Source organism: Mus caroli, unplaced genomic scaffold (assembly GCF_978045245.1).
Source record: "Mus caroli unplaced genomic scaffold, Mus_caroli_1 scaffold_6, whole genome shotgun sequence".
NCBI lineage: Eukaryota > Metazoa > Chordata > Mammalia > Rodentia > Muridae > Mus > Mus caroli.
The window spans coordinates 142462462-142534104 of NW_028227261.1; the positions used below are offsets into that span (position 1 = coordinate 142462462).

General features: G+C 42.4%; 2 protein-coding genes and 1 pseudogene across 7 annotated transcripts; all 3 read right to left on the minus strand.

Moving 5' to 3' along the window:
- Window positions 1-5755: 5755 nt before the first annotated feature.
- LOC147004416 (polyadenylate-binding protein 4-like) lies at window positions 5756-7786 on the minus strand. 3 transcript variants are annotated; one of them, XM_085839487.1, is made up of 2 exons: window positions 6364-7786; window positions 5756-6246 (listed from the first exon to the last, which is right to left on the minus strand). In XM_085839487.1, the coding sequence occupies exons 1-2, from the start codon at window positions 7784-7786 to the stop codon at window positions 5828-5830; spliced, it is 1842 nt and encodes a 613-aa protein (XP_085695613.1). In that variant the 3' UTR covers window positions 5756-5827. The 3 variants fall into 3 exon arrangements, with proteins under 3 accessions (XP_085695613.1, XP_085695612.1, XP_085695611.1); XM_085839486.1 differs by having other exon boundaries at window positions 6316-7786; XM_085839485.1 differs by having other exon boundaries at window positions 5756-7786.
- Window positions 7787-40949: 33163 nt separating this feature from the next.
- On the minus strand, window positions 40950-47798 carry LOC147004417 (protein yippee-like 5 pseudogene; annotated as a pseudogene).
- A 641-nt stretch (window positions 47799-48439) lies between these two features.
- On the minus strand, window positions 48440-50416 carry LOC147004418 (polyadenylate-binding protein 4-like). Of its 4 annotated transcripts, none has more exons than XM_085839491.1 (2): window positions 48994-50416; window positions 48440-48876 (listed from the first exon to the last, which is right to left on the minus strand). In XM_085839491.1, exons 1-2 carry the CDS (start codon window positions 50414-50416, stop codon window positions 48458-48460), a joined length of 1842 nt encoding a protein of 613 aa, XP_085695617.1. In that variant the 3' UTR covers window positions 48440-48457. The 4 variants fall into 4 exon arrangements, with proteins under 4 accessions (XP_085695617.1, XP_085695616.1, XP_085695615.1 ...); XM_085839490.1 differs by having other exon boundaries at window positions 48946-50416; XM_085839489.1 differs by having other exon boundaries at window positions 48440-48883; window positions 48941-50416.
- Between the last annotated feature and the right edge of the window lie 21227 nt (window positions 50417-71643).

Genomic DNA, 71643 nt, shown 5'->3' on the forward strand with positions numbered 1-71643 from the left:
TTTACTGCACTACCATAAGAACCTGAAAGCTTCGAGGAAGCAAATACAGGAAGATCCTGGGGATTTGCTGGCCAGTCCATCTAGCAAATTGGTGAACTCCAGTTTCAGTGAGTTTTGCCTCAAAAAAGTAAAAGTGAGCAAGATACCACCTTCGAATTCTAGCCTCCATATAAATACACCAATATATGTGTAGTATGCCTGATAAGTGAGTAAGTAAGACAGCCACAGTACTTATTTCAAATCAAAGCACAGAACTGGAGAGATGGTTCAGCAATTGCGAGCACAAACTGCTGTTGTAGAGCTCACAACTGTCTGTAGTTCCAGTTTCAGGGAATCTCATGAACTCTGCTTAGCTCCACAGACACATCGTTCACATACACACATGCAAATCACTGACTCTTATAAAAGATTAAGTTAACAAATATCAAGACATAGTGCTTCTGATTAACAGCTGCTCTCTACCCACCTCTACCATTCCACCCCAGGCCAGTTTGAGAACCAATTACATGTTCAATAATCTTTCACTTTAAGTTTTATCTTAGTTGTCTCATTGTGCTTGGCTTAGACATTCCAAATGTTTCATTCTACCTTAAAATCCTACTAGTTTGAAGACTATGTCTTTTTTTTTTTAAACAATATTTACGGTTTTATAAGTAGGATATTTATTAGTAAAAACAGAAACTTATGCAGGCTTCAGATTTAAGTGACTGAATGTTCATTCAGAATACTGAAAGTATTGTACACTTTTACAATAGCAAAATGATATACGGAATTAAAAAATAAACTTTGTACATAATTACTCAGTGTGAGAAATGTCTGGTTGAAGAAAGTGTGTAAAACTGTTTAATATAAAGTATAAAAATCACAAAATTAAAACAAAGAAACTGGTGAGATGTCTTGGCAGATAAGAGCACTGACTGCTCTTCCGAACGTTCTGCGTTCAAATCCCAGCAACAACATGGTGGCTCACAACCATCAGTAATGAGATCTCACACACCATCTTCTGTTGTGTCTAAAGACAACTACAGTGTACTTACATCTAATAAATAAATCTTAAAAAAGAAAACTGTGGAGAGCCGTGCTGCGAGCAATCGTCATTATAAGATGGTGCCGGCCTCCACTCTGCCTAACTAGTAAACAAGCCTTGTACGCAGGTGGGAAAGTGAACTCATGCCTCGTCACTGCCCATCTCGGGTCATAGTAATGGGGTGATGGGCAAGCAATGAATCAGGAGCTTACACGCCACATCAGGTGCTGAAATGCCATGGCTGAGGGCTATATAAGCAACACCATTTTCCGGAGTCTGGGTCTTCCCTCATGAAGAAGCAATAAAGCTTTTTGCTGCAGAAGAATCTGGTTGTCCGAGTGTGTTCTTGCCTGCGAGAATGATAGCTTGGGACAAGTGGCTCCAAGGAACCCGGGAACTTTTTACCATCACACCAGTGCCAGGGAGATCCCCCCGTTCCCGGGGCAGAATCAGAACTGCAGGACATTAAGGCTCTGTAAGGTAGGTACACTCTTGAAATTTCTCCAGAGTTAGACGCCCTTGTGATTGTTTTCACGGCGATTGTTCCTTCCCTTTCAGTTTCATTTTCCTTCCACAGCTGGAACTGCTGACTGGTTATCAGTTCGGTCACGCCTGGACAGCGACCAGTATGGGTATCTCCCTCTCTGTAGTAACGGCCTTATGGTCAGTCTTGAAGCAGTGTGGCCTGAAAATCGCCACTAACACTATAGAGGGATTTGTCAGGGAGATAGACCATGTGGCACCATGGTATGCTTGCTCGGGGTCATTAATTGTTGCCTCTTGGGACAAACTGAAAGTAGATCTAGTTAGGGAACAGCAGAACGGCAAACTGAAAGCAGGGACCATGCCATTGTGGAAACTGGTGAGATCATGCTTAACAGATGAGGATTGTCAGCAAATGGTTGAAGTGGGTCAGAAAGTTTTAGATGAAATTCAAGACAGTCTATCAGAGACAGAGTGGGGAGAGAGAGTAAGAGCTGAGAGGAAACAAGGTGCACTGAAGAATAAAGACATTTCCACGGGTCTTGAGCCCAAGAAAATGAAATATAAGGGAAAAAATGCCCTGGGAGAGCTTAGAAAAAGGTATGGAAAGGGAGAGAAGAAGAGAGATCAGCTGGGGAGGCACATAAGGAAAGGAGCCTCTACCCGCCATTAAATGAGTTCAAGGCACTAGCTGTCAGTAGCTCAGAATCGGATAAGGAACTTAGCTCCTCTGAGGAAACAGACTTAGAGGAAGAAGAGGCTGGATGCCAGCCAGATGAAAGACGAGCTAATCAGTCACAGAATAACATAGAGAAAGCAAAAGCAGCTAGAGACAAGTGTCAAATCGCTGCACGTTCTCCGGACCCTCGACCTCTGGATCCTAGTGCACCTCCGCCCTATGTGCAGAGGTATCATTCAGATTCATTCATTTCAAAAGAGGAACAGAGAAAACTGCAGCAAGCATTTCCAGTCTTTGAAGGCGCCGACGGCGGATTAGTTTACGCTCCGGTGGAGTATATACAGATTAAAGAACTTGCGGAGTCAGCCCGTAACTATGGAGTCAATGCCAACTTTACTGTAGCCCAAGTTGAAAGGCTTGCTATTCTGGCAATGACCCCCGGCGATTGGATGACTGTAGTGAAAGCTGCATGTCACGCTTTACAAACTATAGAAAAGGCCTTACAAGATGCTCAATTACAACGCATAGATGAGTCAAGTCATTTGAATTGTGCAAATTAAAAACTGCACGGTTACCAACAGCAACTAACTTGTGGCAAAATGGACCCTTATTGTGGGTCCACCCTAATGCTTCCCCTGCAAAAATCATTGAGTGGTATCCTAATGCAGTTGCTCAACTTGCACTTCCAGGGATAAAAGCAGCCATTACTCATTTTGGGAAAGAACCTCATATGCTAATTGTGCCTTATACCTCTGCTCAAGTTCAAACCCTGGCAGCAACAACTAATGATTGGGCAGTCTTGGTTGCCTCCTATTCAGGACAAATTGATAATCATTATCCAAAACATCCAATTTCACAGTTTGCCTTAAGCCAAGCCATAGTGTTTCCAGTAGTAACAGCCCAACACCCACTTCCGGATGGGGTAGTAGTGTATACAGATGGATCCAAATCTGGTATAGGTGCATATGTAGTAAATGGCCAAGTAACATCTAAACAATATAATGAGACATCACCCCATGTTGTAGAGTGCTTGGTGGTTCTAGAGGACCTTGAAATTTTTCCGGGACCGCTAAATATTGTATCTGATTCCTTATATGTGGTTAATGCAGTTAATACGCTTGAAGTTGCTGGCTTAATTAGACCCTCTCGAAAGCTTGCTCACATTTTTCAGCAAATTCAGTCAGCCCTGTTACATAGAAAACATCTTTTGTATATTACTCATGTTAGGGCTCATTCTGGCCTTCCTGGCCCCATGTCTCATGGAAATGACTTGGCAGACAAAGCCACTACAATCGTGGCTGCTGCTCTGCCCTCACAGGCAGAGGCTGCAAGGGACTTTCATAAACTCTTCCAATTATGGCTGAAACATTACGCCGCCATTTCACTTTAACCAGGAAGGAAGCTCGTGACATTGTCACCCAATGTCAAAACTGTTGTCAATTTCTGCCTACTCCTCATGTAGGGGTAAACCCCCGAGGCATCAGGCCATTACAGGTCTGGCAAATGGATGTCACTCATATTTCCTCCTTTGGAAGAAATCAATATTTACATGTTTCCACTGACACCTGCTCTGGTGTTATGTTTGCTACACCTTTAACAGGTGAGAAAGCCTCTCATGTTATACAGCACTGTTTAGAAGCGTGGAGTGCTTGGGGCAAGCCCACAATTCTTAAAACTGATAATGGGCCAGCATATACCTCTACTAAATTTCAGCAATTTTGTCATCAAATGGATGTCACTCACCTGACTGGCCTTCCTTATAATCCTCAAAGACAGGGCATTGTGGAACGTGCCCATCATACACTCAAGTATTATTTTATAAAACAAAAGAGGGGAGTTGATGAGACTCTGCCCTCAGTGCCAAGAGTAGCTGTATCTATGGCACTCTTTACACTTAATTTTTTGAATCTTGACGGGCAAGGTCGCTCTGCAGCCGATCGACATAGTTCAGACCCTGATAGACCAAAAGAAATGGTGAAATGGAAGGATGTCTTATCTGGTATGTGGAAAGGCATGTAAAAACATATCGCATTTCCTTTGTTGGGGACTGTATTAGTCAGGGTTCTCAAGTCACAGAACTTATGAGTAGTCTCTACAGAGAAAAGGAATTTGTTAATGACTTACAGTCTGCAGTCCGACTCCATAACAATGGTCAGCAGCAGCTGTGAATGAAGTCCAAGGATCAAGCAGTTGCTCAATACAACATGGCAAGCAGTCGAAGGAGATAGAGCCTTCCTTCCTTTCTTCTTCCAATGTCCTTATGTGGTCTCCAGCAGAAGGTGTAGCCCAGATTAAAGGTATGTGCCACCACACCTTTAATCGCAGATGACCTTGAACTCCGAGATCTCCCTGTCTTAATCTTCTGGAATTCATAGCCACTGTGCCTCAAGATCTCCATACCAAGATCCAAGCCAGAAACTTCTATCTCCCAGCCTCCAGATTAGGATCACTGGTGAGCCTTCCAATTCTAGATTGTAGTTCATTCCAGATATAGTCAAGTTGAAAACCAGGAATAGCCACTACAGGGATATTTTTCTAGAATAAACTCTCATGTACATGCCATTGCCACCCTTGATGAAACACATACTTTTAAGTGCTAGAACCAGGTATTTTCTGTTGCTGTAGTATTATTTCCTGACACACTAAATAGACTGTGTGTCCTGGAGTTTGAAATAAATTTTAAATGCCCACCCCTATATGTCTGATCCATCTTTACCTATGAGCATGGTAACCTAGCAACCAGGTGCCTCAAGTCTAAGATTATTTTTTTTCTGAACCTTATTGTTCAATCAACTCAGCAGACTCACTATTAAGGCTGCTGGGGAGCAGGATACTGCATACTGTGGGTATTGGTACCATGGTGACCCTTACAAGGCCTTGGCGACCACAGCATTCAAATACTGTTCTTCAGCCTGTTCTTTAGCCCATCCTGACACCATGTACCTTCTCTGGGTTCTCTTCAAAGTCTCATGGGCACAGATCTCCATTCCTTTCTGGAGGCCAGAGAGAGTACTCTCAACCAGTACTACAAAGTCTCGGCACTCTCCTGTGCACCATGGGGCACTTACAATGAACTAGGTGGGGTGGTTTGGGGGTAGATGGACTCTGACCAAAATGAAGCATTCCTGGCAGTCAGATATCTTGTTAGAAGAATATTTCAGAAAATGAACATCGACTAATCCTAAGGACATGGTTTCCGGGGGGGGGGGTTGCACTTGGCACACAAATGAGATCAGTAACCCTGGCCCCACCACCCTACCCTTAACACTTTCTTGACTCAGAGATCATTGAGTAGAGTTGTTCAGTTTCCATGATTTTTTTAATGGAGATTTTATTTCCTTTATTTGACAAACTTAAGTCTTGGGTACATCAAAACCAATCTCTGGGATGAGGGAAAAAAACCCAGAACCCACAATAGAAAAGAAAAAAAAGTATCATCTGGGTCACAACAGAACCCAGAGAATATATTCTTACAGTTGAAATTTATACGTGCTTCATAATTGACCTCTGATACAAAATGACCTATTGAATTTACAACTTTGTCCCTGGTGTGGAGGTCCACAGACAAACTAGGACGTCTTCAGACCTTAGCTGGATGCCATGAGGGGTCATTTGGCTTTTGACTCTTTTTTTCTTGTCTAAGAGGTAGCAGCAGCAACAGTGTCCACCTTCTGGGCAGCTTCTTTCTTGGCATGATGAGCCCGCAGGACTGCCACAGCTTCATCTACCTTGGAGCAGAGGGACTCGGGGGACTCCAGCATGTGCAGCAGCTCAGAGTTGTCAATTTCCAGCAGCATCCCGGTGATTTTCCCAGCCAGGTTTGAATGCATTGTTTGGATAAGCGGGAACAGACGCTCCCCCAGCATCTGCTTCTGCTCATGGGGGGGCACTGCAGCAAGCATGGAGTCAGTCAGGGGCTGCTGACCCTGGACGTGGACTGCAGGCTGGGGGGGCTGCAGCGGCTGGATGGCAGGGTGTGGGCTGTGGACACTGGAGGCGCACTTGTATGGAGTCACAGCCTTGGGAGAGGCGGCAGCAACTGTGGCTGAAGGGATGCCTCCAGACTGGCAGCTGTCAGTCAGCCCTTGCTGGGCGGCACCAGCCCCACCAAAGTCCATAGCCAAGCGGTCCGGGCACTCAGACCCGACTCTCTGAGCAGTAGTAGGAAGGCCACGAGAGGCCGGAGCATTACCAGTTGGAGCCAGATGTCGAAGAGCTGGACGAGGCCCAGACTGCCGCAGGGCACTAGGCATTCCTTGGAAGCCTTGAGGTCTCCCGCCTTGCTGCCAGCGTGGATTAGGCCTCATCTGTGCTAACTGGTTAGGCGTGTAATATGGGGGTCTTCCCTGAGCCTGCGGAACTGCGGGCACAAAGTAGCCACCAGCTGCAGGCTGGGACTGATCTAAGATGGCACTGGCAGGGAGTACTCTCATCCCCGCCACTTGCCGCATGTACTGGTTAGTCAGGTGAGCCTTCCGCTCTTCTTTCCTCTGGGCCAAGGCGACATACAGAGGCTTGGAGCCCACAATGCGTCTATTCATCTCGGTGACAGCTTTGGTCGCCTCTTCAGGAGAGGAGAAACAGACAAAGCCAAACCCTTTGCTTCTCCCATCTTCTAGCATCACCTTCGCACTGGTGATTGATCCAAAGGGAGAAAACGCTTTCCTTAATTTCTCATCATCAATCGTGTCATCCAAGTTCTTAATGTAGAGATTCACCCCCTGGTACCGGCTAATCCTCTCCTGCTTCAGCCGCTCAAACTTCCGCTTTAGCTCAGCCTGCCTTTCTACCTTTTTCTGTGCACGGCCTACAAATATGGCTTTCCCGCTCATTTCTTTTCCATTCATTTCTTCCACAGCCTTATTGGCATCCGCGTGCTTCTCGTAACTTACAAAGCCAAAGCCTTTGGACTTCCCACTGGAGTCTCTCATCACCTTGACACTTAGGGTCTTACCAAACTGGCTGAAGAGCTCTTTCAGGTTCCCATCATCCACCTCTTCTCCGAAGTTTTTGATATAAACATTGGTGAATTCCTTGGCCTTGGCTCCAAGCTCTGCTTCCCGCTCTTGGCGAGACTTGAATCTACCCACAAACACTTTACGGTCATTGAGAAGCATGCCGTTCATCTTCTCGATGACCTTGTCGGCGGCCTCTTGGGTCTCGAAGTGAACAAAAGCATAGCCCTTAGAGCCGTTCTCATCACAGACCACCTTACAGGACAAGATGTTTCCAAAGGCAGAGAAAGTGTCATACAGTGCCTTGTTGTCTATGGATTTGTCCAGGTTCTTGATGAAGACATTTCCCACCCCAGACTTTCTCAAAGAGGGATCCCTCTGCGACCACATGATGCGGATTGGCTTTCCCTTTATCACGTCGAAGTTCATGGTGTCCAAGGCCCTCTCAGCGTCAGCTGGCTGCTGGAAGTTGACGTAGGCATAACCCAGAGAGCGCCCGGTGATCATATCGCGACAGACCCGGATGGACAGCACAGGCCCCACAGGGCTGAACTTTTCATACAGCATGGCTTTGGTGACGTCCGAGTGCAAATCGCCCACGTATAAGGAGGCCATGGGGTAGCTGCTGGCTGCAGCGATCATCTCCCCACCCCCCACGACCCCGAGCCCCGCCAGGAGGACTTCTAACAAGGCCTACTGCAGGACAAAAGGGGCTCCGAGGAGCTATGGCACGCTCCGCAGTGCACAGGTGGCACCAGCGACCCCAGGGAAGGCTGGAGCAAGGAGGCTCCGAGTCGGGATCCGAGTGCTGGACGACTTACACGGGACTGCAAAAGCCCGAAGACAAAAGGCTCTCAAAAACGATATGGCCCGCTCCTGGAGTTTGTACTCTCCAGCTGTCCTGGCTTGAGGCTTAAAAAATAAAAATTAAAGTAGGAAATCCCCTCGTAAAGGGGGGGAAATTTTTTCAAGAGGCAACCAGATGCTGCACTCACGGCCGCCTTGGGGCGATAAATATAGGCCCTGGGCTCCTGGTGGTTTACACTTACAGCAGCCCGGGGAGGGGGAAACCAAATCTTTATGGGTGCTGGCGAAGGGCAGCTCGGACACGTGGTGCGGCCAGCCGGGGCGCTGGGCTGCCACGCGGAGTTGTGCAGGGGCGGGCAGGCCAAGGGGGATGGCTCACCACCGGATGGACAGACAGATGCTGATGGACAGGCAGGCCAGAAGCTGTGAAAGTCACTTCCCTGCAGGCTCCCAGCAGAAGTTGCTATCTGGTTCTTTTTCTTCTTTTTTCCCTTTTGCTTTTTTTTTTCCCTCTTCCTTTCTTTTCTTCTTCGTCTTCTTTTTCTTTTTGTAAGGTTTTTGAGGCTTTTGTACTTTTTTTAAGCTTTTTCTTTTTTCTGTTTCAGGCTTGTTGAGCCCAAAGCAACACCGAAGGCTGCGACCCCGTGTGTAATAGAGAGATGGCTGGAGCAGCCACTGCTCCATGTATTTATACCCTCCCGCCCCAGGTGCTGCTGGTCGAAGGGCGTCTCCTGACCTGGGCGCACTCGTGCCCGCCCATTCTGCCCCGGGGGCCCAAGGCGGGGCAGTCATGCCAGAGTGACCTGGAGCCGCCTGCAAGGTGTCACAGCATCCCCTTGCGTTTGGAGGACCAGCAGCACGCACCTGTATGATTCTCTTTCTGCAGTGTATGGATTGAGCCATGTCCTCCCCAAGACCCACACGGAGGTATACTGTTTAAAACATCCATGAAATGCCCAAATCTACACAAAGGGATGCTAAAGTACGGCTATTAGGTGGCCCAATACATGGTTGAGCTGAATGCGTGAGACATACGGAAATTTTAAGAACATATAACCTTGAGGTTGGATTTTGGAGGTCATTAGAGATGGTGGTGGTATCTTAGGTGATGAGACTGTTTTTGAAAAGATGAACAAATCTTGGCAAAGCTTTTATAAAACAAAACGCGACACTCCTCTCCTGTTGTGTTCTGGTGGCACGCCTACAACTTAGTTTGTGCAAAAGGAGGAGGAAGAGGAGAAGGAAGGTGTATTTGGGCTCCTGGTTCTTGTATAAGGGAGCTACCTCTAGTGATGTCCTTACAAGGCATCTCCAGGTGACTCATGGCACAACATCTGTGCATGAGAAACAATGTTTTTGTTACTATGTAAACGCTAGTTAAGAGTTTACGCTTAGATGATGAAGGGTAATCATTGACTTTTTACCCAAATGAAGGCTTCACTGACCATTTGAAGATCATGTTATCTCATGAGACTAAATATGGAGAGTTATAGCTTTATTTCCTTGCTCCATAAGTGCCAAGGACCATTTTTTTTTCTATCCTTGTATCCACTCAAAACAGAAATTAGGAAAAGGAGGACAGATATTCATCTACTGGTTGAAGTAAACAATTGAGGAAATATAAGAATTTAATATCTCAATTTGAAAGAGTTAATGAAAGAGTGAAATTACTGGACACCTGAACTCTCCATGAACTCTTCAGCTCAGAGTTCTCCTACCCCTCCCAACTGAAGACTGTGCCAAGAACATTTTTGAGATAGGGGCCTCCTGGTAATGTTCCAATAGATCGAGTACATTGCCAAAATATAGGACACGACCCCTTGGTTATGTAAAGCCCCTTGGCAGAACACCTTGGTGACGTAAAACTTGTACTTTTTACCTGGCTATTTCCTATAAAAGCTTGTGAAAAGTTTGAGCTAATTGCCGAATCTCCTCTGCACCTTGCAGGCTGCATGAGATCCGACCCCAGATATCTGGTATATGTGCTTTTTGTTTGCTTTCTTGTTGTTGCTGTATTAAATCTTACTCTCTATACATCTTAAGTACCGGTCTCAGTGTCTTCTTGGGTGCGCGGCTGACCCGAGGCTTGAGTAAGTGCCTCCCTTTGGGAGTTTTGGAGTCTTTCATTTGGTGCATTGGCCGGGAATCAGCGCGTTTACCCAGAAGTCCTGGACCCGCTCAAAAGTAGGATTTACTGTTCTGCTTTGGTCTAGTGTCTGTGTTCTGTTTACTGTGGGCCTGGGAGAGGCCATCTGAATCTGTATCTGGTGCGATCGCTGTTTTGGGTTTGCGTGACGCTCTGTGCTCAGTACGAGCACCAGAGACCGTGCTCCGGGACTGTGGGCCTGGGAGAGGCCATCTGACTGGAGACCAAGCAGGTCTCAATAGAGAGCACGGGGTGGGTAGGACAGACGTGTCTGGTGCCCACCGTCCGATCGCCCTGGGGGACGCCCCAGGAAGACAAGGGGAGGGTCAAGGACGCTTGGCGGACCCCTCTGAAGGCCGAGAGACCATCACTTAGGTGGAAGGTCTAAGCCGGCCGGCCTTGGAAAGGCCATCTGAATCTGTGCCTGTGGGCGACGGGAAGTCGCCGCTGTTTTTGGTTTCTTTTTGTCTGAGTCTCGTGTCTGCTCTCGTGTCTGCTATTATTCTAGAAATGGGACAGTCTGCTGGGTGTGTAGGTGTGGAACTGCTGCATTTGTGTATTCTGAGATTGTGGGTTTATTCTGACAGTGGCTGTGAGAGGACGACTGTCTATGGCCTCACGGTCCGCACCCCAAAAGAAATGTTCCAAGGGAGACCCTGGAAGGAGTGCCCAGGGTACAGAACAGTCAAAAAGACCTGGCTGTTGCCTGGCAGAGTGAAAGAGAGAGAGTGTTCTCTCTGCCAGAACGGGAGTGGATGTAGAATCCCACCCCTGTCAGGAAAAAGAGTCAATGTGAAATCCGACCCCGTCAAAAAAGTGTTTGGCTGGTTGTGTAAGTCCAGGCGTGGACGAGTGTGCTTGTTTGTGGCCACATGACAAGACTGTGTGTGTGTGTGTGTGTGTGTGTTAACCCTTTGTCGACTGTAGACTTGGACTGACGTCAGGACAGAATTTGTCAGCAAAGGTTTTAAAAAAGGAAAAAAAGAGAAAAAAGAACCATCAGGCCGGTCTTGCCCACCGCGCTCTCGGCGAGGCAGTGCCAGCGGCTCGCAGCGGGCAGGCAGCGCCGGCCAGCCTGGCTGCGGGGCCATCGTGGGGCAAGACCAGCTGCCACCGGCCGACAGGGGCAGCACACGGTCCGCACTCGGCTGGGGAGCCCCAGGCTGTTCAAAAGGGAACCTAGATGCAGAGCCGGCTTTGGCGGCGCAGTTATGCTGGTGGTGAGTGCGGCCGCCTGCCGGTCCCGGAGTGGCCGTGAAGCCTGCCACAGCTGGGGAGGGGCCGACTACAGCCGCCGTCCCTCCTTTGGCCCCCCCCAGAGTCTACCCGCACTCCCTTGTGCCTGCCTGACTGCGTGCTCCCTCCCCAAAGACAGTGCAGAGAGCACAGGGCGTCTATCAGGTAGTTAAATAGTTAAATTGCTGCCTCTGCCTGCCTGCCAGCGTTTGTTTGCCACTCCCAGGAGTTTACACCGCATTCCGGCGCGCAGCGGAGACTCCGCTCTGGGCTCTTCGCATCAAAGGGTTTGTTTTCAGCCTTTGCCTGCCTCTTGGGTGGGAGAAAGGCTCATTCTCCTGCCCCCTGTATCCTGTCTCTTGTAAACAGAAAAAATTGTGTTCATTTTGAGATATCAGTGTGCAGCCAGATGTAAGAGCTACACTCCCTTCTCTGCCCCATGTGTTTTCTCTTCTCAGGCACTGCCCTGAGCTGTGTGGGTTTGTTCTAAGCTCCGGTGAGGGAGACATACAAGGTAAGGAGCACCTGACTGCCAGGCTCTGTTGAGGGTCTCATGTCTGTGGGACTAGAAAATGTCCCATCAATCTGACCTAGGTTATGAAAAGTTACAAAAGTTAAGAGAAAGATAGAGGTCTGCAAAGAAAAATTGAGAGCAAAGCTTCAGCAGACTCAAAAGAAATAGGTTAACAGTAAAAAGAGGTAAACTATGAAAAAGTTAAGTGACAGAATATAGATGTAATAATTAGATCCATTGCAGTTAAGAAACAGGAGCAAAGAGAGATAAATGACAAAGATTAGAACTTAGCACAGTGATACTTGCTAATAATACTAGCACTTAGAGATGATCTGTAAGAAATAGGGAGCCAGAAAATTTTCAAAAAAGATAAGAGAAATGAACTGCTGGTCACAAAAGTCAGGGAGACTAGAAAACTTAGTACCTGGCAACAAAAAAAGAAAGCTTTTGGCTAAAGATCAGAGTGTTTGCTGTTGAAAAAGAAGAACACTGGGTGGGAGACTGTCCTAACAAAAAGAAGAGGAGCCCCCCCCTCCTCAAGACAAAACCCTTCACCTGTTCGTGGCTAAAAATAAAGAGATAGAAGAAGGGGTGCTAACACAGAAGCTGAGTCCTTAAAAGAGACCGGTGGTCTACCTGTTGATGCAACTAAAAAGAGACTGTGTTTTCATATTCCTCCACTAACCAATGCAAAGCAAGTTTAAAAGGTTCCTGGACACTACAGGTCCTTGCAAACTGTGGATCCCAGGTTCTGCTGCATTAAAAAGATAAACAGCCCCTCGTATAAGAAATAAAGAACAACCTTGGATGGCCTTAGATGCTATTGAGACTGCCCTAATGTTGTCCCCAACTTTGGGACTCCTAAATGTGACTGAGAACAAAAATATTGCTAAAGAGGTTCTTACTCAGAAATTGGGACCCTAAAAGACCAGTGGCACTTGAAAAATTAGACCTGGTGACTGAGGGATGGCCTGCTTGTCTGTACATAGTGGCTTCTGGTCAGAGACACATGATTCAATTGTTTCCCTGGCTGATGGACACATTATTAGAGCTTTTTGTTGACAGAATAAGACCTACTCATCACTCTGACATTCTGGCAGAGGGAACTTTGGCTCAGAAGGTTGAACTCCTGGCGCTAACCCAAGCCCTGCGGTTGGCTGAAGGCAGAGACATCAAAGACAAAGAAGAAATTCTGGCCCTCCTAGAAGCTCCTGAATGAACTGGGTGAGTTGGAGTACAGGGTATCGGCTAAGAAAGCTCAGCTATGTCTCAAAGCGGTGGCTCACCGAAGCCAAGAAAAAAGACTGTGATGCTGATCCCAACCCCCACCACCCCGCGCCAAGTACGTGAGTTTCTGGGAACGGTGGGCTTTTACAGACTCTGGACTAAAGAAAAAGTCCCATTCACCTGGACTGAGGAACACCAAAAAGCCTTTGACAGCATAAAGGCAGCCTTGCTTGCAGCCCCCGCTCTGGCTTTGCCAGATCTGACTAAGCCTTTTACCCTACACGGATGGCAGTAGCCTCATGGTTAAAGGTAAGCGGAAGGCGGGGACGGCAGTGCAGCAGTGGACAAAAAGCAGGTGATCTAGGCCAGCAGCCTCCCTAAAGAGACTTCAGCCCAAAAAGCTGAACTTGTGGTTTTGATACAAGCTTTATAAATGACACTGACAGCGGGTATGCTTTTGCCACTGTATGGAACAATATGCAGACAAAGAAAGCTGTTGACATCTGCAAAAAAAGACGTTCTCAATATGGATAAATGATACTGCTCACATAGTCATCAAGAAGACTATTAAAGAAAATTTTTTCCAAGGTTCATAGTGCCAAAAGCAATGGTTGCCCAGGTAAGTCAGGGTGTGGCCAAGCATTTAGAGGTCAAATAAAAATTACATTGTGTGTATAGACCTCAGAGCTCAGGATAGATAAAAATTAGTTTAAAACTCTAAGACAGACCTTGACAAAATTAATCGTGGAGACTGGCATGGACTTGGTGTTCCTTCCCTATGTCCTATCTCTTGATTCAGTTTTACTCTGTTTAAGATCCTTTATGAAACTCCTATGCCCGTCATAGTCTCAAATGATGTGTTTAAACCTATGTTGTTAATAATGCTCTGTATGCTAAGTTAAAAGGGCTTGCAGGTGATACAGAAAAAAGTCTGGTCACAACTGGTTACAGTGAACGAGCTGGATATCCCAAGGACATCTCACCAGTTCCAGCCAGAGATCTGATCTACGTGCACCTGCGTCATGCCCAGACCCTAACTAAATTAGTTATTGAGACTGGCGGTAAAGACTGGGTGACCCTCCTTCCCTTTGTGCTTCTCAGAGTCCGAAACACACCTGGACGTTTTACTTCTTTGACTGAGTCTAGCAAGATATTGGATCCCTGTGTTGACTCTTTCTCACCCTCTGCTCTGTTTACCCATTTAAAGGCCTTGGAGGTTGTCAGAACACAGATCTGGGACCAGATCAAAGAAGCTCATGCACCTGAGACTACAGCAGTTCGGTCCTTGTCAGATGACATCGCACCGGCACTCTTGAGCCTCGGTGGAAAGGACCATATCTGATACTGTTAACAACTCCACGCCTCCCACGTCAAGAAGGCTCCTAGCCAGGGTAGAGGCAACCATGAAGACAACTGGACGGTGGCAACTACTGACAATCCTCTTAAACTTCGTTTGTGTCGTGGGGGCCACCCTAAGCCTAGGGAACGACAACCCTCTTGCCCCGATTCAACAGTCATGGGAAGTGCTTAATGGGGAGGGAAACATTGTATGGGCAATCACTGCAGCACATCCCCCTTGGACTTGGTGGCCTGATCTCACACCTGACATTTGTAAGTTAGTAGCAGGATCTCCCAATTGGGACCTCCCTGACCATACTGATCTTAGTAACCCACCCCCTGAACAGCGGTGTGTTTCAGGTGGAATAGGGAACATGTATGGGTGTTCAGGGCAGTTCTACCGAGCTAATCTTAGAGCTGCACAGTTTTATGTTTGCCCTGGTCAGGGTCAAAACAAAGAGCTTCAACAAAAATGTGGGGGGGCATCAGATTACTTCTGTGGCAAATGGACATGTGAAACGACAGGGGATGCCTACTGGAAGCCTTCCTCTGACTGGGATCTAATCACGGTAAAACGAGGTAGTGGTTATGATAAGCCATATCAAGGAGAAAGAGATCCCCATAAATATCCAAACTATGGCGACCTCCATCCAAATGAGGCCGCCATAGGAGCTTATGGGTGTGCTACTGAAAACAGCCCCCCAGGACCATGCAAAGGTAAATACTGCAACCCCCTACTTATAAAATTCACTGAAAAAAGAAAACAAAATCGTTTAAGTTGGCTTAAAGGAAATAAGTGGGGTTGGCGTGTATCCGGTCCACCGAGAGACCCTGGGTTCATTTTTACAATCAGGCTAACAGTGAGACCTTCCCTATCGACCTTAGTTTCCCCACCGCCCCTAGATACAAAAAGCCGTCTGGTCAGTCTAGTTCAAGGAGCTTTTTTAGTGTTAAATAGGACTAATCCTAATATGACTCAATCATGTTGGTTATGCTATGACTCTAGGCCCCCTTATTATGAAGGAATTGCTTAGATCAGGACTTATAATACTACTTCAGATCATTCTCAATGCCTTTGGGAAAAAAACAGAAAGCTGACTCTGGAAGCAGTTTCAGGAAGTGGACTCTGTTTAGGCCAGGCGCCTCAGGATAAACGGCACCTTTGTAATCAGACCCAGAACATCCAGCCTAGCAAAAGTGGTCAGTATCTGGTGCCTCCCATAGACACAGTATGGGCTTGCAATACCGGTCTCACTCCTTGTGTATCTCTATCTGTTTTTAATAGTTCCAAAGACTTCTGCATTTTAGTTCAGCTTATTCCTAGACTCCTGTATCATGATGATAACTCCTTTTTAAATAAGTTTGATCATCGGGTCCGTTGGAGAAGAGAGCCCATTACCTTAACCCTGGCAGTACTTTTGGGATTGGGAGTAGCAGCGGGAGTAGGTACAGGGACCGCTGCCTTAATTCAGACCCCCCAATACTATGAAGAATTACGTACAGCTATGGACATTGATATTAGAACTATAGAACAGTCTATAACTAAATTAGAAGAATCTTTAACTTCCCTGTCTGAAGTAGTGCTGCAAAACAGGAGGGGATTAGACTTATTGTTCCTTAAAGAAGGAGGACTTTGTGCTGCCCTAAAAGAAGAATGTTGTTTTTATGTTGATCATTCAGGAGTAATCAAAGACTCTATGGCCAGACTTAGAGAACGCCTAGATATGCGTAAGAGAGAGAGAGAAAGCCAACAAGGATGGTTCGAAAGCTGGTTTAATAAGTCCCCTTGGCTTACCACTCATCTCTCCACCATAGCAGGACCCTTAATTATACTTATGCTTTTGCTTATTTTTGGCCCCTGCATTCTTAATAAGTTAGTGGCTTTTATCAGAGAAAGAATAAATGCAGTGCAGGTTATGATATTAAGGCAACAATATCGGGTCCTTCAGGAAGCCGGTACCCAGCTCTAAGATTAGAGCTTGTCCCTAAAAGAAGGGGGGAATGAAAGAGTTAATGAAAGAGTGAAATTACTGGACACCTGAACTCTCCATGAACTCTTCAGCTCAGAGTTCTCCTACCCCTCCCAACTGAAGACTGTGCCAAGAACATTTTTGAGATAGGGGCCTCCTGGTAATGTTCCAATAGATCGAGTACATTGCCAAAATATAGGACACGACCCCTTGGTTATGTAAAGCCCCTTGGCAGAACACCTTGGTGACGTAAAACTTGTACTTTTTACCTGGCTATTTCCTATAAAAGCTTGTGAAAAGTTTGAGCTAATTGCCGAATCTCCTCTGCACCTTGCAGGCTGCATGAGATCCGACCCCAGATATCTGGTATATGTGCTTTTTGTTTGCTTTCTTGTTGTTGCTGTATTAAATCTTACTCTCTATACATCTTAAGTACCGGTCTCAGTGTCTTCTTGGGTGCGCGGCTGACCCGAGGCTTGAGTAAGTGCCTCCCTTTGGGAGTTTTGGAGTCTTTCAATTCATTCCAAAAAATGGCTAATCAGAACTTTCCCCTAGAAGATGCGGTGGTTGCCATGGTACCATGGTATACAAGTAAGAGTCCCTCCCTACCTCTGAGAATAATTTCTGGTGACTATGCTAGGTGTAGTGACTCACACCTTTAGTCTCAGCACTTGGGAGACAGAACCCCCCTGAGTATTTGTGACCAAACAAACGGATATTGCAAGATCTAAGCCAGCCCGGGCCACAAAGTGAGACCTGTCTTTTAAAAAAATAAGCAGGGCATGGTGGCATACGCCTTTAATCCCAGCACTCCGGAGGTAGAGACAGGCAGATTTCTGAGCTCCAGGACAGCCAGAGCTATACAGAGAAACCCTGTCTCAAAAAACCAAAAAAAAAAAAAAAAACAAACAAACAAACAAAAAAATTAAACCCGAACAACAACAACGTAAAAAAAAACCCCTAAAAATACAAAAACAAACAAACAAACAAACAAAAAGCTGGAAAGTGGTGGTACACACCTTTAATCTCAGCATTTGGGAGGCAGAACCAGAGGATTTTAACAATTTTGAAGTCAGCCACAGCTGGGTGGGTGGTGGTGGCTCATGCCTTTAATCCCAGCACTTGGAGGTCAAAGGCAGGTGGATGTTTGAGTTTGAGGCTAGCCTAGTCTACAGCCAGGGCTACACAGAGAAACCTGGTCTTGAAAAGCCAAAAATAAAATAAAATAAAATAAAATAACATAACATAAAATAACATAAAATAACATAAGATAAGATAACAAGGTTTGGGCTTTATGGCTTTACTCCTAAGATATATTTTTCTGCAAATATTCCATAATCTAAAAAAGGGAGGATTCCAAACACTCTAGTCTCAAGCTTTTTGCCTGTTTCTTCATTTAGTGTCTGTCTTTCCCTATACACAAGCCTTTTGAGAACAAGACCTTTAAATGACATCTAATGCAGCACAGACTAAATGCTCAATCCCTGTCTGTTAAATAAGCACATGAATTCAAGGCATAGATAAGCAAACGCCACATGCTTTTACGCTAGTGACTGTCTTGTTCAGAATTTCCTGCCTCCACAACTGTCATCAGGTTATCTTCGCTGAATTTTCATCTATAAGTAGCCTAATAAAGTCTATTAACACAAGGGGTTGGAGAGAGAGCTCAGAGGTCAAGAACACTTGCTGCTCTTACAGAAAGACTGGGTTTGATTCCCAGCATCCATGTGGCAGATTATAATCCCTTATAACTCCAGGTCCAGGGAATCTGAATGCAGTACATGTACATATAGGCAGGCACTCACATAAATACATGTAAAAGAATAAATCTAAAAAATTCCTTTAAAGCCTATTAATGCTTAGCATATAAGTACATATAAAGTTTTTGCACAGGTATGTAGAAGCTGTGTGTGGTGGTACACACCTATACTCCCAGAGTTTGAGAACCAGAAGCAGGATTACTAGAAGTTCAAAGTCAGCCTAGCATGCTCAGAGACCAGCTGGGTGTGGTGGGGCACACCTTTAATCCCAGCATTCGTTCCTGTGGCAGAGGCAGGCTTATCTCTGTGAGTTCTAGGCCAGTTTGCTTTACATAGCAAGTGCCAAGAAAGTTAGGATTACATAAAGAGGCCTCCATTGTTGGTTCACCCTTTTTTTTTTTTCTTGTAGCTGTTTCAGCTGCTGTTGCTGTGTGGTAGTGGTGTCTCTCTCTCTCTCTCTCTCTCTCTCTCTCTCTCTCTCTCTCTCTCTCTCTCTCTCTCTCTCTCTCTCTCTCTCTCTTGCTCTCTCTCTCCAGTGTCCATGATTTTTAATGCTTTTGGTTGCTTCTGTTGTTGAAATCCAGCTTTAATCTATGGTGGTCTGATAAGATTGAGGGAGTTGGGCTGGAGAGATGACACAGTGGTTAAGAGCATTAACTGCTCTCCGGAATGTCCTGAGATAAAATACCAGCAACCACATGGTGGCTGTCAACATTCTCTAATGAGATCTGATGCCCTCTTCTGGGGTTTCTGAAAACAGCTACATTACACTTATATAATATAAATAAAATAATAAATAAATCTTTTGGCCAGAGAGAGAGAAAATGTATGAAGACACCTACAATTTACTCACATATAATAAATAAATAAATAAATAAATAAATAAATAAATAAATAAATAAATAAATAAATCTTTTTAAAATAACAAGGACTTATTTTGATTTTCTTGTATCTTCTGAGTCTTGCTTTGTGACTAAGTATATGTTCAATTTTGGTGAAGGTTCTGTGAGTTGCTTAGAAGGTACATTGTTTTGTGTTTGAATGAAATGTTCTGAAAATATCTTTTAGGTCCATTTGAGTCATAATGTCTGTTAGGTCCATTATTTCCCTGTTTACTTACTGTCTGAATGTGCTGACCATTGTTGAAAGTGGGGTGTTGAAGTCTCCCACTATTAATGTGTGGGGTTCAATCTGTGATTTAATCTTTAATAATGTTACTTTTACAAACATGGATGCCCTTGCATTTGGAAAATGGATTGAGACAACATCTTGGTGAATGTTTCCCTTTAATGAGTATTATTTCTCTTGATTAATTTTGGTTAAAAGGCTGTTTTGTTACATTAGTACAATGGCTACATTTGCAGGCTAGTACAACTAGTACAATTAGTACAATGGCTACATTTGCAGGCTTTTTTCGACAGTTTTTTCCAACATTTACTCTAAGGTAATGTCTATCTTTGATGTTGAATTGTGTTTCTTATATGCAGTAAAATGATGGATCCTGATTTTGAATCCATTATATTAGCCTGTGGTTTTGTTTGGTTGGTTGGTTGGTTTGGCTTTTGAAGACAGGGTTTCTCTGTGTAGCCCATGCTCTCCTGGAACTCACTCTGTAGATCAGGCTGGCCTCAAACTCAGAAATTCGCCTGCCTCTGCCTCCCAAGTGCTAGGATTAAAGGGATGTGCCACCACTGCCCAGATAGACTGTGTTTTTATGGGGGAATTGACTGCAATGATCCTTATGTTAATGAGCAATGATGGTGAATGTGTGTGTGTGTGTGCGCACGGCCTTCTTTTACTGTTGTGAAATTATTCGTTTCCTGTGTTTTCCAGGGTTTAGTTTACCTTTTGGGTTGGAGCTATCCGTATCATATATTTTGTAGGGCTCTCTCAATGCTTATTGATTAAAGTTGGTTTTGTCTTGTAATAACATGTTTTCTCCATCTATAGTTACTAAAGTTTTGTTATATATAGTAGCTATAGTCTTAGAGTCTACAAGACATTTGCTCAGGAACGTCTGGCTTTTAGAGTAGCCATTAAAAAGTGGAGTATAATTTTAAAGAATCTGCCTTTATATGTTTCTTGGATTTTCCCCCTTACAGCTTTTATTTATCTTTCTCGGTTTTGTATGTTTAATGCTTTAATTATTATGTGGAGGAGAGGTGGCCCTTTTCTTTTCTAGTCAAATCAGCTTGGTGTTCTCAGCTTCTTGTACATTTATTAGGCATTTTTCTTTAGGATAGGGAAATCTTCTTCTATGATTTTGTTGAAAATAAGACTTTGAGATGAGAATCAGCTCCTTATATTCATATTATTATTAAGTTTGGCTTTTTCTTACTTTTCCAGATGTCATGGAAGTTTTGTGTTAGGAAATTTTTAGAATTAAAATTTCCTTTGACTGACATCATTTTTTCCTATCATATTTTCTTTGCCTGAGACATATCTTAAATACTTTTGGTGATGCTTTGGATTTTTTTTTTTTTTTTTGGATATTCTATTTCCAGGATTCCCAAAGTTTGTTTTATTATTTCTTTTTTCCATTTTAAATAGTTTTATTCATTTTCTATGTCTGTTTGACTGTATTTTCCTGTATTTCTTTCTTTTGGGGGTGGTTATATTTTAGTAACATTTCAAATGCTATCCTCTTTCCTGGTTTATTCCCCCCCTCAGAAACACCCTATCCCATCCTCCCTCTCCCTGCTTCTATGAGGGTGTTTCTCCAACCAACCAACCATTGCCACCTCCTCATCCTAAGTTCCCCTAAACTAGGGCATCTATTAAGCCTCATAGGACCAAGGACCTCTCCTCCCATTGTTGCATTACAAGACCATCTTCTGCAACATATGCAGCTGAAGCCATGTGTACTCATTTGTTGATGGATTAGTCCCTGGGAGCTATTAGGGGACTGGTGGGTTGGTATTGTAGTTCTTCCTGTAGGATTGCAATCTCCTTGAACTCCTTCACTCCTTTCTCTAACTCCTCAGTTGGGGACCCCATGCTCAGTCCAATGATTGATTGTAGGCATCCTTCTCTGGATTTATAAGGCTCTGTCAAAGCCTCTCAAGAGACAGACATATCATGCTAGTTTCAACACGCACTTCTTGGCATCCACAAGTTTTTGGGTTTGGTGACTGTCTATGGGATGTATCCCCGGGAGGTACAGTCTCTGGATGGCCTTTCCTTTAGCCTCTGCTCAATTATTTACCTCCATATTTGCTCCTGTATTTTGTTCTCTTTCTAAGAAGGAAAGAAGCACCCACACTTTGGTATTCCTTCTTCTTGAGCTTCATGTAGTCTGTGAATTGTATCTCGGTTATTTGGAGCATTTGGGCTAATATCTGCTTATGAGTGAGTGCATACTCTGTGTGTTCTTTTGTGACTGGGTTACCTCACTCAGAATAATATTTTCTAGTTCTATCTATTTGCCTACAAATTTCATAAATTCATCATTTTTAATAGCTGAGTAGTACTCCATTGTGTAAATGTACCATATTTCCTGTATCCATTCTTCTGTTGAAGGACATCTGGGTTCTTTTCAGCTCCTGGCTATTATAAATAAGGCTACTATGAACATAGTGGAGCATGTGTCCTTGTTATATATTGGAGCATCTTTTGGGTATATGCCCAGGAGTGGTGTAGCTGGCTCCTCAGGTAGTACTATGTCCAATTTTCTGAGGAACCGCCAGTCTGATTTCCAGAATGGTTGTACCAGCTTGCAATCCCACCAGCAATAGAGGAGTGTTCTTCTTTCTCCACATCCTAGCCTGCATCTGCTGTCACCTGGGTTTTGTATTTTAGCCATTCTGTTTTGAGGTAGAATCTCAGGGTTGTTTTGATTTGCATTTCTCTGATGACTAAGGATGTTGAACATTTTAGGTGCTTTGCAGCCATTGTGTATTCCTCAGTTGACAATTCATAATTTAGCTCTGTACCCCATTTTTAATAAGGTTATTTGATTTTCTGGGGTATAATGTCTTGAGTTCTTTGTATATATTGGATATTACCCCTCTATCGGATGTGGGGTTGGTAAAGATCTTTGCCCAATCTGTTGGTTGCCTTTTTGTCCTATTGATAGTCTTTTACTTTATAGAAGCCTTCCAATCTTATGATGTCCCATTTATCTATTGTTGATATTAGAGCATAAGCCATTGGTGTTCTGTTTAAGATTTTTTTCCCCTGTGCCCATGTGTGGGTTCTTCCCCACTTTCTCCTCTGAAAGTTTCAGTGTATCTGTTTTTACATGAAGGTTCTTGATACACTTGGACTTGATGTATGTACAAGAAAAAGAATGGGTCGATTTGCGATTTTCTACATGCTGAACGCCAGTTGAACCAGGACCACTTGTTAAAAATGCCTTTTTCCACTGGATGGTTTTAACTCATTTGTCAAATATCAAGTGACAATATGTATGTGGATTTATTTCTGGGTCTTCAGTTCTATTCCATTGATCTTCCTGCCTATCTCTGTACCAGTACCATACAGTTTTTATCTATATTACTCTATACTACAGCTGGAGATCATGGATAGTGATTCCCCCAGTTCTATTATTGTTCAAAGCACTTTTCCCTATCTTGTTTTTTTGTTTGTTTGTTTGTTTTGTTATTCCAAATGAATTTGCAAATTGCTCTAACTCTATGAATTGACTTGGAATTTTGATGGGGATGCCATTGAATCTATAGATTGCTTTTGGGAGGATGGCCATTTTTACTATATCAATCCTGCCAATCCACGAGCATGGGAGATCTTTATTTTCTTTCTTTTTTTTCTTTTTTTTTTTAAAAAAAGAGCTTTGATTTCTTACTTCAGAGACTTGAAGGTCTTGTCCTAAGAGCTTTCACTTGCTTGGTTAGAGTCACACCATGGTATGTAATATTATTTGTGACTATTGAGAATGGTGTTGTTTCCCTATTACTATATCGGCCAGTTTATCCTTTGAGTTGAGGAAGGCTACGGATTTATTTGAGTTAATTTTATATCCAGCCACTTTGCTGAAGTTATTGATCAGGTTTATTTCAATAGTGGAACTTTTGGGGTCACTTAAGTATACTATCATATCATCTGCAAATAGGGATAGCTTGACTTCTTCCTTTCCAATTTGTATCCATTTGAACTCCTTGTGTTGTCTAATTGCTTTAGCTAGAACTTCATGTACTATATTGAATAGGTAGGTAGAGAGTGGGCAGCCTTGTCTAGTCCAATTTTAGTGGGATTCCTTCAAGTTTCTCTCCATTTAGTTTGATGTTGGCTATTGGCTTGCTGTATATTGCTTTTTAGCATGTTTAGGAAGGGGCCATGAATTCCTGATCGTTCAATCACTTTTAACATGAAGGGATGCTGAATTTGTCAAATGCTTTTTCCCTCTTATGGTTTTTTTTCTTTCCTTTTTTTTTTTTTTTTTACTTTATATAATGGATTAGGTTGAAAGATTTCCGTATATTGAACCATCCCTGCATCCTTGGGATAAAGCCTACTTGATTGTGGTGAAAGATCATTTTGATGTGTTCTTGGATTTGGTTGGCAAGAATTTTATTATTTTTGCATGCATGTTTATAAGGTGATTGGTCTGAAGTTCTCTTTCTTGGGTCTTGGTGTTGTTTAGGTATAAACAAGTGTGGATTCATAAAATGAATTCTGTAGTGTTCCTTCTGTTTCTATTTTGAGGAATAGTTTGAAGAATATTGGTATTAGTTCTTCTTTGAAGGTATGATAGAATCCTCCACTAAACTCATCTGGTACTGGGACTTTTTTGGTTGGAAGACTATTAATGAGTGCTTCTATTTCTTTAGTTATTATGGGACTGTATAGATGTTTTTTTGTTTTTGTTTTTGGTTTGTTTTTTGTTTTGGTTTTCTTTTTTTGAGACAGCGTTTCTATGTATAGCCCTGGCTGTCCTGGAACTCACTTTGTAGACCAGGCTGACCTGCAACTCAGAAATCCACCTGCCTCTGCCTACTGAGTGCTGGGATTAAAGGGGTGCATCACAGGTGGTTTTTCTGATCCTGTTTTAACTTTGGCACCTGGTATATGTCTTGAAAATTATCCATTTCATCCATATTTTCCAATGTAGTTAAGTATAAATGTATGTAATAATATCTGATGGTAGGATCCATTGTTTCTATTACCTGTGCCTTTTCATTTCTGTTTTAATTACTTTGGATACTGTCTCTGGACCCTCTGGCTAGTCTGGCTAAGGGTTTATCTATCATGTTGATTTTCTCAAAGAACCAGCTCCTGGTTTTGTTGATCTTTCTTTCTTTCTTTCTTTCTTTCTTTCTTTCTTTCTTTCTTTCTTTCTTTCTTTCTTTCTTTCTTTCTCTCTCTCTCTCTCTCTCTCTCTCTCTCTCTCTCTCTCTCTCTCTCTCTCTCTCTCTCTCTCTCTCTCTCTGTCTCTCTCTCTCTCTTTTCGTATAATTTTTTGTTTTCTAATTGGTTGATCTCAGCCCTGAGTTTGATCATTTCTTGCTGCATACTCCTCTTGGGTGTATTTGCTTCCTTTTGTTTTAGATCTTTCAGATGTGCTGTCAAGCGGCTAGTGTATACTAACCTCAGTTTCTTTTTGGAGGCACTTAAGAGCTGAGTTTTCCTCTTAACACTTTCATTGTGTTCCATAGGTTTTGGTATGATGTGTCTTCATTTTCATTAAATTCTAAAAAGTCTTTAATTCCTTTATTTGTTCCTTGACCGAGTTATCATTGAGTAGAACATTGTTCAGTTTCCATGTGTATGTGTGTCTTTTTTTGTTTTTAAGACTAGCCTTAGTCCATGGTGATCTGATAGGATGCATGGGATTATTTCAATCTTTTATCTGTTGAGGTCTGATTTATGACTAATTATATGGTCAATTTTGGAGAAGGTTTCACAAAAGGTTCTATAAATATGTAAGATAAATTTGGTTCATAACTTCTGTTAATTTCACTGTGCCACTGGCTAGTTTCTGTTTCCATGATCTATCTATTGCTGAGTGCGGTTTTGAAGCCTCCCAATATTATTGTATGGGGTGAGATGTGTGCTTTGAGCTTTAGTAAAGTTTATGAAAGTGGTTGGCCTTACATTTGGAGTTTATATGTTCAGAATTCAGAGTTCATCTTGGTAAATTTTTCCTTTGACCAGTATGAAGTGTCCTTCCTTATCCTTTTAGATAACTTTTGGTTGAGAGTAGATTTTATATGATGTTAGAATGTCTACTCCAGCTTATATATTAGGACCATTTGCTTGGAAAACTGTTTTCCAGCCCTTTACTCTCATGTAGTGTCTGTCTTCAACAACAAGATATGTTTCCTGTACCCAGCAAAATGCTGGGTACTGTTTACATATCCAGTCTGTTAGTCTATGTCTTATTATTTGGTAATTGAATTCATTGAAGTTAAGAGATATTAAGGAAAAGTGATTGATACTTCCTATTATTTTTGTTGTTAGAAGTGGAATTATGTTTATGTGGCGATTTTATTTTAGGTTTGTCAAAAGATTACTTTCTTGCGGTTTCTAGTGTGTACTTTTCCTCCTTGTGTTGGTGTTTCCCATCTTTCACCCTCTGTAGGGCTGGATTAAAGATATTGTGTAAATTTGGTTTTGTCATGGAATACCTTTGTTTCTCCATTGATGGTAACTGAGTTTTGCTGGGTATAGTACTCTGGGCTGGCATTTATGTTGTTTTAGGGTCTGTATGACATCTGCTCAGGATCTTCTAGCTTTCATAGTCTCTGGTGAGAAGTCTGGTGCAATTCTGATAGGTCTGACTTTATGCACTTGACCTTTTTCCTTACTGCTTTTAATATTCTTTCTCTATTTTGTGCATCTGGTTTTTGACTATCATGTGACAGGAGGAATTTTTTTTTTTCTGGTCCAATCTATTTAGAGTTCTGTAGGCTTCGTGAATGTTCATGGGCATTTCTTTCTTTAGATTAGGGAAGTTTTCTTCTATAATTTTGTTGAAGATAGTTACTGGTCCTTTAAGTTAGGAATTTTTGCTTGCTTCTAAACCTGTTATGCTAGGTTTGGTCTTCTCATTGTGTCCTGGATTTCTTGGATGTTTTGGGTTAGGAGTTTTTTGCATTTCATCCCGCTGTTATGTCAATGTTTTCTATGGTATCTTCTGCCCCCAAGATCCTCTATCTCTTGTATTCTGTTCGTGATGCTTGCGTGCATGACTCCTGATCTCTTTCATAGATTTTCTACCTCCAGGGTTATCTTCCTTTGTGAGTCCTTTGTTTCTATTTCCATTTTTATATACTGGACAGTTTTATACACTTCCTTTGCCTGTTTATTTTCCTGTAATTCCTTAAGGGATTTTTGTGCTTCCTCTTTAAGGGATTCTGTTTACCTGTGTTCTCCTGTATTTTTTTTAAGGGAATTATTTATTTCCTTCTCAAAGTCCTCTATCATCATCATGAGAAGTGATTTTAGATCCGAATCTTGCTTTTGTGGTGTGATGGTGTACTTATGGTGAGAGAACTGGGTTCTGATGCCATGGAAACTTGATCTCTGTTGCTTATGTTCTTATGCTTGCCACATACCATCTGAATATCTAGTCCTACCTCCCCTTCTTTTCTTTTTTTTCTTTTCCTCATTTACATTTCAAATGCTATCCCAAAAGTCCCCCATACTCCCCCCCCACACTTCCCTACCCACCCATTCCCACTTCTTGGCCCTTGTGTTCCCCTGTACTGAGGCATATAAAGTTTGCAAGACCAAGAGACCTCTTCCCAATGATGGCTGACTAGGCCATCTTCTGCTACATATGCAGCTAGAGACACGAACTCTGGGGGTCCTGGTTAGTTCATATTGTTGTTCCACCTATAGAGTCGCAGACCCCTTTAGCTCCTTGGGTGCTTTCTCTTGCTCCTCCATTGGGGGCCCTGTGTTCCATCCAATAGCTGACTGTGAGCTTTCATTGCTACCTCCCCTTTCTATCTGAATGGAGCCTGTCCTTCCTGTAATCCTGGTTGTGTCAGAAATCCTCATATTCCATTTGTCTCTGTGATCCTGTGAATGTGGGATCTTTGTGATCCTGAGATTTGGGGTATGTCAGAGTTTCTGGGAGTCCAGGTGCCTCTGGGACCCTGAGATCCTGGCTATGTTAGAGAGCTTAGGATTTGAGCCTCCTGAGTGCTGTGGGTCTGGCTGCAGTTTTCCTCCAAGGTAAACCAGTGCAGACTGGGAGGAACCTGAGCGACTGGTCAGGTAGAGTTCCTGAGCCCCTGGATCCTACTTGTCCCAGTTATTTCTGGTGGTGGTGTTGAAAGACTCCGAAAGGTGCCCCTCACTCAGGCCTCAGGACAATAGTCGACACCCAAGAACTCACGACAGACCGAGCTTGTTGCAAACCACATGAGGCTTTATTCGGGGAAAGCCAGAGCTCTGGGGACAACTCATATCCCACACAGGAGTAGAGGAGTCGACTCCAAGGGGGAAGAGGTCCCACTTTTTATAGGCCCTCAGGGTGGGGGGGAGGAGAAGGTGGAGGGTAGGGGATTTCCAGATCTAAACAACGTCTATTCTCAAGAAATGGGTATGGGAGGGGTACAAGGAAAGAGTCTAATGAAGGTGCAGCAATGGGCACACACCTGGTCAGAACATTGGCAGACACACAGGTTCAAGGAGTGGCCAGAGAATTGTGCATCTCTATTTTTCTAAATCAGTGAAGCTAGTTCTGCTAACACTGACGTCTATCTTGCCAATTTCAGGTCTTCTGTGTCCTTTTACATTCTGTCAGGATATTTCGTCCCCACTTCTTGTAGTTACTAGTTCTAATCTTAGAACTAAACTGCAACCTCATTTTCAAGGTTCTGCAGAGACTGGTATTGTTTTCTTAGTACTAAGAGCTGGACAGCACCAATCTTCTCTCTAATAAAGGTCACCAATTTATTAGGAACTATCAGGCCACATGTCAGCAGTAAGAGCAAAATTATTACAGGGTCTATCAGAGTAGAAATGAGGGTGGTCAACCAAGGGGATTTATTCTTCAGGAGCTCGCTTTATGTGAGAGGCATGAATCTAAGCAGAGATGCCTTCTACTTTGACAGCAGTGGGGGTGGTCAGCAGCACGATGCAAGAGCCTTTCTAACAAGGTTTTAATTCTCAGCTTGATATCATCAGGTGAGAACTCCATCTCCCACCTGGAACTGGTGTGGTATCATCAAATCTCCTGGTTTGTACGCCTCTTTGAGCTGCTCTCAGGTGCTGTTTCTGACCACTTCTAGGGCTTTCATGCATGTAAACAATGAAGAACCAGAGTTAAATTTTAAAGGATCTAACACTCTCTCTACTTCAGTGAGCAGGGGAGTCTCCCCCCCCCCAAATTGGATTTCATATGGAGTGAGCTTAAATGTTCCCAGTGTGTTCCTGACGCGAAACAAGGCAAAGGGAAGGAGGGCTGTCCAATACTTCCTGCCAGTCTCTAAGATTAATTTAGTCAAGTTTGTTTTTTGTTTTTTTGGTTTTTTTTTAAAGTTCTATTTATCCTTTCTACCTGTCCTGAACTCTGGGGTTTATAAGCACAATGTAATTTCTAATCAATCCCCAGTTGGATGGCCAGTCCCTGACTTACCTGGGCAACAAAGGTGGGTCCATTGTCAGACCCTATTACCTTAGGTATTCTAAACCGTGGAAAAATTTCTTCTAGGATTTTCTTAACCACGACATTGGCAGTTTCTCTTTTGTTGGGTAGGCCTCCACCCATCCTGAAAAGGTATCTTCAAAAACTTCTACTAGGTAACTACTTCTGTCTGTATACCAGTTTGGAACACCTGGCCATGGCTGGTCAGGTAGATCACTTTGCAGGCAGGGTTGAGAATAGCAGGAGGAGCAAACACGACCTGTCCAGTCAATAGCAGACTCTGGTAGTGAGTCTATTCTCGAGAAATGGGTATGGGAGGGGTACAAGGAAAGAGTCTAATGAAGGTGCAGCAATGGGCACACACCTGGTCAGAACATTGGCAGACACACAGGTTCAAGGAGTGGCCAGAGCAATGTGCACCTCCATTTCTCTAAATCAGTGAAGCTAGTTCTGCTAACACTGACGTCTATCTTGCCAATTTCAGGGCTTCTGTGTCCTTTTACATTCTGTCAGGATCTTTCAGTGTTGGAAAAGATGTGGCCTACTCACCCCTGATCCTAACATTCAGGCCATGCTAGAGCACCTGGGAGGGGAGACTCCTCTGGGTGCTGTGGGACTGGCTGCAGAGTTTGTGCCCAAGGTAAACTGGTGCACACTCTGTATTTCTTTTTAAGAGACTTCATCTTTAAAGGCTTATCAAAACATTGGATTTAAGGTCATTTTCTCATGGATCTGCTGTACTATAATTTCCAGGACTTGCTGTAGAATCATGGTTAGACTCTGGAGGTGCCATATTTCTCTGGCTGTTGCTGTGTTCTAATGCAGCCCTCTATTCATCTGGGTTTGGATACTGATTTCTGAATTTACCTTTGTTAGATGGGTGCCTTTTGGATTGGTGCTTGGCTCTGGCAGGCTTAGGTTTATCACACTATGCTTTGTGACTTATGACTGCTCTTAATAACCTAGCCACTAAGTAGATGTGAACTTCTTTCATATATGAGCACTGAACAAATTAACCTTAAAATCGTTATGAGATGGAAATTATGCTTTTTACATCCTAAGATATCTGAGAGATAACTGCAGTACCTATTAAGCCAAATGCCATTCCAAATGCTGGAATTGTAAGAAATTGTTTACATTGCCAAGGCAAATTACCAGCCACCAGCAATATGAGAAAACAAAAATTCTTTTAACGTTTACGTTGCAGATCCATTATATGTGATATGTGTTTGAGTGATCAAAGTTCCCAGTCTTTTTTGTGTGAATGTATGTCTGAGGTTTTTAGATTTTTATTGAATTAGGAGTAGCTTGCATGAGTAAAACCAGCTTTGATTTTGTTTGTTTTTCCTCAAGAACATCCTCAAATGTCACGGCTCTAACAACATATGATACAGATACAATATAATACATATTGAATGTGGCTGTGGGAGAAGATGAACACCAAAACTGGCTTTATATGCATGAAATATTTCTCATAAATCATAGTTATTGATTCTATATAAAGACAGGGTGTAGAGCACATCAAGATTCCATTTGTATACTGCAGTATTAGAAGGCTCACAGCAGTGGTTCTCAAACCTGTAGGTCACCTAAGACCACCAGAAAACAGTATTTTGCATTATGATCTGTAACTATAGAAAAATAACAGATATGGTTAGGAACAAACATTTTTTTTTTTTTTTGGTTGGAGTCAACCACAACACAAGGTACAGTATTAAAAAGTCAAAGTATATGGGGATAGCCTTTAGTCTTAGTTTCCTTCTTTACTTCCACAAATTGGGGATTGTTTGAGTTAGCATTCATTGGTGGGGGGAATTAATTAGCACCATTTATTTGGAATAGTTGCAAAGATAAAACAGAGTTCCCATTCACTAGAGAAACTTAAGGCTAGTTGTAGAGACATCTGAACAAAAATAGTATCATTACAACTACCCTTAAAAGTAAGACTAGGAGCTGCTAGCTACTGGATAGGGGAAAGATAGCACTTGCCTTGGCTCTTAAGGAGTGGTAAATTTAGAGATATATCCTGCCAAGGGACCAGAATTAAATAGGCAAAGTATAATGTACATTCCCCACATAAGTCAGGTTTGTAGAATAAAGTGTTCGATTGTTGTGGATAGTCCTTGTTTGGAAAGCCCTGCCACAAGGAATGTTAAATAGCCCTACCTTGTGTCAATATCTTGTATAATAGCCAATGGAAATTATTCACAAACAATTTCCCCAATCCATTATTTGTCACTATATGGATGACATCCCTTTGGCTAATCCAGATAAAAATATTGTGGAAAAAAATGTTTGATGAAGTAAAAACCAAACAAAACCAAAAAACCAAACCAAACCAAAAAACCCTTGTATTGCTGGAGATTGCAAATTGCCCCTAAAAATATACTAAAATGGGATTCTATTAATTATCTAAGGTATAAAATAAGTCTAGAAAGGGTTAGGCTGCAAAAGGTACAAATAAGGAGAAACCAATTAAGAAAGCTTAATGATTTTTAGAAGCTCCAGGGATATAATAACTGGCTATGGACACTCAAAAGCCAAACAAATTATTTCAATCCTTATAAGGTGATAAAGATTTAAATAGCCCAAGGAAACTATCAACTGATGATGGATGAGTTAGCTTGTTAGAAAGGATATTACAGGATACACATCTAGATCATATTGACACAAAGTTGGCCTACATCTCAGTTATCTTACTTTTTACTCATTCCCTACAGGAATTCTTTTGCAGAGGGAAGATTATATCTTAGAATGGATATTTTTAGCACATAAACAGAGTAAGAAACTAAAAATCTACCTTAAGAACGTTTCTAAATTAATACTAAAAGGAAACAAAATGAGACTTTGTCAATTAGTTGGAAAGGATCCAACTAAAATTGTGTACATTTTACTTACACAGAAATTGCCTCGTTTGGGACACAAGATGAATATTGGCAAAGGGCATACAGTAACTTCTTGGGAGAGATTAACAACAGATACCCTAAAAGCACGTGGCTTCATTTCATAAAAAGAATTAATTGGATTCTCCCTCATATAATAAAGGGAACTCCAATATCTGGAGCTGCTACTACATTTTACACTGATACCAGTAAATCAGGAAAGTCGGGATATGAATCTGAAGATGTAAATAAGGTGGCTGAGAGTCCTTATAAGTCAGTTCAAAAATCTAAATTAAATGCAATAATCATGGTGTGAAAAGATTTTCAAGAGTCTTTCAGTATAGTGACTCTCAGAAAAGGTTTTACACAAAGAGACAGCTGAATTTATTCAGGATGATTCTAAATTGACTATTCAACTAAAACAAATGATCAAAAATAGGAGTTATCCAGTATATATATAACATACATAAGATCACATACAAGTCTGCCAGGCCTTCTGGCACAAGGTAATAGTGAATTTGACCAGCTACTGATAGGAAGTGTACTAGGGGCTTCAGAATTCCATTAAAAACAAAACGGCACATTTACAACAAAGGTTTAAAGAAAGAATTCTCTATCACTTGACAACAAGCCAAGAAAATTGTGAGACAATGTCCTACTTGCTCATTATATAACCAAATGCCATTGCCTACCCGAACTTTACGGATGCCCAAAGAAGTGACATTTGGCAAATGGATGTCTTCCATTTTATAGTTTGGTAAACTATAATATGTGCACCATACTATAGACACATATTCATTCAGCCTTAGCCTCTGAAAAAGCTGCTTCTGTAATTACACATTTGTTAGAAGTTATGACCATTATGGGAATACCCATACAAATTAAAATGCACAAAGGCCCTATGTATATCTCGATGACGATGAAGCGGTTTTTTAAAAATTATAATGTAAAACATGTTACAGGCATATCACACAATCCTGCAGGACAAGTGATTGTGGAAAGATCTAATCAAACTCCAAAGGAGATGCTTAATAAATAGGGATCTACAAGAACCCCCAAAGATAGATTACATAGTGCTTTATTTACCTTAAAAAATTTAAATGCTGATGAACAAAACACCACAGCTGCTGAAAGACATTAGATTATGGAAAAGCTATTCATCTAAACCAACCTGTTAATATTAAGGATACTCTGACATCAGAATGGAAAATGCGTTATGCTGGGAGAGGGGTTATGTCTGTTTCCAGAGGAAAAGAAAAGCTTTGGGTTCCTTTCAAGTTGATAAAACTCAGATATAACAAAGGAAGACCTTGGCGACAGAGAAGAAAAAGGGAGACTAACATAATCAACAAAATAGGTGATGTATAGGGGGGGATGTTTATGTCTATGCATATGGAGACATCTCTGGGCCTGGCTGAGACTAAAATGTCTATACATAGCCAATAACACTTACTAGGTACAAATTTCTCACGACTTATTACATACCATCCTTTACAATGGCATGTATACAAAGTTATATTACAGTTTATGTGATCACACTAACCTAAAGAAAGGCAGTGATCTTTATTTTTCATTAATCAATTTGCACACCCTGCACACTCCATTTGAATGTATTTACAGAACAATATGTTGCTTTTAACTTTTGTATACTACAGGATGAAAGAAGAGAAAGACAGCCCTGAAAAGATTCACAATCTGGGATGCAGAGATTCAGGGACCTTCCATTCCAGCTTCGCATTTGATTCAACTACACCGAAGCTTCTCTTAAAGGCTTGATTCCATAACTTTTTCAGAACACCTAGCTTGCCTCTCCAGACTTTCAGACTGTCATAATCAAGATATCAGCTAAACAATGAACTTTCTCAGCACATCCAACTAGCTCTCCTTGGATAAAGCCAATTTTCCTATTTCCCTTTGGGGCCCCAGAAGGGAATTGTTCACCCAAATTCAGCTGGAAGCAGACAAAAGATCATCGATCGAGTTCCTTATGTTGGGGTGCATGGTTCTGGTTATTTTCTGAATTATAGACATGTAGTCATTACGTGATACTTTACAAAAGTAGCTTTGGACAGGAACGGACCTAGAGAGCTTAAACTCAGTAATTTCTACCTTTCCTCTTCTCTATCTTCCTTCTTAGGAAAAAAAAAGGGGGTAGAAGAGAAATGGGGGAGATATAGTAATATTACAGAAATTATAAAATAGACAAATAGAGATAGGTTAGCAAATTTACTCAAGCAAAACATTACATAGGTATATCTTACATAGGTAGATCCTTATAATTGATACATGTTGAAGTTATAATCTGTTATAGTGGTGGAGTATTTATTTCATACAATTGTAAATATTCTATTGGTATGAATTTATTGATATAAAATTGGGATTAATATTGTTACTCTCAAATAGGCATTGTACCTATATAACACATTTATGAGTACAAGGCTTAGACCCTGTCTTAGTTAGGGTTTCTATTCCTGCACAAACATCATGACCAAGAAGTTGTTGGGGAGGAAAGGGTTTATTCAGCTAACATTTCCACATTGCTGTTCATCACTGAAAGAAGTCAGGACTGGAACTCAAGCAGATCAGGGAGCAGGAGCTGATGCAGAGGCCATGGAGTGATGTTCTTTACTGGCTTGCTTCCCCTGGCTTGCTCAGCCTGCTCTCTTATAGAACCCAAGACTACCAGCCCAGAGTGGTCCCACCCACAGGGAGGCTTTCCCCCTTGATCACTAATTGGGAAAATGCCTTACAGCTGGATCTCATGGAGGCATTTCCTCAACTTGAAGCTCCTTTCTCAGTGCTAACTCCAGCTGTGTCAAGTTGACACAAAACTAGCCAGTACAGACCCTACTAACTTGAGATCAAGTTCCTGGGAGTTAGGTAGAGTTAAGATTGTATGTATACTGTAGAGATATTCTGCAACATCTGTCTGCAGCAGTACACATGCACAACACAACCACCTCTGATGTTCAAACATTGCCCATTGTATCCTGGGTGGTGTAGATCACCCTCAGAGAAGCTATAAGTAAGATATCCAAGGGAAACGAAACATATATAGCTAGTATTATCTTTTCAATCCATAACACAGCATTTGTATTATCAGCATTGCTGCTGTCAAACAGACTTACCTGGTTCTACCATCCGCTTTGATGATTATCAAAGTGAAAGGCTGTTTAAATTTAACTTATTTTAACTTACCATTTAATTCACGATACACAGTAATGGTATTTTATGTAACTGAAGGATACTACTAGAATCAGATATAGAAATAGAGACTTCAACCTTAAAAATCACAGGGAACTTATTTTCTGAAATATTTGTTCTATAGTCCCTTTCTCATAAAAATAGGTAAAAAGATGCCAGACATGTAAAAAAATTATTTTTTCGTGTGTTATTTTTCAACAGATGTCCACCTGCTGAACAAGGAAGGTCCAACAAGTAGAAGATGAAGATGATGAAGAATTAGATGTCACAGAAGATGAAAACTAATTTACAAAAAGAATTCATTTCTGTTTTCTTTTTTTTTTTTTTTACATCTTTTCCTCAATTACATTACTTTTTTTTTTTTTTTTTTTTTGATTTTTCGAGACAGGGTTTCTCTGTATAGCCCTGGCTGTCCTGGAACTCACTTTGTAGACCAGGCTGGCCCTGAACTCAGAAATCCGCCTGCCTCTGCCTCCCAAGTGCTGGGATTAAAGGCGTGCGCCACCACCGCCGGGCCAATTACATTTCTAATGCTATCCCAAAAGTCCCCCATAACCTCCCCCCTACTCCCCTACCCACCCACTCCCACTTTTTGGCACTGGCGTTCTCCTGTACTGGGGCATATAAAGTTTGCATGTCCAATGGGCCTCTTTTTCCAGTGATGGCCCACTAGGCCATCTTTTGATACATATGCAACTAGAGTCAAGAGCTCTGTGGGGTACTGGTTAGTTCATAATGTTGTTCCACCCATAGGGTTGTGGATCCCTTCAGCTCCTTGGGTACTTTCTCCAGCTCCTCCATTGGGGGCCCTGTGATCCATTCACTAGCTGACGGTGAGCATCCACTTCTGTGTTTGCCAGGCCCCGGGATAGTCTCACAAGAGACAGCTATATCAGGGTCCTTTCAGCAACTGCTTGCTAGTGTATGCAATGGTGTCAGCGTTTGGAAGCTGATTATGGGTTGGATCCCTGGGTATGGCAGTCCCTAGATGGACCATCCTTTCGTCACAGCTCCAAACGTTGTCTCTGTAACTCCTTCCATGGGTGTTCTGTTCCCAATTCTAAGGAGGGGCATAGTGTCCACACTTCAGTCTTCATTCTTCTTGAGTTTCATGTGTTTAGCAAACTGTATCTTATATCTTGGGTATCCTAAGTTTTGGGCTAATACCCACTTATCAGTGAGTACATATTGTGTGAATTCTTTTGTGATTGTGTTACTTCACCCAGGATGATGCCCTCCAGGTCCATCCATTTGCCTAGGAATTTCATAAATTCATTCTTTTTAATAGCTGAGTAGTACTCCATTGTGTAAATGTACCACATTTTCTGTATCCATTCCTCTGTTGAGGGGCATCTGGGTTCTTTCCAGCTTCTGGCTATTATAAATAAGGCTGCTATGAACATAGTGGAGCATGTGTCCTTCTTACCAGTTGGGACATCTTCTGGATATATGCCCAGGAGAGGTATTGCTGGATCCTCCGGTAGTACTATGTCCAATTTTCTAAGGAACCACCAGACTGATTTCCAGAGTGGTTGTACAAGCTTGCAATCCCACCAAAAATGGAGGAGTGTTCCTCTTTCTCCACATCCTCGCTAGCATCTGCTTTCAGCTGAATTTTTGATCTTAGCCATTCTGACTGGTGTGAGGTGGAATCTCAGGGTTGTTTTGAGTTGCATTTCCCTGATGATTAAGGATGTTGAACATTTTTTGAGGTGCTTCTCTGCCATTCGGTATTCCTCAGGAGAGAATTCTTTGTTCAGTTCTGAGCCCCATTTTTAATGGGGTTATTTGATTTTCTGGAGTCCACCTTCTTGAGTTCTTTATATATATTGGATATTAGTCGCCTATCTGATTTACGATAGGTAAAGATCCTTTCCCAATCTGTTGGTGGTCTTTTTGTCTTATTGACAGTGTCTTTTGCCTTGCAGAAGCTTTGCAGTTTCATGAGGCCCCATTTGTCAATTCTCGATCTTACAGCACAAGACATTGCTGTTCTATTCAGGAATCTTTTCCCTGTGCCCATATCTTCAAGGCTTTTCCCCACTTTCTCCTCTATAAGTTTCAGTGTCTCTGGTTTTATGTGAAGTTCCTTGATCCACTTAGATTTGACCTTAGTACAAGGAGATAGGAATGGATCGATTCGCATTCTTCTACATGATAACAACCAGTTGTGCCAGCACCATTTGTTGAAAATGCTGTCTTTCTTCCACTGGATGGTTTTAGCTCCCTTGTCAAAGATCAAGTGACCATAGGTGTGTGGGTTCATTTTTTGGTCTTCAATTCTATTCCATTGGTCTACTTGTCTGTCACTATACCAGTACCATGCAGTTTTTATCACAATTGCTCTGTAGTAAAGCTTTAGGTCAGGCATGGTGATTCCACCAGAGATTCTTCTATCCTTGAGAAGAGTTTTTGCTACCCTAGGTTTTTTGTTATTCCAGATGAATTTGCAGATTGCTCTTTCTAATTCGTTGAAGAATTGAGTTGGAATTTTGATGGGGATTGCATTGAATCTATAGATTTCTTTTGGCAAGATAGCCTTTTTTAGAATGTTGATCCTGCCAATCCATGAGCATGGAAGATCTTTCCATCTTCTTAGATCTTCTTTAATTTCTTTCTTCAGAGACTTGAAGTTCTTTTCATACAGATCTTTCACTTCCTTAGTTAGAGTCTCGCCAAGATATTTTATATTATTTGTGACTATTGAGAAGGGTGTTGTTTCCCTAATTTCTTTCTCATCCTGTTTATTCTTTGTGTAGAGAAAGGCCATTGACTTGTTTGAGTTAATTTTATATCCAGCTACTTCACCGAAGCTGTTTATCAGGTTTAGGAGTTCTCTGGTGGAATTTTTAGGGTCACTTATATATACTATCATATCATCTACAAAAAGTGATATTTTGACTTCATCTTTTCCAATTTGTATCCCCTTGATCTCCTTTTGTTGTCGAATTGCTCTGGCTAGGACTTCAAGTACAATGTTGAATAGGTATGGGGAGAGTGGACAGCCTTGTCTAGTCCCTGATTTTAGTGGGATTGCTTTAAGCTTCTCACCATTTATTTTGATGTTGGCTACTGGTTTGCTGTAGATTGCTTTTATCATGTTTAGGTATGGGCCTTGAATTCCAGACCTTTCCAAGACTTTTATCATGAATGGGTGTTGGATCTTGTTGAATGCTTTTTCTGCATCTAACGAGATGATCATGTGGTTTTTGTCTTTGAGATTGTTTATATAATGGATTACTTTGATGGATTTCCGTATATTAAACCATCCCTGCATCCCTGGAATAAAACCTACTTGGTCCGGATGGATGATTCCTTTAATGTGTTCTTGGATTCGGTTAGCGAGAATTTTATTGAGGATTTTTTGCATCAATATTCATAAGGGAAATTGGTCTGAAGTTCTCTATCTTTGTTGGATCTTTCTGTGGTTTAGGTATCAGAGTAATTGTGGCTTCATAGAATGAGTTGGGTAGAGTTCCTTCTACTTCTATTTTGTGGAATAGTTTGTTCAGAACTGGAATTAGATCTTCTTTGATGGTCTGGTAGAACTCTGCACTAAACCCATCTGGTCCTGGGCTTTATTTGGCTGGGAGACTATTGATGACTGCTTCTATTTCTTTAGGGGATATGGGACTGTTTAGCTCGTTAACTTGATCCTGATTAATTTTGTTACCTGGTATCTGTCCACCTGGGAGGCTGGCTCTCTCCTTAGTTTCAGTGGTCAGAGTATTCTCTGCAGGCAAGCTCTTCTTGCAGGGAAGGTGCCCAGATATCTGGTGTTCGAACCTGCCTCCTGGCAGAAGCTGTGTTCCAATCACCAGAAGTCTTAGGATCCCGTGGGGAATCCTGTGTGGGTCCTTGCGGGTGTCCAGAGACTCCACTGGCAAGGCACCCTGGTGCTCAAGTGGACCGGAAGGGACTTGTGCCACACTGTCCTGCGCTATTCCAGTCCCGCAGGAACGCACACAGAACACAAGTCAAGACCTGTCGTGGTTACTTTTATTCATAATCGTGAGGTAGAACCAAGAAGGATAGAAACGTGTTGCTATATATACCCACAGGTGTGACGTATTAATACTACTGGCGGTTCCACCCACAGTCTCAAATGTCCCGGGGGACGGACTAGTGACTTGGCAGGCATTTGCTCCAGCACATGCGCACAATGGAGCTTAGCGCCATCTAGTGAAGGCACGTATTATCACGGCTTCCTACACCGCACCTCAGGCCAGGATGCCTGCTTCCCTAGTTAATGCAGTCTCGGGTTCTCTGTGAATGGATTGGAGCAGATGCTGTGTTCCACTCACTAGAGGCCTTAGGATCCCTTGCGGAATCCTGTGCGGGTCCTTGCGGGTGCCCGGAGACTCCACTGGCCTCATTTCTGTTTTCATGTCATCTAACTTGCAAATATACAATCACTTTATACTCACTTGACAGGTTAAACTGTAATATGAAATGCTACTGTGAAACTGGGGGCAGAGGGGAAATTAAAGAAAATTATGCTGATTAAAAAAAAGTTTTTTTTTCTCGATTACATAGTCGTTCTTTCATCATCCTACATATGGTAGTGTATATTTTTCTGTATATGTTCTATTAAAAAAGATTGTATTTTTAAGCATTTCAGAATTAATGCACTATAAATACATGTGTGACACACAAAATCACATACCTATTAAAGGTGAAAAAAGTAGGTGAGTAACAAAAGATTTATAATGCCTCATACTTTCTTTTAGGATAAAAAATGAGATGTTGATTACCAGAAGAGGTCAGTTAATAATCCTATGCCCTAATGTCTTGAGTAAACACACTGCTTCTTTTACTTTTATTATATAACCTTATGTTTCATCATCTGGTATGAAAATTTAGTGTTTTCAACTAAAATTGAACACAGTAATGATTTGAGATACTGATAACAGATTTTATAAGTGTATATATAAAAGATTACATTCTAATTTTAAAAGGTCACATTCAACCTTTCTTGTTTTCAAACAAAACTGCTCTCACTCTACAGCTCTGCACATTCTACTTGTATAAGTTATTAATTATTGGAAGGCAGGTACTTTGTTAGAAATGTTGCCTTATCTTAGAATGCCATAAAGCATTAAACACACTCTACTGTCTTATCGAGCCACCACTGTCAATATATCTATACTTTACATCTAAAACTACAAAATGTTTGTTATATCTTACCATTTTCTTTTGGTAAAGAACCATGCTTTTATGACTCTCAAAGCAATGATCAAAACAGAAAAGTTTGTTTTCAACAAAGAATTGCTTCCTGAGAATACTTTTCAAATTACTTTGGAACGTTCAAAGATGAAATGCTTAAGACTACTTTAAAGCCCCTAGGTAGGTATTAAGGAAGTCAGGTTGTTACTGAAATTTTATATATTCTTGGTCAGTATTAAAATTGGATTTTAGGAGGAAATAGCTATGGCATTTCTGATGCTGCTCAACAAACAGTAACTTTTCTGAAGCATTAACTGACTTATCTTTCAAGTTAATGTCTAAGGCAGCAAGCAATTCTGGGCAGTTGGTGTTCTTAGAAAATGTTTTTTTCTTTCTTCCAACTACAAATTATCATTTATATTACTATGCTTAAGTTACATGGGAAAAGACAACCAAGCAGTTCTGCCCCATTTCAGAAAATTCCCAATCAACACCAAGTCCACGGTGACAAGGAGCTAGTGATGGTGACATCTGTAGGTCAAGACTAACACGAAGAATGGGTTTTGGTGCTAGAGTTCCTCTCCAACAAGAAGATGGCACAGTGGCCAGCACAAGTCATGCTAACACTGAGCCTCCAATGCTGGGCACAGATTTGGATCTCTTCTTGAAGCTAGCAAATTAAGTGAAATAACCGGGTTAAAAAGAAAATTTTAAATGAAGCCCAAGTAAATTTGAAAACCATGCTTTGACATACTTTCCACTCAAAATGTACACATAAACCCTCTTTTTACCCCATTTTCCCCTCACATAGCCCACCATGTAGCTGCAAACTCTTCTGCCTCAAGAAGTAAACACAGGGAAAAAATTAACAGCATATGCATAAAATTCTCTCTACAAACTGTTGGATGGAAAATACAAAATTGAAAAAAAAAAGTTCCATTTTAGAGTCTCACAACCTCTTTTTTTTGTGATTTCTTCAGACAGGCTTTCTCTGCCTGCCTTTGCCTCACCACACCTGGCTTTTCTCACAACCTCTTGTTCCACAGTTCAGTAAAGGGGACCTGGGAAAAGATGGATTTACCTTTTTTCTTCAAGAGTTATCAGATGGTATGTGCTCTTCAAAGCCTTCACTCTTTCGAACTAGTGCACGTTCCAGGATCACACGGCCTTCCGTATAACACTGGCAATCTTCAGTAGCAAACTCATAGATCCATCCAGTTTACTATTTGGCAGCTCACATTTCAAGCCATGTGGCATGACCTGATCTTGAACTTCAATGTACTGCAAGTTAACTACCTTCAAAAAGAAACATTCTACCAGTGGTGCCTGTGAACCGAGTAGAGATGGGTTCGGAGCAATTGGTCAGGACTGTATCCCAGTTTGCCCAAGAAAACAGACCAGTGCCACCAATATGATCAAGAAAGATTCTAAAAACACATGTGGTAGCTGGGCGTGGTGGCCCATGCCTTTAATCCAAGCACTCAGGAGGCAGAGGAAGGGGGATTTCTGAGTTCGAGGCCAGCCTGGTCTACAAAGTGAATTCTAGGACAGCCAGGGCTATACAGAGAAACCTGTCTCAAAAAACCAAACCCACCCCCAAAAAACCAAATGTGGTGGTAGGAGCCTCTTCTCCCACTACATGTAAGCCAGAAGCAAGAGGAACAGTTGTCATCCTTGGCTTCAGTGAGTTCAGGACTAACATTGTATACATAAGACCGTCAAAACAAAAGAATATAAAAATTAAGATTCTTTATATAAACAAGTTTATAAAAATAAAAGGAATATTATATAGCACATTTTAAGGGAAGCAAGGCAAAAATCAAACTATTTTATGACTATTAACACAACCAGAAACCATGTAACTACATTAAAAATGTGAAAACTGGGCTGGTGGTTAGCATTTAGTCTGAAATGCATTTTGAGGTCCTGGGATTCATTCCCAGCACCGCCTAACTCCCCCAAAACAGGCAACCACCAACTTGTTAAAAAGCCTATACTTTGACATCTCTAAGAAAAACTAAGGTTATCTGATTGATAGTTCTGAACATCAGCTGCTAGTACATAATGTAAAAGTAAAGTGACAAGGTCACTGCCTAATAGGTAATAAGGCTCAAAAGTCACTGCTTTTTAACAATATTCTTAGCTGTTTGGTGAATGAACACTTCTAGGACAGTTTTACGTAACATACAGGTTTAAGTTTGCTTTCTAGGTATGTATTACTCTTTTTAATGTACATTCTGGGAAGGAAAAAAAGTATCACTCGAATGCAAACTGACACTGGGTGTCTTGTTAAAAGGAATACACTCCCAGCATAGACCAAATACTGTTCACGAAATTACTGGAGCTGGGTAATGAAATCATTAAGCTTTAGGACTATTCTCTCATGTGTCTGAAACTGTTGTGTTCAGTTGCCAAGAGTTGATAAACAAGGAGAATACTGTGACTTGCTCCATTTACTAAGTTCCGTGATATAAATATTGCCTCCTATGTATGATAGCCAATTGAAGTTAAATCAACATGTTACATGTTAGACAAGGCAATATGAGAAAGAGATGTGTAATAATAGTTCCCATTCTTCTATTTAGGAGACAAGTTTTCTACAGTAAACGTTTATAATGAAGTTTACAAAATAATAAGTCTGAAGCTGACAGAGAGGGCTCAGTCAGTATAATGTTTACTGCACTACCATAAGAACCTGAAAGCTTCGAGGAAGCAAATACAGGAAGATCCTGGGGATTTGCTGGCCAGTCCATCTAGCAAATTGGTGAACTCCAGTTTCAGTGAGTTTTGCCTCAAAAAAGTAAAAGTGAGCAAGATACCACCTTCGAATTCTAGCCTCCATATAAATACACCAATATATGTGTAGTATGCCTGATAAGTGAGTAAGTAAGACAGCCACAGTACTTATTTCAAATCAAAGCACAGAACTGGAGAGATGGTTCAGCAATTGCGAGCACAAACTGCTGTTGTAGAGCTCACAACTGTCTGTAGTTCCAGTTTCAGGGAATCTCATGAACTCTGCTTAGCTCCACAGACACATCGTTCACATACACACATGCAAATCACTGACTCTTATAAAAGATTAAGTTAACAAATATCAAGACACAGTGCTTCTGATTAACAGGTGCTCTCTACCCAAGTCTACCATTCCACCCCAGGCCAGTTTGAGAACCAATTACATGTTCAATAATCTTTCACTTTAAGCTTTATCTTAGTTGTCTCATTGTGCTTGGCTTAGACATTCCAAATGTTTCATTCTACCTTAAAATCCTACTAGTTTGAAGACTATGTGTTTTTTTTTTCAAACAATATTTACGGTTTTATAAGTAGGACATTTATTAGTAAAAACAGAAACTTATGCAGGCTTCAGATTTAAGTGACTGAATGTTCATTCAGAATACTGAAAGTATTGTACACTTTTACAATAGCAAAATGATATACCGAATTAAAGAATAAACTTTGTTCATAATTACTCAGTGTGAGAAATGTCTGGTTGAAGAAAGTGTGTAAAACTGTTTAATATAAAGTATAAAAATCACAAAATTAAAACAAAGAAACTGGTGAGATGTCTTGGCAGATAAGAGCACTGACTGCTCTTCTGAACGTTCTGCGTTCAAATCCCAGCAACAACATGGTGGCTCACAACCATCAGTAATGAGATCTCACACACCATCTTCTGTTGTGTCTAAAGACAACTACAGTGTACTTACATCTAATAAATAAATCTTAAAAAAGAAAACTGTGGAGAGCCGTGCTGCGAGCAATCGTCATTATAAGATGGTGCCGGCCTCCACTCTGCCTAACTAGTAAACAAGCCTTGTACGCAGGTGGGAAAGTGAACTCATGCCTCGTCACTGCCCATCTCGGGTCATAGTAATGGGGTGATGGGCAAGCAATGAATCAGGAGCTTACATGCCACATCAGGTGCTGAAATGCCATGGCTGAGGGCTATATAAGCAACGCCATTTTCCGGAGTCTGGGTCTTCCCTCATGAAGAAGCAATAAAGCTTTTTGCTGCAGAAGAATCTGGTTGTCCGAGTGTGTTCTTGCCTGCGAGAATGATAGCTTGGGACAAGTGGCTCCAAGGAACCCGGGAACTTTTTACCATCACACCAGTGCCAGGGAGATCCCCCCGTTCCCGGGGCAGAATCAGAACTGCAGGACATTAAGGCTCTGTAAGGTAGGTACACTCTTGAAATTTCTCCAGAGTTAGACGCCCTTGTGATTGTTTTCACGGCGATTGTTCCTTCCCTTTCAGTTTCATTTTCCTTCCACAGCTGGAACTGCTGACTGGTTATCAGTTCGGTCACGCCTGGACAGCGACCAGTATGGGTATCTCCCTCTCTGTAGTAACGGCCTTATGGTCAGTCTTGAAGCAGTGTGGCCTGAAAATCGCCACTAACACTATAGAGGGATTTGTCAGGGAGATAGACCATGTGGCACCATGGTATGCTTGCTCGGGGTCATTAATTGTTGCCTCTTGGGACAAACTGAAAGTAGATCTAGTTAGGGAACAGCAGAACGGCAAACTGAAAGCAGGGACCATGCCATTGTGGAAACTGGTGAGATCATGCTTAACAGATGAGGATTGTCAGCAAATGGTTGAAGTGGGTCAGAAAGTTTTAGATGAAATTCAAGACAGTCTATCAGAGACAGAGTGGGGAGAGAGAGTAAGAGCTGAGAGGAAACAAGGTGCACTGAAGAATAAAGACATTTCCACGGGTCTTGAGCCCAAGGAAATGAAATATAAGGGAAAAAATGCCCTGGGAGAGCTTAGAAAAAGGTATGGAAAGGGAGAGAAGAAGAGAGATCAGCTGGGGAGGCACATAAGGAAAGGAGCCTCTACCCGCCATTAAATGAGTTCAAGGCACTAGCTGTCAGTAGCTCAGAATCGGATAAGGAACTTAGCTCCTCTGAGGAAACAGACTTAGAGGAAGAAGAGGCTGGATGCCAGCCAGATGAAAGACGAGCTAATCAGTCACAGAATAACATAGAGAAAGCAAAAGCAGCTAGAGACAAGTGTCAAATCGCTGCACGTTCTCCGGACCCTCGACCTCTGGATCCTAGTGCACCTCCGCCCTATGTGCAGAGGTATCATTCAGATTCATTCATTTCAAAAGAGGAACAGAGAAAACTGCAGCAAGCATTTCCAGTCTTTGAAGGCGCCGACGGCGGATTAGTTTACGCTCCGGTGGAGTATATACAGATTAAAGAACTTGCGGAGTCAGCCTGTAACTATGGAGTCAATGCCAACTTTACTGTAGCCCAAGTTGAAAGGCTTGCTATTCTGGCAATGACCCCCGGCGATTGGATGACTGTAGTGAAAGCTGCATGTCACGCTTTACAAACTATAGAAAAGGCCTTACAAGATGCTCAATTACAACGCATAGATGAGTCAAGTCATTTGAATTGTGCAAATTAAAAACTGCACGGTTACCAACAGCAACTAACTTGTGGCAAAATGGACCCTTATTGTGGGTCCACCCTAATGCTTCCCCTGCAAAAATCATTGAGTGGTATCCTAATGCAGTTGCTCAACTTGCACTTCCAGGGATAAAAGCAGCCATTACTCATTTTGGGAAAGAACCTCATATGCTAATTGTGCCTTATACCTCTGCTCAAGTTCAAACCCTGGCAGCAACAACTAATGATTGGGCAGTCTTGGTTGCCTCCTATTCAGGACAAATTGATAATCATTATCCAAAACATCCAATTTCACAGTTTGCCTTAAGCCAAGCCATAGTGTTTCCAGTAGTAACAGCCCAACACCCACTTCCGGATGGGGTAGTAGTGTATACAGATGGATCCAAATCTGGTATAGGTGCATATGTAGTAAATGGCCAAGTAACATCTAAACAATATAATGAGACATCACCCCATGTTGTAGAGTGCTTGGTGGTTCTAGAGGACCTTGAAATTTTTCCGGGACCGCTAAATATTGTATCTGATTCCTTATATGTGGTTAATGCAGTTAATACGCTTGAAGTTGCTGGCTTAATTAGACCCTCTCGAAAGCTTGCTCACATTTTTCAGCAAATTCAGTCAGCCCTGTTACATAGAAAACATCTTTTGTATATTACTCATGTTAGGGCTCATTCTGGCCTTCCTGGCCCCATGTCTCATGGAAATGACTTGGCAGACAAAGCCACTATAATCGTGGCTGCTGCTCTGCCCTCACAGGCAGAGGCTGCAAGGGACTTTCATAAACTCTTCCAATTATGGCTGAAACATTACGCCGCCATTTCACTTTAACCAGGAAGGAAGCTCGTGACATTGTCACCCAATGTCAAAACTGTTGTCAATTTCTGCCTACTCCTCATGTAGGGGTAAACCCCCGAGGCATCAGGCCATTACAGGTCTGGCAAATGGATGTCACTCATATTTCCTCCTTTGGAAGAAATCAATATTTACATGTTTCCACTGACACCTGCTCTGGTGTTATGTTTGCTACACCTTTAACAGGTGAGAAAGCCTCTCATGTTATACAGCACTGTTTAGAAGCGTGGAGTGCTTGGGGCAAGCCCACAATTCTTAAAACTGATAATGGGCCAGCATATACCTCTACTAAATTTCAGCAATTTTGTCATCAAATGGATGTCACTCACCTGACTGGCCTTCCTTATAATCCTCAAAGACAGGGCATTGTGGAACGTGCCCATCATACACTCAAGTATTATTTTATAAAACAAAAGAGGGGAGTTGATGAGACTCTGCCCTCAGTGCCAAGAGTAGCTGTATCTATGGCACTCTTTACACTTAATTTTTTGAATCTTGACGGGCAAGGTCGCTCTGCAGCCGATCGACATAGTTCAGACCCTGATAGACCAAAAGAAATGGTGAAATGGAAGGATGTCTTATCTGGTATGTGGAAAGGCATGTAAAAACATATCGCATTTCCTTTGTTGGGGACTGTATTAGTCAGGGTTCTCAAGTCACAGAACTTATGAGTAGTCTCTACAGAGAAAAGGAATTTGTTAATGACTTACAGTCTGCAGTCCGACTCCATAACAATGGTCAGCAGCAGCTGTGAATGAAGTCCAAGGATCAAGCAGTTGCTCAATACAACATGGCAAGCAGTCGAAGGAGATAGAGCCTTCCTTCCTTTCTTCTTCCAATGTCCTTATGTGGTCTCCAGCAGAAGGTGTAGCCCAGATTAAAGGTATGTGCCACCACACCTTTAATCGCAGATGACCTTGAACTCCGAGATCTCCCTGTCTTAATCTTCTGGAATTCATAGCCACTGTGCCTCAAGATCTCCATACCAAGATCCAAGCCAGAAACTTCTATCTCCCAGCCTCCAGATTAGGATCACTGGTGAGCCTTCCAATTCTAGATTGTAGTTCATTCCAGATATAGTCAAGATGAAAACCAGGAATAGCCACTATAGGGATATTTTTCTAGGATAAACTCTCATGTACATGCCATTGCCACCCTTGATGAAACACATACTTTTAAGTGCTAGAACCAGGTATTTTCTGTTGCTGTAGTATTATTTCCTGACACACTAAATAGACTGTGTGTCCTGGAGTTTGAAATAAATTTTAAATGGCCACCCCTATATGTCTGATCCATCTTTACCTATGAGCATGGTAACCTAGCAACCAGGTGCCTCAAGTCTAAGATTATTTTTTTTCTGAACCTTATTGTTCAATCAACTCAGCAGACTCACTATTAAGGCTGCTGGGGAGCAGGATACTGCATACTGTGGGTATTGGTACCATGGTGACCCTTACAAGGCCTTGGCGACCACAGCATTCAAATACTGTTCTTCAGCCTGTTCTTTAGCCCATCCTGACACCATGTACCTTCTCTGGGTTCTCTTCAAAGTCTCATGGGCACAGATCTCCATTCCTTACTGGAGGCCAGAGAGAGTACTCTCAACCAGTACTACAAAGTCTCGGCACTCTCCTGTGCACCATGGGGCACTTACAATGCACTAGGTGGGGTGGTTTGGGGGTAGATGGACTCTGACCAAAATGAAGCATTCCTGGCAGTCAGATATCTTGATATCTTGTTAGAAGAATATTTCAGAAAATGAACATCGACTAATCCTAAGGACATGGTTTCCGGGGGGGGGGGGTTGCACTTGGCACTCGAATGAGATCAGTAACCCTGGCCCCACCACCCTACCCTTAACACTTTCTTGACTCAGAGATCATTGAGTAGAGTTGTTCAGTTTCCATGATTTTTTTTAATGGAGATTTTATTTCCTTTATTTGACAAACTTAAGTCTTGGGTACATCAAAACCAATTTCTGGGATGAGGGAAAAAAACCCAGAACCCACAATAGAAAAAAAAAAAGTATCATCTGGGTCACAACAGAACCCAGAGAATATATTCTTACAGTTGAAATTTATACGTGCTTCATAATTGACCTCTGATACAAAATGACCTATTGAATTTACAACTTTGTCCTTGGTGTGGAGGTCCACAGACAAACTAGGACATCTTCAGACCTTAGCTGGATGCCATGAGGGGTCATTTGGCTTTTGACTCTTTTTTTCTTGTCTAAGAGGTAGCAGCAGCAACAGTGTCCACCTTCTGGGCAGCTTCTTTCTTGGCATGATGAGCCCGCAGGACTGCCACAGCTTCATCTACCTTGGAGCAGAGGGACTCGGGGGACTCCAGCATGTGCAGCAGCTCAGAGTTGTCAATTTCCAGCAGCATCCCGGTGATTTTCCCAGCCAGGTTTGAATGCATTGTTTGGATAAGCGGGAACAGACGCTCCCCCAGCATCTGCTTCTGCTCATGGGGGGGCACTGCAGCAAGCATGGAGTCAGTCAGGGGCTCCTGACCCTGGACGTGGACTGCAGGCTGGGGGGGCTGCAGCGGCTGGATGGCAGGGTGTGGGCTGTGGACACTGGAGGCGCACTTGTATGGAGTCACAGCCTTGGGAGAGGCGGCAGCAACTGTGGCTGAAGGGATGCCTCCAGACTGGCAGCTGTCAGTCAGCCCTTGCCGGGCGGCACCAGCCCCACCAAAGTCCATAGCCAAGCGGTCCGGGCACTCAGACCCGACTCTCTGAGCAGTAGTAGGAAGGCCACGAGAGGCCGGAGCATTACCAGTTGGAGCCAGATGTCGAAGAGCTGGACGAGGCCCAGACTGCCGCAGGGCACTAGGCATTCCTTGGAAGCCTTGAGGTCTCCCGCCTTGCTGCCAGCGTGGATTAGGCCTCATCTGTGCTAACTGGTTAGGCGTGTAATATGGGGGTCTTCCCTGAGCCTGCGGAACTGCGGGCACAAAGTAGCCACCAGCTGCAGGCTGGGACTGATCTAAGATGGCACTGGCAGGGAGTACTCTCATCCCCGCCACTCGCCGCATGTACTGGTTAGTCAGGTGAGCCTTCCGCTCTTCTTTCCTCTGGGCCAAGGCGACATACAGAGGCTTGGAGCCCACAATGCGTCTATTCATCTCGGTGACAGCTTTGGTCGCCTCTTCAGGAGAGGAGAAACAGACAAAGCCAAACCCTTTGCTTCTCCCATCTTCTAGCATCACCTTCGCACTGGTGATTGATCCAAAGGGAGAAAACGCTTTCCTTAATTTCTCATCATCAATCGTGTCATCCAAGTTCTTAATGTAGAGATTCACCCCCTGGTACCGGCTAATCCTCTCCTGCTTCAGCCGCTCAAACTTCCGCTTTAGCTCAGCCTGCCTTTCTACCTTTTTCTGTGCACGGCCTACAAATATGGCTTTCCCGCTCATTTCTTTTCCATTCATTTCTTCCACAGCCTTATTGGCATCCGCGTGCTTCTCGTAACTTACAAAGCCAAAGCCTTTGGACTTCCCACTGGAGTCTCTCATCACCTTGACACTTAGGGTCTTACCAAACTGGCTGAAGAGCTCTTTCAGGTTCCCATCATCCACCTCTTCTCCGAAGTTTTTGATATAAACATTGGTGAATTCCTTGGCCTTGGCTCCAAGCTCTGCTTCCCGCTCTTGGCGAGACTTGAATCTACCCACAAACACTTTACGGTCATTGAGAAGCATGCCATTCATCTTCTCGATGACCTTGTCGGCGGCCTCTTGGGTCTCGAAGTGAACAAAAGCATAGCCCTTAGAGCCGTTCTCATCACAGACCACCTTACAGGACAAGATGTTTCCAAAGGCAGAGAAAGTGTCATACAGTGCCTTGTTGTCTATGGATTTGTCCAGGTTCTTGATGAAGACATTTCCCACCCCAGACTTTCTCAAAGAGGGATCCCTCTGCGACCACATGATGCGGATTGGCTTTCCCTTTATCACGTCGAAGTTCATGGTGTCCAAGGCCCTCTCAGCGTCAGCTGGCTGCTGGAAGTTGACGTAGGCATAACCCAGGGAGCGCCCGGTGATCATATCGCGACAGACCCGGATGGACAGCACAGGCCCCACAGGGCTGAACTTTTCATACAGCATGGCTTTGGTGACGTCCAAGTGCAAATCGCCCACGTATAAGGAGGCCATGGGGTAGCTGCTGGCTGCAGCGATCATCTCCCCACCCCCCACGACCCCGAGCCCCGCCAGGAGGACTTCTAACAAGGCCTACTGCAGGACAAAAGGGGCTCCCAGGAGCTATGGCACGCTCCGCGGTGCACAGGTGGCACCAGCGACCCCAGGGAAGGCTGGAGCAAGGAGGCTCCGAGTCGGGACCCGAGTGCGGGACGACTTACACGGGACTGCAAAAGCCCGAAGACAAAAGGCTCTCAAAAACGATATGGCCCGCTCCTGGAGTTTGTACTCTCCAGCTGTCCTGGCTTGAGGCTTAAAAAATAAAAATTAAAGTAGGAAATCCCCTCGTAAGGGGGGAAAATTTTTTCAAGAGGCAACCAGATGCTGCACTCACGGCCGCCTTGGGGCGATAAATATAGGCCCTGGGCTCCCGGTGGTTTACACTTACAGCAGCCCGGGGAGGGGGAAACCAAATCTTTATGGGTGCTGGCGAAGGGCAGCTCAGACACGTGAGGCGGCCAGCCGGGGCGCTGGGCTGTCACGCGGAGTTGTGCAGGGGCGGGCAGGCCAAGGGGGATGGCTCACCACCGGATGGACAGACAGATGCTGATGGACAGGCAGGCCAGAAGCTGTGAAAGTCACTTCCCTGCAGGCTCCCAACAGAAGTCGCTATCTGGTTCTTTTTCTTCTTTTTTCCCTTTTGCTTTTTTTTTTCCCCCTCTTCCTTTCTTTTCTTCTTCGTCTTCTTTTTCTTTTTGTAAGGTTTTTGAGGCTTTTGTACTTTTTTTAAGCTTTTTCTTTTTTCTGCTTCAGGCTTGTTGAGCCCAAAGCAACATGGAAGGCTGCGACCCCGTGTGTAATAGAGAGATGGCTGGAGCAGCCACTGCTCCATGTATTTATACCCTCCCGCCCCAGGTGCTGCTGGTCGAAGGGCGTCTCCTGACCTGGGCGCACTCGTGCCCGCCCATTCTGCCCCGGGGGCCCAAGGCGGGGCAGTCATGCCAGAGTGACCTGGAGCCGCCTGCAAGGTGTCACAGCATCCCCTTGCGTTTGGAGGACCAGCAGCACGCACCTGTATGATTCTCTTTCTGCAGTGTATGGATTGAGCCATGTCCTCCCCAAGACCCACAGGCAGGTATACTGTTTAAAACATCCATGAAATGCCCAAATCTACACAAAGGGATGCTAAAGTACAGCTATTAGGTGGCCCAATACATGGTTGAGCTGAATGCGTAAGACATATGGAAGTTTTAAGAACATATAACCTTGAGGTTGGATTTTGGAGGTCATTAGAGATGGTGGTGGTATCTTAGGTGATGAGACTGTTTTAGAAAAGATGAACAAATCTTGGCAAAGCTTTTATAAAACAAAACGCGACACTCCTCTCCTGTTGTGTTCTGGTGGCACGCCTACAACTTAGTTTGTGCAAAAGGAGGAGGAAGAGGAGAAGGAAGGTGTATTTGGGCTCTTGGTTCTTGTATAAGGGAGCTACCTCTAGTGATGTCCTTACAAGGCATCTCCAGGTGACTCATGCACAACATCTGTGCATGAGAAACAATGTTTTTGTTACTATGTAAACGCTAGTTAAGAGTTTACGCTTAGATGATGAAGGGTAATCATTGACTTTTTACCCAAATGAAGGCTTCACTGACCATTTGAAGATCATGTTATCTCTTAAGACTAAATATGGAGAGTTATAGCTTTATTTCCTTGCTCCATAAGTGCCAGGGACCATTTTTTTTTTCTATCCTTGTATCCACTCAAACCAGAAATTAGCAAAAGGAGGACAGATATTCGTATACTGGTTGAAGTAAACAATTGAGGAAATATAAGAATTTAATCTCTCAATTCATTCCAAAAATGGCTGATCAGAGCTTTCCCCTAGAAGATGCGGTGGTTGCCATGGTTACCATGGTATACAAGTAAGAGTCCCTCCCTACCTCTGAGAATAATTTCTGGTGACTATGCTAGGTGTAGTGACTCACACCTTTAGTCTCAGCACTTGGGAGACAGAACCCCCCTGAGTATTTGTGACCAAACAAACGGATATTGCAAGATCTAAGCCAGCCCGGGCCACAAAGTGAGACCTGTCTTTTAAAAAAATAAGCAGGGCATGGTGGCATACGCCTTTAATCCCAGCACTCCGGAGGTAGAGACAGGCAGATTTCTGAGCTCCAGGACAGCCAGAGCTATACAGAGAAACCCTGTCTCAAAAAACCAAAAAAAAAAAAAAAAAAAAAAAAAAAAAAACAAAACAAAACAAACAAATTAAACCCGAACAACAACAACGTAAAAAAAAAACCCCTAAAAATACAAAAACAACCAAACAAACAAACAGAAAGCTGGAAAGTGGTGGTACACACCTTTAATCTCAGCATTTGGGAGGCAGAACCAGAGGATTTTAACAATTTTGAAGTCAGACACAGCCGGGTGGGTGGTGGTGGCTCATGCCTTTAATCCCAGCATTTGGAGGTCAAAGGCAGGTGGATGTTTGAGTTTGAGGCTAGCCTAGTCTACAGCCAGGGCTACACAGAGAAACCTGGTCTTGAAAAGCCAAAAATAAAATAAAATAAAATAAAATAAAATAAAATAAAATAACATAAGATAAGATAACAAGATTTGGGCTTTATGGCTTTACTCCTAAGATATATTTTTCTGCAAATATTCCATAATCTAAAAAAGGGAGGTTCCAAACACTCTAGTCTCAAGCTTTTTGCCTGTTTCTTCATTTAGTGTCTGTCTTTCCCTATACACAAGCCTTTTGAGAACAAGACCTTTAAATGACATCTAATGCAGCACAGACTAAATGCTCAATCCCTGTCTGTTAAATAAGCACATGAATTCAAGGCATAGATAAGCAAACGCCACATGCTTTTACCCTCGTGACTGTCTAGTTCAGAATTTCCTGCCTCCACAACTGTCATCAGGTTATCTTCGCTGAATTTTCATCTATAAGTAGCCTAATAAAGTCTATTAACACAAGGGGTTGGAGAGAGAGCTCAGAGGTCAAGAACACTTGCTGCTCTTACAGAAAGACTGGGTTTGATTCCCAGCATCTATGTGGCAGATTATAATCCCTTATAACTCCAGGTCCAGGGAATCTGAATGCAGTACATGTACATACAGGCAGGCACTCACATAAATACATGTAAAAGAATAAATCTAAAAAATTCCCTTAAAGCCTATTAATGCTTAGCATATAAGTACATATAAAGTTTTTGCACAGGTATGTAGAAGCTGTGTGTGGTGGTACACACCTATACTCCCAGAGTTTGAGAACCAGAAGCAGGATTACTAGAAGTTCAAAGTCAGCCTAGCATGCTCAGAGACCAGCTGGGTGTGGTGGGGCACACCTTTAATCCCAGCATTCCTTCCCGTGGCAGAGGCAGGCTTATCTCTGTGAGTTCTAGGCCAGTTTGCTCTACATAGCAAGTACCAAGAAAGTTAGGATTACATAAAGAGGCCTCCATTGTTGGTTCACCCTTTTTTTTTTCTTGTAGCTGTTTCAGCTGCTGTTGCTGTGTGGTAGTGCTCTCTCTCTCTCTCTCTCTCTCTCTCTCTCTCTCTCTCTCTCTCTCTCTCTCTCTCTCTCTCTCTCTCTCTCTCTCTCTCTCTCTCTCTTGCTCTCTCTCTCCAGTGTCCATGATTTTTAATGCTTTCGGTTGCTTCTGTTGTTGAAATCCAGCTTTAATCTATGGTGGTCTGATAAGATTGAGGGAGTTGGGCTGGAGAGATGACACAGTGGTTAAGAGCATTGACTGCTCTCCGGAATGTCCTGAGATAAAATACCAGCAACCACATGGTGGCTGTCAACATTCTCTAATGAGATCTGATGCCCTCTTCTGGGGTGTCTGAAAACAGCTAGAGTATACTTATATAATATAAATAAAATAATAAATAAATCTTTTGGCCAGAGAGAGAGAAAATGTCTGAAGACACCTACAATTTACTCACATATAATAAATAAATAAATAAATAAATAAATAAATAAATAAATAAATAAATCTTTTTAAAATAACAAGGATTTATTTTGATTTTCTTGTATCTTCTGAGTCTTGCTTTGTGACTAAGTATATGTTCAATTTTGGTGAAGGTTCTGTGAGTTGCTTAGAAGGTACATTGTTTTGTGTTTGAATGAAATGTTCTGAAAATATCTTTTAGGTCCATTTGAGTCATAATGTCTGTTAGGTCCATTATTTCCCTGTTTACTTACTGTCTGAATGTGCTGGCCATTGTTGAAAGTGGGGTGTTGAAGTCTCCCACTATTAATGTGTGGGGTTCCATCTGTGATTTAATCTTTAATAATGTTACTTTTACAAACATGGATGCCCTTGCATTTGGAAAATGGATTGAGACATCATCTTGGTGAATGTTTCCCTTTAATGAGTATTATTTCTCTTGATTAATTTTGGTTAAAAGGCTGTTTTGTTACATTAGTACAATGGCTACATTTGCAGGCTAGTACAACTAGTACAATTAGTACAATGGCTACATTTGCAGGCTTTTTTCGACAGTTTTTTCCAACATTTACTCTAAGGTAATGTCTATCTTTGATGTTGAATTGTGTTTCTTATATGCAGTAAAATGATGGATCCTGATTTTGAATCCACTATATTAGCCTGTGGTTTTGTTTGTTTGGTTGGTTGGTTTGGCTTTTGAAGACAGGGTTTCTCTGTGTAGCCCAGGCTCTCCTGGAACTCACTCTGTAGATCAGGCTGGCCTCAAACTCAGAAATTCGCCTGCCTCTGCCTCCCAAGTGCTAGGATTAAAGGGATGTGCCACCACTGCCCAGATAGACTGTGTTTTTATGGGGGAATTGACTGCAATGATCCTTATGTTAATGAGCAATGATGGTGAATGTGTGTGTGTGTGTGCGCACGGCCTTCTTTTACTGTTGTGAAATTATTTGTTTCCTGTGTTTTCCAGGGTTTAGTTTACCTTTTGGGTTGGAGCTATCCGTATCGTATATTTTGTAGGGCTCTCTCAATGCTTATTGATTAAAGTTGGTTTTGTCTTGTAATAACATGTTTTCTCCATCTATAGTTACTAAAGTTTTGTTATATATAGTAGCTATAGTCTTAGAGTCTACAAGACATTTGCTCAGGAACGTCTGGCTTTTAGAGTAGCCATTAAAAAGTGGAGTATAATTTTAAAGAATCTGCCTTTATATGTTTCTTGGATTTCCCCCCTTACAGCTTTTATTTATCTTTCTCGTTTTTGTATGTTTAATGCTTTAATTATTATGTGGAGGAGAGGTGGCCCTTTTCTTTTCTAGTCAAATCAGCTTGGTGTTCTCAGCTTCTTGTACATTTATTAGGCATTTTTCTTTAGGATAGGGAAATCTTCTTCTATGATTTTGTGGAAAATAAGACTTTGAGATGAGAATCAGCTCCTTATATTCATATTATTATTAAGTTTGGCTTTTTCTTACTTTTCCAGATGTCATGGAAGTTTTGTGTTAGGAAATTTTTAGAATTAAAATTTCCTTTGACTGACATCATTTTTTCCTATCATATTTTCTTTGCCTGAGACATATCTTAAATACTTTTGGTGATGCTTTGGATTTTTTTTTTTTTTGGATATTCCATTTCCAGGATTCCCAAAGTTTGTTTTATTATTTCTTTTTTCCATTTTAAATAGTTTTATTCATTTTCTATGTCTGTTTGACTGTATTTTCCTGTATTTCTTTCTTTTGGGGGTGGTTATATTTTAGTAACATTTCAAATGCTATCCTCTTTCCTGGTTTATTCCCCCCCCTCAGAAACACCCTATCCCATCCTCCCTCTCCCTGCTTCTATGAGGGTGTTTCTCCAACCAACCAACCATTGCCACCTCCTCATCCTAAGTTCCCCTAAACTAGGGCATCTATTAAGCCTCATAGGACCAAGGACCTCTCCTCCCATTGTTGCATTACAAGACCATCTTCTGCAACATATGCAGCTGAAGCCATGTGTACTCATTTGTTGATGGATTAGTCCCTGGGAGCTATTAGGGGACTGGTGGGTTGGTATTGTAGTTCTTCCTGTAGGATTGCCATCTCCTTGAACTCCTTCACTCCTTTCTCTAACTCCTCAGTTGGGGACCCCATGCTCAGTCCAATGATTGATTGTAGGCATCCTTCTCTGGATTTATAAGGCTCTGTCAAAGCCTCTCAAGAGACAGACCTATCACGCTAGTTTCAACACGCACTTCTTGGCATCCACAAGTTTCTGGGTTTGGTGACTGTCTATGGGATGTATCCCCGGGAGGTACAGTCTCTGGATGGCCTTTCCTTTAGCCTCTGCTCAATTATTTACCTCCATATTTGCTCCTGTATTTTGTTCTCCTTCTAAGAAGGAAAGAAGCACCCACACTTTGGTATTCCTTCTTCTTGAGCTTCATGTAGTCTGTGAATGGTATCTCGGTTATTTGGAGCATTTGGGCTAATATCTGCTTATGAGTGAGTGCATACTCTGTGTGTTCTTTTGTGACTGGGTTACCTCACTCAGAATAATATTTTCTAGTTCTATCTATTTGCCTACAAATTTCATAAATTCATCATTTTTAATAGCTGAGTAGTACTCCATTGTGTAAATGTACCATATTTCCTGTATCCATTCTTCTGTTGAAGGACATCTGGGTTCTTTCCAGCTCCTGGCTATTATAAATAAGGCTACTATGAACATAGTGGAGCATGTGTCCTTGTTATATATTGGAGCATCTTTTGGGTATATGCCCAGGAGTGGTGTAGCTGGCTCCTCAGTTAGTACTATGTCCAATTTTCTGAGGAACCGCCAGTCTGATTTCCAGAATGGTTGTACCAGCTTGCAATCCCACCAGCAATAGAGGAGTGTTCTTCTTTCTCCACATCCTAGCCTGCATCTGCTGTCACCTGGGTTTTGGATTTTAGCCATTCTGTTTTGAGGTAGAATCTCAGGGTTGTTTTGATTTGCATTTCTCTGATGACTAAGGATGTTGAACATTTTAGGTGCTTTGCAGCCATTGTGTATTCCTCAGTTGACAATTCATAATTTAGCTCTGTACCCCATTTTTAATAAGGTTATTTGATTTTCTGGGGTATAATGTCTTGAGTTCTTTGTATATATTGGATATTACCCCTCTATCGGATGTGGGGTTGGTAAAGATCTTTGCCCAATCTGTTGGTTGCCTTTTTGTCCTATTGATAGTCTTTTACTTTATAGAAGCCTTCCAATCTTATGATGTCCCATTTATCTATTGTTGATATTAGAGCATAAGCCATTGGTGTTCTGTTTAAGATTTTTTTCCCCTGTGCCCATGTGTGGGTTCTTCCCCACTTTCTCCTCTGAAAGTTTCAGTGTATCTGTTTTTACATGAAGGTTCTTGATACACTTGGACTTGATGTATGTACAAGAAAAAGAATGGGTCGATTTGCGATTTTCTACATGCTGAACGCCAGTTGAACCAGGACCACTTGTTAAAAATGCCTTTTTCCACTGGATGGTTTTAACTCATTTGTCAAATATCAAGTGACAATATGTATGTGGATTTATTTCTGGGTCTTCAGTTCTATTCCATTGATCTTCCTGCCTATCTCTGTACCAGTACCATACAGTTTTTATCTATATTACTCTATACTACAGCTGGAGATCATGGATAGTGATTCCCCCAGTTCTATTATTGTTCAAAGCACTTTTCCCTATCTTGTTTTTTTGTTTGTTTGTTTGTTTTGTTATTCCAAATGAATTTGCAAATTGCTCTAACTCTATGAATTGACTTGGAATTTTTTTTTCTTTTTTTTTTTTTATATTTTTATTACATACTTTCCTCAATTACATTTCCAATACTATCCCAAAAGTCCCCCATAGCGCCCCCCACTTCCCTACCCACCCATTCCCATTCTTTTGGCCCTGGCATTCCCCTATATTGGGGCATATAAAGTTTGCAAGTCCAATGGGCCTCTCTTTCCATTGATGGCCGACTAGGCCATCTTTCGATACATATGCAGCTAGAGACAAGAGCTCCGGGGTTCTGGTTAGTACATTATGTTGTTCCAACAATAGGGTTGCAGATCCCTTTAGCTCCTTGGGTACTTTCTCTAGCTTCTCCATTGGGAGCCCTGTGATACATCCAATAGCTGACTGTGAACATCCACTCCTGTGTTTGCTAGGCCCCGGCATCGTCTCACAAGAGACAGCTATATTTGGGTCCTTTCAGCAAAATCTTGCTAGTGTATGCAATAGTGTCAGCGTTTAGAAGCTGATTATGGGACGGATCCCTGGATACAGCAGTTTCTAAATGGTCCATCCTTTCATCACAGCTACGAACTTTGTCTCTGTAACTCCTTCCCTGGGTGTTTTGTTCCCAATTCTAAGAAGGTGCACAGTGTCCACACTTTGGTCTTCATTCTTCTTGAGTTTCATGCGTTTATCAAATTGTATCTTATATCTTGGGTATCCTAAGTTTTGGGCTAATAGCCACTTATCAATGAATACATATTGTGTGAGTTCTTTGGTGATTGTGTTACTTCACTCAAGATGATGCCCTCCAGGTCCATCCACTTGGCTAGGAATTTCATAAATTCATTCTTTTTAATAGCTGAGTAGTACTCCATTGTGTAAATGTACCATAATTTCTGTATCCATTCCTCTGTTGAGGGACATCTGGGTTCTTTCCAGCTTCTGGCTAGTATAAATAGGGCTGCTATGAACATAGTGGAGCATGTGTCCTTTTTACCGGTTGGGACATCTTCTGGATATATGCCCAGGAGAGGTATTGCTGGATCCTCCGGTAGTACTATGTCCAATTTTCTGAGGAACCGCCAGACTGATTTCCAGAGTGGTTGTACAAGCTTGCAATCCCACCAACAATGGAGGAGTGTTCCTCTTTCTCCACATCCTCGCCAGCATCTGCTGTCACCTGAATTTTTGATCTTAGCCATTCTGACTGGTGTGAGATGGAATCTCAGGGTTGTTTTGATTTGCATTTCCCTGATGATTAAGGATGTTGAACATTTTTTCAGGTGCTTCTCTGCCATTCGGTATTCCTCAGGTGAGAATTCTTTGTTCAGTTCTGAGCCCCATTTTTTAATGGGGTTATTTGACTTTCTGGAGTCCACCTTCTTGAGTTCTTTATATATATTGGATATTAGTCCCTTATCTGATTTAGGATAGGTGAAGATCCTTTCCCAATCTGTTGGTGGTTTTTTTGTCTTATTGATGGTGTCTTTAGCCTTGCAGAAGCTTTGTAGTTTCATGAGGTCCCACTTGTCAATTCTCGATCTTACAGCACAAGCCATTACTGTTCTATTCAGGAATTTTTCCCCTGTGCCCATATCTTCAAGGCTTTTCCCCACTTTCTCCTCTATAAGTTTCAGTGTCTCTGGTTTTATGTAAAGTTCCTTGATCCACTTAGACTTGACCTTAGTACAAGGAGATAGGAATGGATTGATTCGCATTCTTCTACATGTTAACAACCAGTTGTGCCAGCACCATTTGTTGAAAATGCTGTCTTTCTTCCACTGGATGGTTTTAGCTCCCTTGTCGAAGATCAAGTGACCATAGGTGTGTGGGTTCATTTCTGGGTCTTCAATTCTATTCCATTGGTCTATTTGTCTGTCACTATACCAGTACCATGCAGTTTTTATCACAATTGCTCTGTAGTAGAGCTTTAGGTCCGGCATGGTGATTCCACGAGAGGTTCTTTTATCCTTGAGAAGAGTTTTTGCTATCCTAGGTTTTTTGTTATTCCAGATGAATTTGCAGATTGCACTTTCTAATTCGTTGAAGAATTGATTTGGAATTTTGATGGGGATTGCATTGAATCTGTAGATTGCTTTTGGCAAGATAGCCATTTTTACAATGTTGATCCTGCCAATCCATGAGCATGGGAGATCTTTCCATCTTCTGAGATCTTCTATAATTTCTTTCTTCAGAGACTTGATTTTTTTATTATACAGATCTTTCACTTCCTTAGTTAGAGTCACGCCAAGATATTTTATATTATTTGTGACTATTGAGAAGGGTGTTGTTTCCCTAATTTCTTTCTCAGCCTGTTTATTCTTTGTGTAGAGAAAGGCCATTGATTTGTTTGAGTTAATTTTATATCCAGCTACTTCACCGAAGCTGTTTATCAGGCTTAGGAGTTCTCTGGTGGAATTTTTAGGGTCACTTATATATACTATCATATCATCTGCAAAAAGTGATATTTTGACTTCATCTTTTCCAATTTGTATCCCTTTGATCTCCTTTTGTTGTCGAATTGCTCTGGCTAGGACTTCAAGTACAATGTTGAATAGGTATGGAGAAAGTGGACAGCCTTGTCTAGTCCCTGATTTTAGAGGGATTGCTTCAAGCTTCTCACCATTTACTTTGATGTTGGCTACTGGTTTGCTGTAGATTGCTTTTATCATGTTTAGGTATGGGCCTTGAATTCCTGATCTTTCCAAGACTTTTATCATGAATGGGTGTTGGATCTTGTCAAATGCTTTCTCCGCATCTAACGAGATGACCATGTGGTTTTTGTCTTTGAGTTTGTTTATATACTGGATTACGTTGATGGATTTCCGTATATTGAACCATCCCTGCATCCCTGGGATGAAACCTACTTGGTCAGGATGGATGATTGTTTTGATGTGTTCTTGGATTCGGTTAGCAAGAACTTTATTGAGGATTTTTGCATCAATATTCATAAGGGATATTGGTCTGAAGTTTTCTATCGTTGTTGGGTCTTTTTGTGGTTTAGGTATCAGAGTAATTGTGGCTTCATAGAATGAGTTGGGTAGAGTACCTTCTGTTTCTATTTTGTGGAATAGTTTGTGAAGAACTGGGATTAGATCTTCTTTGAAGGTCTGATAGAACTCTGCACTAAACCCATCTGGTCCTGGGCTTTTTTTAGTTGGGAGACTATTAATGACTGCTTCTATTTCTTTGGGGGATATAGGGCTGTTTAGATCATTAACCTGATCTTGATTCAACTTTGGTACCTGGTATCTGTCTAGGAACTTCTCCATTTCATCCAGGTTCTCCAGTTTTGTTGAGTATAGCCTTTGGTAGAAGGATCTGATGGTGTTTTGGATGTCTTCAGGATCTGTTGTTATGTCTCCTTTTTCATTTCTGATTTTGTTAATTAGGATGCTTTCCCTGTTCCCTCTAGTGAGTCTGGCTAAGGGTTTATCTATCTTGTTGATTTTCTCAAAGAACCAGCTCCTTGATTGGTTGATTCTTTGAATAGTTTTTCTTGTTTCCACTTGGTTGATTTCGCCCCTGAGTTTGATTATTTCCTGCCGTCTACTCCTCTTGGGTGAATTTGCTTCCTTTTGTTCTAGTGCTTTTAGGTGTGTTGTCAAGCTGCTAATGTGTGCTCTCTCTAGTTTCCTTTTGGAGGCACTCAGAGCTATGAGTTTTCCTCTTAGAAATGCTTTCATTGCGTCCCATAAGTTTGGGTATGTTGTGGCTTCATTTTCATTGAACTCTAAAAAGTCCTTAATTTCTTTCTTTATTCCTTCCTTGACCAAGGTATCATTGAGGAGAGTGTTGTTTAGTTTCCACGTGAAGGTTGGCTTTCTATTATTTATGTTGTTATTGAAGATCAGCCTTAGGCCATGGTGATCTGATAGGATGCATGGGACAATTTCAATATTTTTATATCTGTTGAGGCCTGCTTTGTGACCAATTATGTGGTCAATTTTGGAGAAGGTACCATGAGGTGCTGAGAAGAAGGTATATCCTTTTGTTTTAGGATAGAATGTTCTGTAGATATCTGCCAGATCCATTTGATTCATAATTTCTCTTAGTTTCACTGTGTCCCTGTTTAGTTTCTGTTTCCATGATCTGTCCATTGGTGAAAGTGGTGTGTTGAAGTCTCCCACTATTGTTGTATGAGGTGCAATGTGTGCTTTGAGCTTTACTAAAGTTTCTTTAATGAATGTGGCTGCCTTTGTATTTGGAGCATAGATATTCAGGATTGATAGTTCCTCTTGGAGGATTTTACCTTTGATGAGTATGAAGTGTCCCTCCCTGTCTTTTTTAATGACTTTGGGTTGGAAGTCAATCTTATCAGATATTAGAATGGCTACTCCAGCTTGTTTCTTCATGCCATTTGCTTGGAAAATTGTTTTCCAGCCTTTCATTCTGAGGTAGTGTCTATCCTTTTCTCTGAGATGAGTTTCCTGTAAGCAGCAAAATGTTGGGTCTTGTTTGTGTAGCCAGTTTGTTAGTCTATGTCTTTTTATCGGGGAGTTGAGTCCATTGATATTAAGAGATATTAAGGAAAAGTACTTGTTGTTTCCTGTTATTTTTGTTGTTAAAGTTGGCATTTTGTTCTTGTGGCTGTCTTCTTTTAGGTTTGTTGAGGGATTACCTTCTTGTTGTTTCTAGGGCGTGGTTCCTGTCCTTGTATTGGTTTTTTTCTGTTATTATCCTTTGAAGGGCTGGATTCGTGGAGAGATAATGTATGAATTTGGTTTTGTCGTGGAATACTTTGGTTTCTCCATCTATGTTAATTGAGAGTTTGGCTGGGTATAGTAGCCTGGGCTGGAATTTGTGTTCTTTTAGTGTCTGTATAACATCCGTCCAGGATCTTCTGGCTTTCATAGTCTCTGGTGAAAAATCTTGTGTAATTCTGATAGGCTTGCCTTTATATGTTACTTGGCCTTTTTCTCTTACTGCTTTTAGTATTCTATCTTTATTTAGAGCATTTGTTGCTCTGATTATTATGTGTTGGGAGGTATTTCTTTTCTGGTCCAGTCTATTTGGAGTTCTGTAGGCTTCTTGTATGTTCATCGGCATCTCTTTCTTTAGATTTGGGAAGTTTTCTTCTATAATTTTGTTGAAGATGTTTGCTGGTCCTTTGAGTTGAAAATCTTCATTCTCATCCACTCCTATTATCCGTAGGTTTGGTCTTCTCATTGCGTCCTGTATTTCTTGGATGTTTTGAGTTAGGATCTTTTTGCATTTTACATTTTCCTTGATTGTTGTGCCGATGTTCTCTATGGAATCTTCTGCACCTGAGATTCTCTCTTCCATCTCTTGTATTCTGTTGCTGATGCTCGTATCTATGGTTCCAGATTTCTTTCCTAGGGTTTCTATCTCCAGTGTTGCCTCATTTTGGGTTTTCTTTATTGTGTCTACTTCCCTTTTTAGGTCTAGTATGGTTTTGTTCATTTCCATCATCTGTTTGGATGTGTTTTCCTGTTTTTCTGTAAGGACTTCTACCTGTTTGATTATGTAATCGTGTTTTTCTTTATGGATTTGTAACTCTTTAGCAGTGTTCTCCTGCAATTCTTTAAGGGATTTTTGTGCTTTCTCTTTATTGTCTTCTGCCTGTTTAGCAGTGTTCTCCTGCATTTCTTTAAGTGTGTTATTAAAGTCCTTCTTGAAGTTCTCTATCATCATCAGGAGATATGCTTTTAAATCCGTGTCTAGCTTTTCCGGTGTGTTGGGGTGCCCTGGACTGGGCGAAGTGGGGGTGCTGGGTTCTGATGATGGTGAGTGGTCTTGGTTTCTGTTAGTAAGATTATTACGTTTACCTTTCGCCATCTGGTAATCTCTGGGGTTAGTTGTTATCGTTGTCACTGTTTAAAGATTGGAGCAGAAGCTGTGTTCCACTCACCAGCAGTCTCTAAATCCTGCGGCGGGGGTCGTGGGTAGCTGACGGTACCCCGGTGCTGGTCCAGCCGGAAGAGGCCTGTGGTCCTACACAGGCCGTTTTTCTGCTTCCCTAACTAATGCAGTCTCTGGTCCCGCGTGCAATTGGATTGGAGCAGAAGCTGTGTTCCACTCTCCAGAAGTCTTAAGATCCTGTGGTGGGTGTTGTGGGTAGCTGGTGAGTGTCAGCAGACCCTGCGCCCCAGCTGCCCCGGTGCTTTTCTGACCGGAAGAGGGTTGTGGCCCTATGTAGTCCGGATTTCTCTCTCCCCAACCAGAGCAGTCTCAGGTCCCGCGTGATTGGACTGGAGCAGAAGCTGTGTTCCACTCACCAGCAGTCCCAAAATCCTGCGGCGGGGGTCGTGGGTAGCTGGCGGGTGTCAGGCAACCCTGCGCTCCCGCTACCCCGGCGCTGATCCGGCCGGATGAGGCCTGTGGCCCTACTCAGACCGGTTTCTGCTTCCCTAACTAATGCAGTCTCAGGTCCCGCACAATTGGATTGGAGCAGAAGCTGTGTTCCACTCACCAGCAGTCCCAAAATCCTGCGGCGGGGGTCGTGGATAACTGGCGGGTGTCAGGCAACCCTGCGCTCCCGCTACCCCAGCGCTGATCCGGCCGGATGTGGCCTGTGGCCCTACTCAGGCCGGTTTCTGCTTCCCTAACTAATGCAGTCTCAGGTCCCGCGCAATTGGATTGGAGCTGAAGCTGTGTTCCACTCACCAGCAGTCCCAAAATCCTGCGGCGGGGGTCGTGGGTAGCTGGCGGGTGTCAGGCAACCCTGCGCTCCCGCTACCCCGGCGCTGATCCAGCCGGATGAGGCCTGTGGTCCTACTCAGGCTGGTTTCTGCTTCCCTAACTAATGCAGTCTCTGGTCCCGCGTGCAATTGGATTGGAGCAGAAGCTGTGTTCCACTCACCAGAAGTCTTAAGATCCTGTGGCGGGTGTTGTGGGTAGCTGGCGAGTGTCAGCAGACCCTGCGCCCCAGCTGCCCTGGTGCTTTTCTGACCGGAAGAGGGTTGTGGCCCTATGTAGGCCGGATTTCTCTCTCCCCAACCAGAGCAGTCTCAGGTCCCGCGTGATTGGACTGGAGCAGAAGCAGTGTTCCACTCACCAGCAGTCCCAAAATCCTGCGACGGGGGTCGTGGGTAGCTGGCGGGTGTCAGGCAACCCTGCGCTCCCACTCCCCGGCGCTGATCCGGCCGGATGTGGCCTGTGGCCCTACTCAGGCCGGTTTCTGCTTCCCTAACTAATGCAGTCTCAGGTCCCGCGCAATTGGATTGGAGCAGAAGCTGTGTTCCACTCACCAGCAGTCCCAAAATCCTGCGGCGGGGGTCGTGGGTAGCTGGCGGGTGTCAGGCAACCCTGCACTCCCGCTACTCCGGTGCTGATCTGGCCGGATGAGGCCTGTGGCCCTACTCAGGCCGGTTTCTGCTTCCCTAACTAATGCAGTCTCAGGTCCCGCGCAATTGGATTGGAGCAGAAGCTGTGTTCCACTCACCAGCAGTCCCAAAATCCTGCGGCGGGGGTCGTGGGTAGCTGGCGGGTGTCAGGCAACCCTGCGCTCCCGTTACCCCGGCGCTGATCCGGCCGGGTGTGGCCTGTGGCCCTACTCAGGCCAGTTTCTGCTTCCCTAACTAATGCAGTCTCAGGTCCCGCGCAATTGGATTGGAGCAGAAGCAGTGTTCCACTCACCAGCAGTCCCAAAATCCTGCGGCGGGGGTCGTGGGTAGCTGGAGGGTGTCAGGCAACCCTGCGCTCCTGCTACCCCGGCACTGATCCGGCCGGATGAGGCCTGTGGCCCTACTCAGGCCGGTTTCTGCTTCCCTAACTAATGCAGTCTCAGGTCCCGCGCAATTGGATTGGAGCTGAAGCTGTGTTCCACTCACCAGCAGTCCCAAAATCCTGCGGCGGGGGTCGTGGGTAGCTGGCGGGTGTCAGGCAACCCTGCGCTCCCGCTACCCCGGCGCTGATCCGGCTGGATGTCGACTTGGAATTTTGATGGGGATGCCATTGAATCTATAGATTGCTTTTGGGAGGATGGCCATTTTTACTATATCAATCCTGCCAATCCACGAGCATGGGAGATCTTTATTTTCTTTCTTTTTTTTTTTTTTTTTTTTTTTTTTTTAAAAAAGAGCTTTGATTTCTTACTTCAGAGACTTGAAGGTCTTGTCCTAAGAGCTTTCACTTGCTTGGTTAGAGTCACACCATGGTATGTAATATTATTTGTGACTATTGAGAATGGTGTTGTTTCCCTATTACTATATCGGCCAGTTTATCCTTTGAGTTGAGGAAGGCTACAGATTTATTTGAGTTAATTTTATATCCAGCCACTTTGCTGAAGTTATTTATCAGGTTTATTTCAATAGTGGAACTTTTGGGGTCACTTAAGTATACTATCATATCATCTGCAAATAGGGATAGCTTGACTTCTTCCTTTCCAATTTGTATCCATTTGAACTCCTTGTGTTGTCTAATTGCTTTAGCTAGAACTTCATGTACTATATTGAATAGGTAGGTAGAGAGTGGGCAGCCTTGTCTAGTCCAATTTTAGTGGGATTCCTTCAAGTTTCTCTCCATTTAGTTTGATGTTGGCTATTGGCTTGCTGTATATTGCTTTTTAGCATGTTTAGGAAGGGGCCATGAATTCCTGATCGTTCAATCACTTTTAACATGAAGGGATGCTGAATTTGTCAAATGCTTTTTCCCTCTTATGGTTTTTTTCTTTCCTTTTTTTTTTTTTTTTTTTACTTTATATAATGGATTAGGTTGAAAGATTTCCATATATTGAACCATCCCTGCATCCTTGGGATAAAGCCTATTGATTGTGGTGAAAGATCATTTTGATGTGTTCTTGGATTTGGTTGGCAAGAATTTTATTATTTTTGCATGCATGTTTATAAGGTGATTGGTCTGAAGTTCTCTTTCTTGGGTCTTGGTGTTGTTTAGGTATAAACAAGTGTGGATTCATAAAATGAATTCTGTAGTGTTCCTTCTGTTTCTATTTTGAGGAATAGTTTGAAGAATATTGGTATTAGTTCTTCTTTGAAGGTATGATAGAATCCTCCACTAAACTCATCTGGTACTGGGACTTTTTTGGTTGGAAGACTATTAATGAGTGCTTCTATTTCTTTAGTTATTATGGGACTGTATAGATTTTTTTTGTTTTTGTTTTTGGTTTGTTTTTTGTTTTGGTTTTTTTTTTTGAGACAGCATTTCTATGTATAGCCCTGGCTGTCCTGGAACTCACTTTGTAGACCAGGCTGACCTGCAACTCAGAAATCCACCTGCCTCTGCCTACTGAGTGCTGGGATTAAAGGGGTGCATCACAGGTGGTTTTTCTGATCCTGTTTTAACTTTGGCACCTGGTATATGTCTTGAAAATTATCCATTTCATCCATATTTTCCAATGTAGTTAAGTATAAATGTATGTAATAATATCTGATGGTAGGATCCATTGTTTCTATTATCTGTGCCTTTTCATTTCTGTTTTAATTACTTTGGATACTGTCTCTGGGCCCTCTGGCTAGTCTGGCTAAGGGTTTATCTATCATGTTTATTTTCTCAAAGAACCAGCTCCTGGTTTTGTTGATCTTTCTTTCTTTCTTTCTTTCTTTCTTTCTTTCTTTCTTTCTTTCTTTCTTTCTTTCTTTCTTTCTCTCTCTCTCTCTCTCTCTCTCTCTCTCTCTCTCTCTCTCTCTCTCTCTCTCTCTCTCTCTCTCTCTCTCTCTCTCTTTTCGTATAATTTTTTGTTTTCTAATTGGTTGATCTCAGCCCTGAGTTTGATCATTTCTTGCTGCATACTCCTCTTGGGTGTATATGCTTCCTTTTGTTTTAGATCTTTCAGATGTGCTGTCAAGCGGCTAGTGTATACTAACTCCAGTTTCTTTTTGGAGGCACTTAAGAGCTGAGTTTTCCTCTTAACACTTTCATTGTGTTCCATAGGTTTTGGTATGATGTGTCTTCATTTTCATTAAATTCTAAAAAGTCTTTAATTCCTTTATTTGTTCCTTGACCGAGTTATCATTGAGTAGAACATTGTTCAGTTTCCATGTGTATGTGTGTCTTTTATTGTTTTTAAGACTAGCCTTAGTCCATGGTGATCTTATAGGATGCATGGGATTATTTCAATCTTTTATCTGTTGAGGTCTGTTTTATGACTAATTATATGGTCAATTTTGGAGAAGGTTTCACAAAAGGTTCTATAAATGTGTAAGATAAATTTGGTTCATAACTTCTGTTAATTTCACTGTGCCACTGGCTAGTTTCTGTTTCCATGATCTTTCTATTGCTGAGTGCGGTTTTGAAGCCTCCCAATATTATTGTATGGGGTGAGATGTGTGCTTTGAGCTTTAGTAAAGTTTATGAAAGTGGTTGGCCTTACATTTGGAGTTTATATGTTCAGAATTCAGAGTTCATCTTGGTAAACTTTTCCTTTGACCAGTATGAAGTGTCCTTCCTTATCCTTTTAGATCACTTTTGGTTGAGAGTAGATTTTATATGATGTTAGAATGTCTACTCCAGCTTATATATTAGGACCATTTGCTTGGAAAACTGTTTTCCAGCCCTTTACTCTCATGTAGTGTCTGTCTTCAACAACAAGATATGTTTCCTGTACCCAGCAAAATGCTGGGTACTGTTTACATATCCAGTCTGTTAGTCTATGTCTTATTATTTGGTAATTGAATTCATTGAAGTTAAGAGATATTAAGGAAAAGTGATTGATACTTCCTATTATTTTTGTTGTTAGAAGTGGAATTATGTTTATGTGGCGATTTTATTTTAGGTTTGTCAAAAGATTACTTTCTTGCGGTTTCTAGTGTGTACTTTTCCTCCTTGTGTTGGTGTTTCCCATCTTTCACCCTCTGTAGGGCTGGATTAAAGATATTGTGTAAATTTGGTTTTGTCATGGAATACCTTTGTTTCTCCATTGATGGTAACTGAGTTTTGCTGGGTATAGTACTCTGGGCTGGCATTTATGTTGTTTTAGGGTCTGTATGACATCTGCTCAGGATCTTCTAGCTTTCATAGTCTCTGGTGAGAAGTCTGGTGCAATTCTGATAGGTCTGACTTTATGCACTTGACCTTTTTCCTTACTGCTTTTAATATTCTTTCTCTATTTTGTGCATCTGGTTTTTGACTATCATGTGACAGGAGGAATTTTTTTTTTTTGGTCCAATCTATTTAGAGTTCTGTAGGCTACGTGAATGTTCATGGGCATTTCTTTCTTTAGATTAGGGAAGTTTTCTTCTATAATTTTGTTGAAGATAGTTACTGGTCCTTTAAGTTAGGAATTTTTGCTTGCTTCTAAACCTGTTATGCTAGGTTTGGTCTTCTCATTGTGTCCTGGATTTCTTGGATGTTTTGGGTTAGGAGTTTTTTGCATTTCATCCCGCTGTTATGTCAATGTTTTCTATGGTATCTTCTGCCCCCAAGATCCTCTATCTCTTGTATTCTGTTCGTGATGCTTGCGTGCATGACTCCTGATCTCTTTCATAGATTTTCTACCTCCAGGGTTATCTTCCTTTGTGAGTCCTTTGTTTCTATTTCCATTTTTATATACTGGACAGTTTTATACACTTCCTTTGCCTGTTTATTTTCCTGTAATTCCTTAAGGGATTTTTGTGCTTCCTCTTTAAGGGATTCTGTTTACCTGTGTTCTCCTGTATTTTTTTTAAGGGAATTATTTATTTCCTTCTCAAAGTCCTCTATCATCATCATGAGAAGTGATTTTAGATCCGAATCTTGCTTTTGTGGTGTGATGGTGTACTTATGGTGAGAGAACTGGGTTCTGATGCCATGGAAACTTGATCTCTGTTGCTTATGTTCTTATGCTTGCCACATACCATCTGAATATCTAGTCCTACCTCTCCTTCTTTTCTTTTTTTTCTTTTCCTCATTTACATTTCAAATGCTATCCCAAAAGTCCCCCATACTCCCCTCCCCACACTTCCCTACCCACCCATTCCCACTTCTTGGCCCTTGTGTTCCCCTGTACTGAGGCATATAAAGTTTGCAAGACCAAGAGGCCTCTTCCCAATGATGGCCGACTAGGCCATCTTCTGCTACATATGCAGCTAGAGACACGAGCTCTGGGAGTCCTGTTTAGTTCATATTGTTGTTCCACATAGAGAGTTGCAGACCCCTTTAGCTCCTTGGGTGCTTTCTCTAGATCCTCCATTGGGCGCCCTGTTTTCCATCCAATAGCTAACTGTGAGCTTCCATTGCTACCTCCCCTTTCTATCTGAATGGAGCCTGTCCTTCCTGTAATCCTGGTTGTGTCAGAAATCCTCATAGTCCATTTGTCTCTGTGAAATTGTGAATGTGGGATCTTTCTGATCCTGAAATTGTGGGTATGTCAGAGTTTCTGGGAGTCCAGGTGCCTCTGAGATCCTGGCTATGTTAGAGAGCTTAGGATTTGAGCCTCCTGAGTGCTGTGGGTCTGGCTGCAGTTTTCCTCCAAGGTAAACCAGTGCAGACTGGGAGGAACCTGAGCGACTGCTCAGGTAGAGTTCCTGAGTCCCTAGATCCTACTTGTCCCAGTTATTTCTGGTGGTGGTGTTGAAAGACTCAGAAAGGTGCCCCTCACTCAGGCCTCAGGACAATAGTCGACACCCAAGAACTCACGACAGACCGAGCTTGTTGCAAACCACATGAGGCTTTATTTGGGGAAAGCCAGAGCTCTGGGGACAACTCATATCCCACACAGGGGTAGAGGAGTCGACTCCAAGGGGAAAGAGGTCCCACTTTTTATAGGCCCTCGGGGGGGGCAGGGAGGAGAAGGTGGAGAGTAGGGGATTTCCAGATCTAAACAAAGTCTATTCTCAAGAAATGGGTATGGGAGGGGTACAAGGAAAGAGTCTAATGAAGGTGCAGCAATGGGCACACACCTGGTCAGAACATTGGCAGACACACAGGTTCAAGGAGTGGCCAGAGAATTGTGCATCTCTATTTTTCTAAATCAGTGAAGCTAGTTCTGCTAACACTGACATCTATCTTGCCAATTTCAGGTCTTCTGTGTCCTTTTACATTCTGTCAGGATCTTTCATTCCCCACTTCTTCTAGTTACTAGTTCTAATCTTAGAACTAAACTGCAACCTCTTTTTCAAGGTTCTGCAGAGACTGGTATTGTTTTCTTAGTACTAAGAGCTGGACAGCACCAATCTTCTCTCTAATAAAGGTCACCAATTTATTAAGAACTATCAGGCCACATGTCAGCAGTAAGAGCAAAATTATTAGAGGGTCTATCAGAGTAGAAATGAGGGTGGTCAACCAAGGGGATTTATTCTTCAGGAGCTCGCTTTATGTGAGAGGCATGAATCTAAGCAGAGATACCTTCTACTTTGACAGCAGTGAGGGTGGTCAGCAGCACGATGCAAGAGCCTTTCTAACAAGGTTTTAATTCTCAGCTTGATGTCGTCAGGTGAGAACTGCATCTCCCACCTGGAACTGGTGTGGTATCATCAAGTCTCCTGGTTTGTACGCCTCTTTGAGCTGCTCTCAGGTGCTGTTTCTGACCACTTCTAGGGCTTTCATGCATGTAAACAATGAAGAACCAGGGTTAAATTTTAAAGGATCTAACACTCTCTCTACTTCAGTGAGCAGGGGAGCCTTCCCCCCCCCCCAATACAGGATTTCATATGGAGTGAGCTTAAATGTTCCCAG

Excerpts from the sequence above, each read along its gene's own strand:
- LOC147004416 (XM_085839485.1), bottom strand. The coding sequence starts at position 7,786 with ATGATCGCTGCAGCCAGCAGCTACCCCATGGCCTCCTTATACGTGGGC.
- LOC147004418 (XM_085839488.1), bottom strand. The coding sequence starts at position 50,416 with ATGATCGCTGCAGCCAGCAGCTACCCCATGGCCTCCTTATACGTGGGC.